Source organism: Vicia villosa, linkage group LG4 (genome assembly GCF_029867415.1).
Source record: "Vicia villosa cultivar HV-30 ecotype Madison, WI linkage group LG4, Vvil1.0, whole genome shotgun sequence".
NCBI lineage: Eukaryota > Viridiplantae > Streptophyta > Magnoliopsida > Fabales > Fabaceae > Vicia > Vicia villosa.
This window is the reverse complement of record NC_081183.1, coordinates 67,555,985-67,628,073: the sequence shown is the minus strand read 5'-3', so window position 1 is coordinate 67,628,073 and position 72,089 is coordinate 67,555,985. Positions and strand designations below refer to the sequence as shown.

The following is a 72,089-nucleotide window of genomic DNA, read 5'->3' as shown; positions in this document are numbered from 1 at the left end:
TTGACTTTGATTAATCAAGGCAAGAGCGGTGAATTCAGAATTGACGAGAATGGTATACTGAGGTTTGGTGACCGAGTTTGTATTCCTGATGTTGTTGAACTACGAAAACGTATTTTGGAAGAAGGACACCGTAGTGGGTTGAGTATTCATCCCGGTGCTACCAAGATGTATCATGATTTGAGGAAGTTGTTTTGGTGGCCTGGAATGAAGAAAGAAATTGCTGAGTTTGTGTACTCTTGTTTGACTTGCCAGAAGTCAAAGATTGAACATCAGAAACCATCTGGGTTTATGCAACCGATGTTTATTCCTGAGTGGAAGTGGGATAGCATATCGATGGATTTTGTTTCGGGTTTGCTGAGAACTGTCAGAAATTGTGAAGCTATCTGGGTCGTGGTGGACAGGTTGACGAAGTCTGCACATTTTATACCAGTGAGAATGGATTATCCAATGGAGAAGCTAGCTTAGTTGTATATTGAGAAGATAGTTAGTCTACATGGTATTCCTTCAAGTATCGTGTCAGACAGAGATCCGAGGTTTACGTCTAAGTTCTGGGAAGGTTTGCAGAAAGCTTTGGGTACTAAGCTGAGACTAAGTTCTGCTTATCATCCGCAGACTGATGGACAGACTGAGAGGATGATTCAGTCGTTAGAGGATTTGTTGCGTGCTTGTGTGTTAGAAAAAGGAGGTACTTGGGATAGTTATCTGCCTTTGATTGAGTTTACCTACAACAACAGTTATCATTCGAGTATCGGTATGGCTCCGTTTGAGGCTTTGTATGGTAGGAGGTGTAGGACGCCGTTGTGTTGGTACGAATCTGGTGAGAGTGCTGTGATTGGTCCGGAAATTGTACAAGAGACCACAGAGAAGATTAAGATGATTCAAGAGAAGATGAAAGCTTCTCAGAGTCGTCAGAAGAGTTATCATGACAAGAGGAGGAAAATACTTGAGTTTCAAGAGGGAGATCATGTGTTTATGAGAGTTACTCCTATGACGGGAATTGGTCGAGCATTGAAGTCAAAGAAGTTGACTCCGCGTTTTATTGGACCATTCCAAATTTCTGAAAGAGTGGGAGAAGTGGCATATCGTGTCGCTTTACCGCTGATGCTTGCAAACTTACATGACGTGTTTCATGTGTCTCAATTGAGGAAATACATTTCAGATCCGTCCCATGTGATCCAAGTAGATGATGTACAGGTAAAAGACAACTTAACGGTTGAGGCATTGCCTGTGAGGATTGAGGATCGAAGGCTGAAGCAATTGTGTGGTAAGGAAATAGCTTTAGTCAGAGTAGCTTGGGGAGGACCGGCTGAAGGAAATGTTACCTGGGAGCTAGAGAGCCAGATGAAGAATTCTTATCCAGAGCTCTTTACCTAAGGTATGTTTTCGAGGATGAAAACTTTTTTAGTGGGGGAGAGTTGTAACACCCGTATAATTTTAATTTTAATTTAATTTGAATATTAGATTAATAATTATTATTATTATGGATTTTATGAAAATAATGGAAAAATGATGGTTGATGGCATTTGGGCCATGTGTGAGATTAGTAAGAAGAGGGGGTGTGGTGTAGTAAAGCCCTTACTAATTTAATATTATTTTTCATAAAATAATTAGAATTGGGGAAGAAAGAACAGAACATGAAAAGAGAAAAGTTGGAACACGAAGAACGTAGAAGAGGAACAAAGAGGAAGAGACCAAAGAGAAAGAATTTGGCTAAGGTAAGGGGGGACTCTTCCAATTATCATCTCTTATTGTGATTATAGATGATTGGTGCATGATAGTTGTGTTGTTGATTCAATTTGATTTGTATGTCAGAGTTAGGTTTTTGAGTCCTAAGAATTGGTTTAGATTTTGGAGTTTTGATGTATGAATTGATGTAGGATGATAGATTAATCCGTATGAATGAATTCTATGAATCATAGAGTGAAAATTGGACTATTTTAGACTCAAAATCGTGGACTGGTATGAGTAAGAACGAGTGGGTTTTTGGACTGTTACGAAGTTGCAGGTTCTGGACATTTTTCTGGTGTTTCACGTATGAAACAGTGCCATACGCGTATGGGATGAGGTCATACGCATATGAGGGACATTCCCCAGGGGCTATACGCGTATGATACGAAACTGCCCTCTCCCAAAGTACCTTGTGCTGGTGATTTGCGTATGAGGATGCTCATACGCGTATGGAATTTTTAAAAGAGGAAAATGATTCTGGTGATACGCGTATGGAATTTTTAAAAGAGGAAAATGATTCTGGTGATACGCGTATGGTAAGGTTGATACGCGTATGAGGTTGTTTTTAGGCCATTTTTGACTCTGATGGAATGCGTATGGTACGCGTATGAGGGATGGTGATACGCGTATGGACGCGTATGGACTTGATGATACGCGTATGGCTTCTGTATGTGAAATTTCTGTTTTGTGATTTTTCTGGAAAGTCCAATGATGTGTAACTTTCGATCTGTAGGCCTGTTTTGTATGCTGTTTGAGACTGTGTAAACCTTGTGATGTGATTCTGTGGTTTACTGATGATTGATTGTATTGAATGATGTTAATGTATATATGAACATGCTTAGTAATGATGATGATGATGATGATGATGAAATGAGTATAGATGATGCTACTCATAGAGTGGAGATGATGAAAGTATGTTATACATATATGTTTGCATGCATCCATAAGCATTGAAGAGGACTGAATCCTAGATGATGAGAGGATTCAGTGAATGGCAGAATTCCCATTGTGTGGAATTTGTGCTGGCAGGGCCGTATCTGGATGATGATAGATTGGTCGGTGGGTGATTCCCATTGATGATGATTGGTACCACATGCATAGAGTCAGTTGCATTCATTTGCATGGATTTGATAACATGACTATATGTATACTCTTATATTGTTGTGATGATACGTGTATGTATGTTGATGGACGATCTGGATATAGATGAGTTGGGTGAATAATATAACTGTTAATGTACTGTTATTTATAATGCAATAATATTTGTTAATTGCGAATGAGACTCACCCTTACACTATATTTTTCAGATTGAGGATAGCGGCTCCGACTCGGTGAGGATTAGCTCATGAGTCAATGTGTCGGTTAGCGTCGGGTCATGCTCTGATGGGTGTAACACTGGGGAACGCTGTTTTTAGTTTATGACATTAACTCTATTTTATTTATCTTATTTGAGGATTAAAGCATGGATGAATGTAATGCTAGTTTGATAACATATTCCGCTGTGTAAACATGAGATAGTTGATTTATGAGTTATGTTAGTATGTTTCTTCAGTGAATGCATGACTTGTGACCGATGTGGTTTATTTTTATTTATTAATTGTGACGCCCTTGTGCATGTTACTCTGATTTAATTTGATTAATCGCCGCGGGGTTTAGAGGGGTGTTACAATAACCACTTATTTATAAGAATCACATGTCATTTTATGAAGAGTCATGTTTATTCAATTTTAGAATCTCATGCCCTTCCATGAAGGGTTGTGATTATTCAACGTTTCTTATTTCAATTTTACCCATCACAAAAATAGAAATAAGACTTTTGGTATCTACACAATATTTTTCATAACAATTATATCGTTAGTCATAAACCTTACATTAAATAGATCACTTTAATTTGGCTAATCAAATAATGGTCCTAGCATATTAATTTATTACATATATGACCCAAAAAATTCTAACAATCTCCTAATTGTCATATATGTATCCTTATAAATGTGTTAGACTTTTGAGCTCAAAAATTTCCATTATAAACTTTGAACATATCCTTATTGAAGGTGGAGAAAAACACAAGAAAGGGGGGGATTGAATTGTGTTCGTCATCAAATAAAATTCCCTTTCTTTTCTTTAATGTCTTTTTTCGTTTAATCATCTATTGGATTATACTTTTGATGTTGCGGAAGCAAGAAGATGTAGAACTACATAACCAATGAGATGTTCATTTTAAATTCTGTGTGTCATCAGAACTTCTAACTTGTTCAGTACAATTTTGAAGATTAAAGCTTGGGAGTTCTAAGTTAAAATAACATATGCAGAAAGTAAAAGACACATTTATTTTTATCCTAGTTCACCTTCTAACTAAGGCTACCTCCAGTCGACCTTCTTCAGGTGATTTGCCTTTGTCCAGAGGTCTTAATCCACTATAACCAAATCTTGATTACATCTGCACAAACCTTCGTCTTGACTAACCATCTTGATTACATCTGCATAAACCGCGAGTGACTAACCCCTAGATGACTGAACCGTTCAGTGATCCCTTCTTGATATAACATTCATCAATCTAGTAACCTGCACAATAACGCGTTGTGACTAATTCCCTGCACAGCTACCTGCTGTGACTGACTATAGATGATGAACTGTTCAGTGATCTCAGCAAGATATAACGTTCATCAATCTTCTGGAGATTACAAGAGTGCTTCTTAATCAAGCAGATTCTCTCCTATCTTAAGCTCATATGTTTACGATACTCTGACTGGAAGTCACTTCTGGTGCCTAAACAATCTATCAGAAGTTCCTAAGATGTTTACACACTAGGAGCAACAACTCTATGTGTTTTACATTATATTACAAGTTATAACAGAACTTGTAGTCTTCTTCTTTTATCTTTAAATTGAGATATTCTCCTTCTTCTCGTAATCATATTAAGAGACTTGGCTCTTATGTTGGGTGATACTTGCTTGATCTCTTTGATCTTCTGAAAATTGACTAAGGGACACAACCCTTATTGAGAATGCTTCTTTAGAATGATCATCATCTTCTTCTCCTGTAAGAAGATAAAGAGCAACAACTCTTTTTAAGTTGCTTCTTGTGCTTCTTCTTCCTTGAGCAGATTCAGAATAACAGTTCTGTTTTATGTGCTTCTTCATATTGGTCTTTTCTCATCTGAGTAAAGAGATTAGGGCTTCAGCTCTTGAAATTAATTCCTTCTTGTAAGACCATCTTCATTTCTTCTTCAAGCAGATTTAGAGCTATGGCTTTATGTTGAGTTGCTTCTTCCAGTGCCTGTCTTCTTCTTGAATACTGCTCATGAAGCTTGTTACAGCTGATAACACATTTAATGATCATAAGAAAACATGAAACATTTCTTCGTGCAACAATTCAGTGTATTCAGCTTGTCCTGTCATTTAATGTGAACAATGTATGAACTTATCCAGTATTAGTAAACTTCTAATAACTCTAGTGGAGAATATTGCTTAACAGCAGAGATTTCAATTCTTCCATGATTTCTTCACGTAGGCTTATGGTTAGTATGTGACAACACTGTGGATTGATTTATCACGTACTGAGTATGTGTTGCCTCTTGTGTAGCTTCTGATGCACCATTTCATATTTCTTTATTTATACTTTCATGCTCAGCTTTTTTCTACAAATTTTCTCTCAAGATTTCCCTTTTTCAGCACTCTATAGTTGCACCATAGATTCAAACTTTGGATGCATATTCAATGCATTTTTGGTGTTCGAATGGGCACTTCATGGCACACACCTCACACGCTCTCAAGTTTGAAGTTTGAATCTATTTATAGCCTGATGAGTGGTTACCGTTGGAATGTAGCCGTTGCAATCTGGTTGAGTATGGATTTGAACGCTTCGTGTCCATGACAGAACCTTATCCTGATGTCAGTTTGTGGCGTGCTACTCTGGTTTTTCTTTCTTCAATGTTTTGCATGTAGCTTGCTTATACTTTTAACCTTTGAAGTTGTTCCTTTTAAATGTTGTAACCGTTTTGCACGTGATGATGTTTCTAACGGCTCTCCCTTTGATTCTCAGCTCTTTGTATTTTATTCATTTTATATGTTGCGTTGTAGGTTCTTCACTGGCTTGTACGTGACTTAAGTTGATGTTTGTATCTTGCATGTCACTTCGTTGTAGCTTCAGAACTTGTAACTTCAGATCTTATGATCTTTCTGCGTGCGTGATCTTCTGATGTTGCAAAGCTTCTTGCAGCTGATCTTTCATGTTCATTTTTTTGCAACTTCTGATGTACTTTCTGATTGAGGCTTGTTGTATGTAAGCATTGATATTGCTTGTTCTTCTGAGTGGTCTTGTCCCTGATTGTTGCTTCTATTGCTTCTGATCTGCGGTCTTTGGCTTGTTTGACGTGTTCTTAATCGGAACATCTGATGAATGATGTTTAGCTTCGTCAATCTTCTGGATGTAGTTGTTGTTCTCTTTTTCTGATGAATCCTGTATAAGATTTTGCACACTAAATGAAACCATTAGTAATAAAATTGTTACTCACAAAATATATGTTTGTTATCATCAAAACTAGATTCTGAACATGGATTCTCAATCTTGTTCTAACAATCTCCCCCTTTTTAATGATGACAAAAACCATGTATTTTGATGGAACAATTTTATGAGAGGATAATAATTAAGCAAGTACACTTCATCTATTTTTCATGTTCAATCAAGTAACTGATTTATTCATCAAAATAACATCTAATCTTTTTCTTTTCCCCCCCTTTTTGTTATCATCAAAAAGCGTTTTAAGAGGATTGGATCAGACTTAGAAATAATTTCTCCCTCTGAGATATATAGTCTCCCCTGAGCTATGTAACCTTATGAATTAATTTGTCCGGTTTGTTTCTTCAGAGTATTTATATATATTTTAACTATGAATGTGAGCATCTTCTAAGAGCTTCTAATAGAGCATTCTTTAAGAACTTCTGATATACGGATTAGGAATGATTTGATTCTTTAAGACTTGTTCAGATGATTTTCGTAATAGTTGTACACAGTAAACAAAATTCAGTAAGCAGAAAAACAATTCATGCATATCAATAGATAGAAGACTTTTAGCAAGTTATGCATTTTTAACAATCAATCATTAATTTAAGTGATCAAGCAAATTCTGCAATCAGAAACTCATGACACTTATAGCTAAACATGATGCTACTCCTAGCTAGTGTTGTTTGTGCAAGGATAGAGAGGATTCCAGCTTTTTCAATTAGCTCTGAGATGACTCGCCCATAGGGAATGTAGCAACTATCCATAAAGTTTCTGGAATATTTCACAGCTTCCTTCAAATGAGTGAAGATGATGGCTGGCAGATTTAGCTTATGACCTTGACGAAAGCAGAGGGCTAGGTTTTTTTCTCGCGTGGTTAGAATATTTAGGCAGAACCTTCGAGGCATAATGTTTGACATGACAAACAGGACCCAGGCTCTGTATATGGGCTTCAGGTTTGTTGAGTTATTGTAGAATCGTCTGAAGGAGACTGGAAGCCTGGAAGTCTTAATGAATTCTTCTATAGCAAGATAATCAAAGAATTCTAAGGACATAAGATTTCAATTGGACAGACACTGAATTGCATCAGCAATAAACTCCTTTGTAATCACAACTTTGAAGTTGAATATGTGAGACACAATGCTTCGTCCATCACTGTTGACGGATGCATGTAGCCAGAAGTTCTTAACAAGGTTTGGGTAGATGGGTTTGTTAAGGATTTACTTGTATCCATTCCAACCTTGATAATCAAAGAATCTATGGAAGCCATACTCCTCACTTGAGTCATCCAGCTTAGATTCATTGATGATCACAAGCATACTTTCGTCTCCAAGAAAAGTTCTGACGGCCATGGAGTTTGAGTTTTGTTGGGTTAAGAGCAGAGATATTTAAGATGAGTAAGAGCGGTGGAGTTTTGTATTGAAGGCTGAAGGATTTTATAGAGAAGGACAGGAATTGAAATAGTTAGAGGAGTGATAGGGGAGATGAACCTAGAGGGTAGGATTAATTATTACATATTGGCGCATGGGGAGAAGTTCAAGCGATTTGGATTCTTTTAATTTCGAGATCATTGTTTTTCATTTAATCTGTATTGTTCCTAGGGGGAGTAATTAATGACCTGAGTTAGTTTAGATATCATGAATGGGTTAGGAGTTATGTTTAATCCTATTGAGAAGGTAAGATTTAATTAGTAATTATATTATATAAAGTACACTTATAGACAACAACAATTTTTAGACTCAGACATTACAGAATTAGTCAACTTTAGCGATCTTCAAAAACATTCACCGATTGTGCACACTGTGTGAGATTATCAGGACTTTTGAGTGAACTTCATAAGAGAAATTAGTGCTCAAGTTCTTCAATCTTGTTCACCTGGTCACACCTTTTGAAGTTGAGTGCCTTCTTAGGTACTTCCCGACAACGAGTCTTCAGATGACTTTATTCATGATTAGTTTAAATAGTTGCTCTTTCATATGAAATATGGAAGTGATCCTGATTTCAGAATACATTGATGGTACCCTTAAGGTGATTAAAAATGTTTTAGGCAGGTCAAACCCATGATGGTGTTTTTAGAAGAAATACTGGTACTCTGTCAACATGAGTCATAACATCTCTTACAGGCATCCTTGGACGAAGGTTTGTTAGGGAGAACTTGAACCATATTTTAGGATGGTGAAGGAGATGTTTTAGGGTTGTTTGGTTCAAACGGAATAGAATCATCAAACAGGGTTTTGAAGAATTTTACCAATCTTAAGTCAGATTGAAAAATTTTCAACAGTGGCTCCAATTGAGACACACCCTATGACTTTAACAGTAGAAATGGGGAGAGACTTTGTTTCAAACTTAACGTTAGAATATGTAGGGAAAGGTGAAGAGAAGCTCGTCATGATATGACTGGATACTGATGCATGCTTAAGAGCTTTTGTCTTTTCTTAGCAACCTGGGTAGCATGCAGGAGTAGACACGAGATACTGACACATGTTTAAGATCAGATTTTTGGATTTGGTTTTATTACGGAAACAGTTGTTTGACCAAAAATAGTAACTAAGAATTAATGCTATAATTAATGCTAATCTAAACACATGCACATTGATATTAAGGTCGGTGGCTATGAGAGACTGTTTATATGAGCATGCACATATTGACAGAAATTTAAAAGAGAGAGTTTTAGAAAGATCTGACTTTTCTTGATGATAAACCTTCCTTCTTGACTTATCTGAGCTTGAGCATCTTCTGATATAGAGGCTCTGTCTTTTTCTTCTTCTGATCTTGGTCTTGAAGTGTCTTCATTCCCTTACCAGATCTTGACTGAATGGATTATGGCTTTAAGTCAGCTTTGCTTGTTTTGTCTTCTTGATATCTTTATTTGAGCAGATGATCTTCTTTCTGATGTCTTGGGCTTCTTGTGATTTAATGATGATCCGCAAAACTCCTTATGATGAGCAGATGATGTGCACAGAGTATTGAGGTCTTTGCCTTGATTTCTCCTGATTATACTGAGTGTTGGAGTATGACGTTGATCTTCAACTCAATGTGGTCTTTTTTCCTTCTGGAACTCTCTACATGGTTAAGTGTTTGATATTGAGATCAATGCAAAGCCATGCTCTGATACCAATTGAAGGTGGAGAGAAATACAAGAAAGGGGGGATTGAATTGTGTTCTTCATCAAATAAAATTCCCTTTTTTTTCTTTAACGTCTTTCTTTCGTTTAATCATCTATTGGATTATGCTTTTGATGTTACGGAAGCAAGAAGATGTAGAACTACATAACCAATGAGATGTTCATTTTAACTTCTGTGTGTCATCAGAACTTCTGACTTGTTCAGTACAGTTCTGCAGATTAAAGCTTGGGAGTTCTGAGTTAAAATGACATGTGCAGAAAGTAAAATGAAGGTTGAGAAAACACTTATAAGGGGGGTTGAATAAGTGGAATTTAAAAAACTTTACGAAGGAAAGATAGTCAGAACACAGATATTTTTATCCTGGCTCACCTTCTCAATAAGGCTACCTCCAGTCCACCCTCAACAAGTTGATTTGTCTCTCTCAACAGAGGTCTTAATCCACTATAATCAGAACCTGATTACACGTGCACGACCAACTTTCGTGACTCACAATACAATGCACAAGCCAAACTGCTGGTGACTAACAATCCCGCACAAACCAACTATTTGTGACTAACCAACCTTCTAATACTCAACTAGTCCTAGACTTCTTGAGACTTCTGACCCAACTAGTCTCTCAAGGACTCAGTTACCACGTAACTTCTGTTGACAGTGTATTGTTTTGCTTCTAGAAAGCTGTAATCACAACTGTGGTATTTCACTAAGATTAAGTACAGAATAATGAACTCAGAATATGAATAAGAAAATTTTGCTTCTGAGTTTTTCTTCACACTTGATGATTTTTCATAGTTACAGCATTCTTGTGTGTACTTTCTTGTTTTCTTCTTTTTCACTCGTCCAAGTGTGTCTTTTCTTCAAACGATCATGAGTATATATAGCTTATGAATTTTCGACCATTATCTCTAAGGCTTGTATTCAGCATTAAATGGTTTGCGTGTAGTCTTTGCTTTTGTTGTCTCCAAGGAATTGCATGTGGATAGCTTCTTCAATCAACCTTGGGAATTACGCTTTTGGAGTGTTGCAGCCGTTTTGCTAATGATTATGTCTTCAACGGTTTAATTTGAATCAATCTGAGTAATCTTCTATTCAGCCTTTGTTCTTCAACTTCTGTTGTGGATGTGTTTACGGTGTACTATCAGAAGTTGCTTTCAGCGGTGATGATTTGAATCACTCCTTATAATCTTTTGTTCAGCTTTGTTTTTCAACTTCTGTTGTGGATGTGTTTACGATGTACTATCAGAAGTTGCTTTCAGTGGTGATGATTAGAATCAGTCCTTATAATCTTCTGTTCATCCTTGTTCTTTAACTTTTGTTGTAGATAAGTTTGCAGTGTGCAGTATCAGAAGTTGCTTCGTAACTTGCGTTATGTTTCTCTTAGCTTCTCATAAGTGCCAAGTTCTGATTGTTGGTACTGGTACATCTTCTGAAAATAAGAACCATATGATTAGAGTAACATGTTTGCTTTGTACAAAATTTGTTTGCTTGTTATCATCAAAACACTAAAACATGATTAGAACCAAAACTATGTTCTAACATAAAAAACACGTTTATTTTTATCCTGGTTCACCTTCTAACAAAGGCTACCTCAAGTCCACCTTCTTCAGGTGATTTGCCTCTGTCCAGAGGTCTTAATCCAGTATAACCAAATATTGATTACATCTGCATGAACCTTCGCCGTGACTGACCATCCTGCACAGCCAACTACTGTGACTAACCCTGCACAAGCTACCCGCGAGTGACTAACCCCTAGATGACTAAACCTGCACAACAACGCGTTGTGACTAACTCCCTGCACAGCTACCTTCTATGACTGACTACAGATGATGAACCGTTCAGTGATCTCAGCGAGATATAATGTTCATCAATCTTCTGGAGATTACAAGAGTGCTTCTTAATCAAGCAGATTCTCTCCTATCTTAAGCTCATATGTTTACAACACTCTGACTGGAAGTCACTTATGGTGCCTAAACAATCTATCAGAAGTTCCTAAGATGTTTACATATTACGAGCAACAACTCTATGTGTTTTACATTATATTACAAGTTATAACAGAACTTGTAGTCTTCTTCTTTTATCTTCTGATTGAGATCTTCTCCTTCTTCTTGTAAGCAGATTAAGAGACTTGGCTCTTATGTTGGGTGATACTTGCTTGATCTCTTTGATCTTCTGAAAGTTGATTAATGTAACACCCTTCTAAACCCCCGCGGCAATTAAAATAAAAATCATAGTAAACATAAAACAAGGGTGCCACAATTAATAAAAATAATGAAAACCATAAGTCGTTCGTCATGCTTTATTAGGAACGATTCACAAAATTATCAAAATACATCATCGACACAGCGGAATGTCATTTAACGGTATCGTAAGACATCACCAAAATATAAACCAAACGATACATAATCCAAAATAATAAAATATAGTATCATAAGTAACTCTTAAGTTTATCGTTCCCCAGTGTTACAAATCAGAGCATGACTCGACACGGACTACGGACTAGCCTATGAGCTATCCTCACCAAATCAAGATGCCGCTACTCCTTAATCTGAAAATATCAACATGTTAGGGTGAGTCTCATTTGAAATTAATAAGTATTATACAGTCATAAGTAATAAGACATCATAGAATTATCATTCACCCAATCACAACATGTATTCAGATTTTATAACAACGGATCACACACCAAAATCAAACACATCACCAAGTATAATACACAACCATTTGATCATACTATATTATCATGCACATGAACGACTGACACTATGCATGTGGTACCATACATCATGGGCTAAACCCATCCAACTGATCTTTCATCATCTAGATACAGTCCAACCGGCACAAATTCCTCACAATGGGAATTATGCCCACCATCTGATCCACAACATCACCGGGATCCATCACCAAAATGCATATGAATGAATGTACACATATGTCATACTTATAACATCACCGATCCGATGCTTCGCATCGTCTCATTACAACTCACCATTTCATCACCAATAAGCATGCACATGTATTAACAATCATTCAGTCATATCACATATAATCATGTCAAAAACAACACCCAAATCAAAATTAAATTCAAGTGGCTACACCACCACAACAATACCTTGTTACATTCACACATATATGTACACAATGATATAGTCCATTAATTAAATTAAATCACCATTTAAAATAAACTAGGGCCACTGCCCATTTCATCAATTCATCACATAAAGCTTTAAATTAGCTCTGCAACGCTCAAAACGGATGTACGGTTTGAAAGTTATGCCCCTCAGAAAATTTGTCAAAAGTTGGAAGCTATGCGTCGACGCAAACCCCCTTCAGGTCGATGCATTGAATTTTCTGTCACCCTCGGGTATGCGCACGCTGACCCTATAGGTCGACGCATGCTGTCAGACAGGTCAACGCAAACTGATACTTAGGTCGATGCATCTGACGCTTAGGTCGACGCATTCTTCGCAGCTACAGAATTTCTCTGCGATTTTAACATGTTTCTTCTCCCAATCTCATCTAAATCGCACCAAAACAGTCTCATACCAAAAACTCATCAATTAACATATTATAATACAAATATAACACGTTTTAGAAGTCATCTAACACCAAACCTTTCATCAAATTCATCAATTGCATCAAATCAACATAAACAACCCAAATTCCCCAAAACCCCAAAAACCAAAACATGCTATCGAACCAAACAACAATCCTAATCAGTTTACTACCCTGATTATATAATAATCACTAACCCGAGGAGTCCCCCCTTACCTCTTGAGTCGAAACATCGAAGGTCCTCTTCTTCCTCTTCTTCTCCTTTTTACGTATCTTCTCTGTTTCTCAGTAAGGCTTACATAGTTAACACCTCCCTTTTGCTAACCACTACACTAAGCCCAATTGTTTATTTCTACAATATTCCTCAATAATTTACCAAAAATGCCAATTATTCCAATTAAATAATTTAAAATCTAATTAAATTAAATAATGGAAAATATGGGGTGTTACAATTAAGGGACACAACCCTTATTGAGAATGCTTCTTTAGAATGATCATCATCTTCTTCTCCTGTAAGCAGATAAAGAGCAGCAGCTCTTTTTGAGTTTCTTCTTGTGCTTCTTCTTCCTTGAGCGGATTCAGAATAACAGTTATGTTTTATGTGCTTCTTCATATTGGTCTTTTCTCATCTGAGTAAGAAGATTACGGCTTCAGCTCTTGAAATTAATTCCTTCTTGTAAGGCAATCTTCATTTCTTCTTCAAGCAGATTTAGAGCTATGGCTCTATGTTGAGTTTCTTCTTCCAATGCATGTCTTCTTCTTGAATACTGATCATTAAGCTTGTTGCAGCTGATAACACAGTTAATGATCATAAGCAAACATGAAACATTTCTTCGAGCAACAACTAAGTGTATTCAGTTTGTCAAGTCATTTAATGTGAACAATGTATGAACTTATCCAGTATTAATAAACTTCTAATAACTCCAGTGGAGAATATTTCTCAACAGCAGAGAATTCAATTCTTCCATGATTTCTTCACGTAGGCTTATGGTTAGTGTATGACAACACTGTGGATTGATTTATCACGTACTGAGTATGTGTTGCCTCTTGTGTAGCTTCTGATGCACCATTTCATATTTCTTTATTTATACTTTCATGCTCAGCTTTTCTCTACAAATTTTCTCTCAAGATTTCCCTTTTTCAGCACTCTGTAGTTGCACCATGGATTCACACTTTGGATGCATATTCAATGCATTTTTGGTGTTCGAATGGGAACTTGATGGCACACACCTCACACGCTCTCAAGTTTGAATTTTGAATCTATTTATAGCCTGATGAGTGGTTACCGTTGGAATGTAGTCGTTGCAATCTGGTTGAGTATGGATTTGAACGCTTCGCATTGATTGGCTGCATGTGTCCATGACAGAACCTTATCCTGATGTCAGTTTGTGGCGTGCTACTCTGGTTTTTCTTTCTTCAATGTGTTGCATGTAGCTTGATTTTACTTTTAACCTTAGGAGTTATTCCTTTTAAATGTTGTAACCGTTTTGCACGTGATGATGTTTCTAACGGCTCTCCTTTTGATTCTCAGCTCTTTGTATTTTATTCAATTTTATATGCTGAGCTGTAGGTTCTTCACTGGCTTGTACGTGACTTAAGTTGATGTTTGTATCTTGCATGTCACTTCGTTGTAGCTTCAGAACTTGTAACTTCAGATCTTCTGATCTTTTTGCGTGTGTGATCTTCTGATGTTGCAAAGCTTCTTGTAGCTGATCTTTCTTATTCATTTTCTTACAACTTCTGATGTACTTTCTGATTGAGGCTTGTTGTATGTAAGCAATGATATTGCTTGTTTCTTCTGAGTGGTCTTGTCTCTGATTTTTGCTTCTATTGCTTCTGATCTGCGGTCTTTGGCTTGTTTGACGTGTTCTTAATCAGAACATCTGATGAATGATGTTTAGCTTCGTCAATCTTCTGGATGTAGTTGTTGTTCTCTTTTTCTGAGGAATCCTGTATAAGATTTTGTAAACTAAATGAAACCATTAGTAATAAAATTGTTACTCACAAAATATATGCTTGTTATCATCAAAACTAGATTCTAAACATAGATTCTCAATCTTGTTCTAACACTTATCTCGTCTATTAATTATATCAATATATAGGACCAAAGAGGTTTTCATTATATTAGTCAAAATTTAAAAAATTAATGATCACAAATATAAACACAACTAAATGACAGATTAATCATGAAATATGTAGCATAAAAATCACATGAAGGTGATCAATACATGTCAATTTTCAACTGGTCCTCCTTACCTTAATGAAATCAATATTACCATACAAAGTGCAATGAACTGAATAACCAAACTTTATCTCTGATCAGAACGTAATAAAATATATGAGTATGTATATATACTATCAAAACATAGAATCTTATGCCCTTCCATGAAGAGTCGTGATTATTCAAGGTTTTTTATTTCAATTTTACCCATCACAAAAATATAAATAAGACTTTTGGTATCTACACAATATTTTTCATAACAATTATATCGTTGGTCATAAACCTTACATTAAATAGATCACTTTAATTTGGCTAATTAAATAATGGTCCTAGCATATTAATTTATTACATATATGACCAAAAAAATTCTAACAATCTCCCACTGGTAATATATGTATCCTTACAAATGTGTTGAGCTCAAAAATTTCTATTATAAACTTTGAACATATCCTTATCTCGTTTATTAATTATATCAATATATAGGGTCAAAGCGGTTTTCATTATATTAGTCATAATTTAACCTATTAATGATCACAAATATAAACACAACTAAATGACAGATTAATCATGAAATATGTAGCATGAAAATCACGTGAAGGTGATCAATACATGTCAATTTTTAGTTGGTCCTCCTTACCTTAATGAAATCAATATTACCATACAAAGTGCAATAAACTGAATAACCAAACTTTATCTCTGATCAGAACGTTATAAAATATATGAGTATGTATATATACTATCAAAACATAGAACATAATTAACAACAATGGCTAACTCCTATTAAACCAAAAAAATCCTTTAATTTTATAACACCCATGTGAGAAGCGTGCTGATGAAAGGTCTTGGATGGAAGCCCTTTTGTCATAGGGCCCGATATCATGGAGTTTGTCCACTTTGTACTCTCTCCTTTTGTCAATTGTAGTTTATCTTAAATTAACCAAATTGTGCAAGAAGATATATTAACATCAAATGTACGAGTAAGTCATCTGACAACTCAAGCTTTTGTGCCTTAAGTTTGTTGGAAGCAATATTAGATATTTTCGTAATATACTTTCTTATGTTTCCTTTGCCTTTATACTTTAAAGAAATCAAGCTTTGAAGAAGTGTGCTTTTTTCCACTTTATCGCTTTCAGTAAAGCGCTTTTCAATTTCTGCAAGGAAGTCGTTGGCACTTGTTATTTCTTCACATATAGTATCCCTAAATGCCTCTGGAATGCCAGGAGTTATGATCATATGACTCGTGGAATTGGAGCGATCCCACTTCTCATAATCTTTCTTTCATTAAAGGTACTGAAGTCAATAGGAGAAGGGGTTGATTTATCATTAATGCAAGGTCAAGATCCATGCAGCCAAAAACAATTAAAATATTTTCCTTCATGTCCTTATAATTTGGCACCATTAAAAAACTAGAATTGACGATTTGAAATAAATCATAAATAAATTCATAAATAATTTAAATAATAAATGTTCAAATAAAGTCATAACCCATCTTATGATATTTAGTGCACCATCAATATCAAATCTTCAGACAATAATATTAATTGCTAGTGATACTGTTGTTATAACAATCCTACAATGATAATAAAACATGTCAAATAATAAACCCCTCTTTGGATTTGATTTATCATTCACATGTGAAGTCTTAAAATTATCACATGTTTATCATTACAAGTGTGTGTATATAATCATGTCAAATATCAATTTTCCTTTGGGCAAACTAATACTCACATAGAAACATATGCACACTAACATTCAACATTTCTCATGATCAAATCCATAAAAGAAAGGTCACTTTGGTGATTTCTATTCTCATTAGAATCATTTAAAATGTCAAATAACTATAATTTAAAATTATGACAAATTGAATTAAATTAATTTCTAAAATTGAATTACATATATACCTTATATTAATTTTCACTAATATTCTTTGGATTTAGTATAAGAAATAATAAACAATCAGATATATAAATCCTGGACAAAATTTGAACATAAAAAAATTGAAAGGACGCATGGCTTCGCAAACCAGTACAGCCAACTCGTGGGTTATCTCAGTAAACCAAATGCATAAGTGATGCTATTAGTAATGTGTATCATCCATGTTCATTTAGGAAGGAAAAAAAAATAACCGAAACACCATCCAGATTCATTCATGACTTTATATATATTATATATAACAATTTATTCAATTCAAACTCAACTTACGTAATCATTTATATTCATTATTAAATAATAATAATAATAAATCAAGAGTTTGTCATGAATTATAGTAATTCAAAATTCACACATGAATCAAGTATGGGTTGCTCTAATACCAATTGTTGGGAATTTTCTTAATTAATCAAGACTTTATGCATCCATACTCGAATTTAAGATGAAATAGAATGTGGAAGCGTACCTTTAGGATCCTAAAATATTAATGAGAAGATAATGATTTTGATAGAGTAATGACCTTCCAATTGTAGATTCCTTAATTCCTTAGTTCCTCTTTCAATGGGATAAAGAGAATAAATATTCTATGATATTTTCTTGTTGTCTAAAATTGCGGACCATAACCCCTTATTTATAAGAATCGCATGTCATTTCATGAAAAGTCATGTTTATTGAATTTTAGAATCCTATGCCCTTCCATGAAGAGTCGTGATTATTCAAGGTTTTTTATTTCAATTTTACCCATCACAAAAATATAAATAAGACTTTTGGTATCTACACAATATTTTTCATAACAATTATATCGTTGGTCATAAACCTTACATTAAATAGATCACTTTAATTTGGCTAATTAAATAATGGTCCTAGCATATTAATTTATTACATATATGACCAAAAAAATTCTAACAATCTCCCACTGGTCATATATGTATCCTTACAAATGTGTTAGACTTTTGAGCTCAAAAATTTCTATTATAAACTTTGAACATATCCTTATCTCGCTTATTAATTATATCAATATATAGGGTCAAAGCGGTTTTCATTATATTAGTCATAATTTAACCTATTAATGATCACAAATATAAACACAACTAAATGACAGGTTAATCATGAAATATGTAGCATGAAAATCACATGAAGGTGATCAATACATGTCAATTTTTAGTTGGTCCTCCTTACCTTAATGAAATCAATATTACCATACAAAGTGCAATGAACTGAATAACCAAACTTTATCTCTGATCAGAACGTTATAAAATATATGAGTATGTATTTATACTATCAAAACATAGAACATAATTAACAACAATGGATAACTCCCATTAAACCAAAAAAATCCTTTAATTTTATAACACCCATGTGAGAAGCGTGCTGATGAAAGGTCTTGGATGGAAGCCCTTTTGTCATAAGGCCCGATATCATGGAGTTTGTCCCCTTTGTACTCTCTCATTTTGTCAATTGTAGTTTATCTTAAATCAACCAAATTGTGCAAGAAGATATATTAACATCAAATGTACGAGTAAGTCATCTGACAACTCAAGCTTTTGTGCCTTAAGTTTGTTGGAAGCAATATTAGATATTTTCGTAATATACTTTCTTATGTTTCCTTTGCCTTTATACTTTATAGAAATCAAGCTTTGAAGAAGTGTGCTTGTTTCCACTTTATCGCTTTCAGTAAAGCGCTTTTCAATTTCTGCAAGGAAGTCGTTGGCACTTGTTATTTCTTCACATATAGTATCCCTAAATGCCTCTGGAGTGCCGTGATTTATGTAACACCCCAATTCTACTCCATAATTATAAGCGAAGGTCAAAGTGCATTTAAAAATATTCATCAAAAGATGGGATGTCACTTCGACTTAACCAATCAAACATACTTATATTGCATTTAACAAAAGATACATAGCATTCGGAAACAAAAATTTATCCAACAACTTCCAATTTCAACTTATAAACATCTTTCAATTCAACTTAAAACAAATGTCAACATATAGAATACAACAATTAAACAATAACGGCTAATCCCCCCGAGTGCTACGTATCAGTCATCAGAGCAATGGACACCAACTAGACTTGCCATAAAGCAACATAAGGGCTTCTCGTAAATAATCTCGAACATTCACAGCTAATCTTGAGTACCTGCCCATTTCCCATGGTAGGGAAATATCAGCAAAGGGGTGAGATATCTTACAATATTTATAACTAATATAGGAGATATTAGATCATACATAATTTCACCACTTCACATCACATAACATCTTACAACAATTTTCATTGCAAAACAACTTATCAATATAATACAACTTTTAAAACGACAACAATGTCATTAATCTATTAAGACAACATATTCATATACACAATTATAATATGATCACGTCACAACAAACATCTCATCATCACGTCACAACAAACATCTCATCCTCTCAACAATCCAAGCACAACTCAAATGCAATTCAAATGTGACTCGAATGTGACTCAAACTTATGCACATGAATGTGGTACCATTTGGTGTAAACTCCCAACTTAAACATTTTCCATTGGGTCAACTTAAACATTTGCCACTTGGGCCAACTTAAACAATTGCCATTTAGGCCAACCTAAACATTTTCCATTAAGGCCACCATCGCTTTTGCCATTAAGGCCGTCGTGTTTGCCATAAGTTCCACGCATGCATTATGCAATGGATGCGACTCAATGATGTACATCCACAAATACCACATAAACAATACGTCACAACATCGTCTAAATCACCATCGAACATTATCAATATAATGTCGAACTTCAACAACAAAATCATCATCATCATTCATAAGAATGCATCACTTCACAATCACGTCACTATGTTGCATCATCATACAACAATATATCACTTCACAACAACAATCACGATACAACTTACCAACATTGACCATAGGGTCTACGACAACAACGACAATTTCCACATACTAACAACAACGACAATAATGTTACCACAACAACAACGAATCCATCATGTTAACAACAAACATCAACAATTCATCTTATTACCAACAACATCAACACATTCATCATATTCCTTAATTCAAGTAATCATCATAACACATTATATTCAACTTCATATATATTGTTAATTAATCACATGGCAACACTATTAGCTCATACCTCTCAAGACGTACAGTTAATCACATATAGCATACAACATCATTATCAATTACGCATAAGAAAAACATTGTATCGTCATTGTAACACGGTGAACTGACTTTTTATCAATCGAAAATGTCGCGGTTAAGCAAGAGTCGCCACCGACTTTTATTTTATCCAAACAAATTCAGAAAGGCAAAAAGAAACAGAAAAAAACCTTTTAAGAAATCTGAGTTCGGGGGGTAATTTATGCAAAGGGAAGGTGTAAGGCACCCTTTGCATCCATGGTTTTCCATGGGCTCTTAATTGCTTTGCTTGCTCATTTGTTTAGAAAATGTAGATGAAAGAGATAGGGACTTTAGCTTGTGAATAAGCGTTGCCCTCTTGAAAAATTATGAGAAAGAATATAATAAAAAGGTTTGAGCATTGCAAGGCAATTAGGGGCAATTACCTTAAACTCAGATGATAGGTCTCTTTTTGCCTTTCAGAATGAAAGGGCCTATCCTTGCCATAAGAGGGCAGGAAGCCTTTCGTTTGGAGGTTGAAGGGTCATCGAAGCATCCTTTGCCATAAGACTGTCCCATGCCATAGAAGGGCAGGTAGTCTAAGGCAAGGATCAGAATAAGCCATTTCGTAGGCAGCCAGAAGATACCTCAGCCTTTTTCCGTAGGCAACTTCCGAGGGTCGAGGTCATATTGCGTATCGAAGGCAGCATCATTTAGGGTCGTATGACCTTTAGTATTCGAGGCAGCATGGCTGAGGTATCTTCGAATTCGAGGGACGTGGCTTATTCTGCAAAAACACAAAGGCAACAGGCAACAAAGGCAACAAGGCAACAAGGCAACAAGGCAACAGAGAGGTTACCCAAAAGGGTGCGTGTGTGCAACAATCATGTGATTATATTCAGATATTTATCTTTTAATTAGTTATTCTAATTCAGTTTAAGGCTTGCACTCCCTAAGATTACTAACCACGCAATATATAATAATATAAAGCAATAATGGGGGCGGGAAATTGTAACCAGTGGATCCCTTATCAGGGTTTGACACAAGTAATAATAATAAAAAGCATAAAATAAAATGAGGTTCAGGGTTACCAATGACGTAGCTTCGGCATTTGACAAACCCTGAAAGAAAGAAAAATGGCAAACCAAAAGAGGGTGAGTGCATTATCGGTTCGAAGGCAAAAGAACTAACCCTAAAATAAAAGGATAAATATTGTAAGGCTAAATAAATAAATAAAGAAAAATAGATACTTAGCTTTGCATTTGATCTGATATGATTGGCGGGAAGTCTCGGGGTTAACCCTGAAAAGGCAAAGGCAGAAGAGAATGAAGGCAAGGCAAAACCTGATTATTTAAAAGGAAACAAAATAGATTTTAAATTAAATAGGGTACTTAACTTTGAATCTTGATCGGACGCGTAGTCGGAAGAAACCTGAAAATAACCCTGAAAAAGACACACACAAAAAATGTTTTTAGTGTAGGGCAAATTCTCATGAACCCTGATTCGAGCGTAAATTGAATAAAGCAACACAACCGATTTAATTAATTATTGGTTTTGCAACCTAATTAATTAAATCGAAGGAAAGAAAATATAATCAGGAGAAAAACATTTTTTACGATTTTTTTTTGAAGGAAAATAAAATAAATATGAATTATGAAAGATATTTAAATAAATTATTTAATTAAAATAAGTAAATAATAAATATTCAAAATAATGTAAAAGAAATAAATAATAAATATTAAGAAAATAAATATTATTATACAAATATGTGAAAGAAAGTAAATAAATAAATAGGTATTTATAAATAAAAAGACATTATAAATAATATAAATAAAATAAAAGTTTTTTTTTTAGAAAATAAATAGTTTTGATGAGTAAAAAAAAAAGAAAAAAACAAATAAAAATAAATATGTATGTGTATAAATATATAAGAAAAAAAGGATTTATGTAATTAGATATAAAAAAAAAATAAAACACTTAGCTAGTGATCTGGTGCGGCTCGCGCTGAGGGTGTATGATGCTCCTTCATATCTTGGCGCGTTGGATCTGGGTTGAGATAGTTCTGATGGCTGGATATCTGCCAGCGTACCGTGTGCATACAGGAGAGGAAGAATGCTGGATCTGAAAGAGGAGATAAACACAAAAACACGCAAAAATACATGGCCCCTACAAGGTTCGAACCGACACCCTTTCATGCTAAGACTTTGGGCCATGCTTGCTACCGCTACACCATTTTGTTTTTGCTGTTTACAACACCACTTAATAACAATATATGAAAAATCAAAATGTTAAAACAAACTCACAGAAAACGCGCCATAACTTCATCTTCTTCATTTTGAAATTGTACCCTTTTTAGCTACGAAATAGCCATGGATCTGCTACGATTTTCAGTAGTAGCAATACCTGCATATATTAAAACTCCACCAATACGCGTAGTAAACACAAACAATGACCATGGTTCGTCTTAAAATCGAATCCTGAGTACGATGGGATCGTTCATTCAGCCTAATTTTTCCTATTACGAAAGCCCCTAAATCTTAGGTCACGAACCCTAACTATGGCAGGTTCTTGGTTTCGTCAGAAAAACCTAATTAAAGCGCCCAGATTGCATGAACATATGCTAATAATCACGAATATACATTCGAAACTCATTAAACAGACACGCATATATGAATTCGACGCAAAGAGAATTTAAGACAAACCGAGGGTATGGGAGAGTGATTCCTGACGCTGCAGCCTTGGAGAACGATTTAGAAACCTTCAAGGATATCCCAGGGATGTGTTTGAATTCTCAGGATGCCTTGAATCGAGCCCTCTCCTTGAAAACGATTTTGACTTTGCTTTGAGTTTTTAAGAGTTGGTTAGGATTCCTCTGGTTGCAGAATTCGTCCAAAAAATCTCCCCTAATGCCTTGGCCAAGTTGCATACTTATAGATGAATGAATTAGGGTTGTAAAACTTGATTAAATCTTCACCAAATCAAATATTGATTTTTTGATTGAAATTGTTTTATAAATCTTTCTAAATTGGACAAATTTCAATCTTTCTCCTTCAATCCATATGAGCACGAATTTGTTATGAAATAATGCATATTTTGGTGATTGGATTTGATTGATGCAAGACTTCTAATTGAATATTTGATTTTTATTTAATTTCCCTGAATTAAAATCACTTTTAAATGATTAAAAATTCATATAAAATCAAATAAATATTTCAAAATTAGTGACATTCAGATTTGAGGCCTTGGATATCTTGGAGATCAATTTTGGGCCATAAAAAGTCGGGCTCCTTTGCAAAAAATTTCAATTTGAACCCTTTTTCTTTACATTTTTCTTCTCAAAATTGTCCAACTTTGACAAAGCATATCTCCCTTAATTTTTAAGATATGGAAGAGTTCTAGAACTTTTTAGAAACCTTAGAGAGTCCTCTAACCAGTGTCTTTGGTCTCATATCAAAATTATTTTCCATGCTCCTTATATATCCTTTTGAACAAAGTGTCTTTTTGTTGGCTTTTGAAAAGGACCTATAATGTATGAAGCCATATCTCTTAAACCATTGACCTATGAGCTTCGATTCTTGGACCATTGGATAGAGGAATGAATTCCATTTAAAATGAGCTTTGGTGGGAATTTTTCTGATGAAGTATGAATATTTGGTGAATTTTCAAAGTTTGGTTGACTTTTTCAGTTCATGCCCAAAATAGTAACTTTTGACTTTTGACTTTTCGGATCTTTCCTTGCATCATCATGATCAACCCTTGATCAAATGATGATTTTAGGGTTATGAGGAGGTTGTTGACCAAATACCTTGAACTTTGACTGTATTTGGCTTGAAATGACTGTTTTGCCCTTGAGAGTCGACTGTTGACCTAATCATGATTTGAGGGACTAAGTTTGCTCTGTTTGCCTTGAAACTTTATATGGAGATGCTTTGGGATGTTAGTGACCTTATGGAACCACCTTGAGCCATTGATTCGATGATTTTCCTCTGAATTATTCAAACCCTAGTTTAGAACTTCTGTGTGGGAGACTGTGTTTTGGAGCTTTGTCTTTTGATTTGGTTTTGTGTATGAAAAATAGCATGGGCAAATTTTGGGGTATGACAGCTGCCCCTGTTCAATTATCTTAAACCTGAAGATGTAGAGTGGTTTGCGCGCCAGTCGGTATCTGAAGGTGGAAGATGATTGAACATAAGAATACCAAGAAATTTGCCCTATTTGAAGTAGGGACTTTTGTCGGAGATGGGCTTGTGGATGCCATCTTGGTAGTTGAATTTTGCGCGTTGATCGTGTCATTACCGTTCGTAGTAAATGAATTAGATCCTTGGGAATTGATCGTGTCAGTATCGTTCGTGATACTTGAATTAGATCTTGGAAAGATGATCGTGTCTACATCGTTTGTGATGATAGAATTAGATCTGAGGAGATAATCGTGTCTTCATCGTTCGTGATGATAGAATTAGATTCTCTTGTCGTGTCAGCACCGTTCGTAGTGACTGAATTAGACTGGGAAGGCCAGTGATCGTGTCCACACCGTTCGTGATGATAGAATTAGACCTCTGATATTTGATCGTGTCAGTACCGTTCGTAGTATCTGAATTAGATCTTCTGTCGTGTCAGTACCGTTCGTAGTAGCTGAATTAGACTGAGAAGGTCAGTGACCGTGTCTACACCGTTCGTGATGATAGAATTAGATCTCTGAGAGTTGACCGTGTCAGTACCGTTCGTAGTATCTGAATTAGATCTTCTGTCGTGTCAGTACCGTTCGTAGTATCTGAATTAGACTTTGAAGGTCAGTGACCGTGTCTACACCGTTCGTGATGATAGAATTAGATCTCTGAGAGTTGACCGTGTCAGTACCGTTCGTAGTATCTGAATTAGATCTTCTGTCGTGTCAGTACTGTTCGTAGTATCTGAATTAGACTTTGAAAGTGATCGTGTCATTACCGTTCGTGGTAAATGAATTAGATCTTCGAGCGTTGATCGTGTCAGTACCATTCGTAGTAGCTGAATTAGATCTTGGAAAGTTGGAGATTTCGTTCATTTGTCGGTACCTGTATTCTGAAAAAGGTAAGATTAAATTTATGCAATGTCATGATGCATGGATTACATAATGAGTCTCTCAAAATAAATGAGAAGCTTCGTATGTTATGTATGGATTTTTATGAGGTAATGTATGCAAGGTATGAATGTGAATATGATTTATGAACTATGCTTTATGATGTAGTCTTGACTGGGAAAGTAAGTCTCTGTTTCGTTGTAGTTTTGATATCTGGTTTCGTCTTGAAGATGCTCAACTGGGGATTTATGATTTCTGCTTGGGGATGATCAGAATCTTGATGCACCCTGACTGAGGATGAGAGATATTAGTAAACCATGTTTGGAGAAGAGCAAAGTGTTGGAGAGATGATAGTATTGAAGATGTAATCTCTGTTGGGGATCTATATCTCTTGTTGGACTAGAGTATTTGAAGATGTTTTCTTATTGATTACTCTGCGGGGATGTGGTTTTGTGAACCTGGCTCTGTGGGGAGACATGGGCGTCTTGAAAGTTGCCCCCAGTATCATAGTAACTTACTACTTGATTCAGGACACGCCACTGAGTATTGATCCAGATGTTGGACTGGACTTGCATAGATTTGCCCCAGCTAGTAGGAACTTTGGAAAGATTCGCCTCGCGAGGACTTCATGAGATGTACACTATGGGCGACATGCCCCTAGTAATCATAGGCTCAAGATAATGTCCCCACGTTGATTGGGGAGTAGCTTTAGATATTCTTGGATGCATGCCCCTGATTGTTCGAGCATCTCGGAATCTTGACTTGATTGCCCCAGATTGATTGGGAAATAGTTTGAAACCCACTTGAGGTGTATGCCTTTGATTGTTTGGCTTTTGAGAGATTCTTATAATCTTGACTGGATTGCCCCAGATTGGTTGAGCAAAGCATGCCATGCCCCTTGTATACGTAGGATACATTGCTTCTCGGCGTAATCTCGTCTGTCGGGATAACTTTCAGTCATTAGTTGTACCCTGTGCAAGTTCTTTCTGATGCTAACATTTGGAATTATGTAGCAGAATATGTTTAATAATGAATTCATGAGATGCAATGCATACGTTTGTCTTGAGTTTTTGAAAAACGTTAAAACAGGAGATGTAAAGGCGTGATATTTGTAAAAACATGATATTTGTAACGATGTGATGTTTGTAAAAACGTGATATCAACTCGGCATTTGTGGTAAACCTTAAGGAGTCAGGATACCTTTGTCGTGACAGTATGCTTTCGAACTAACCATGCTTCAATTAGGACTTTCAAGGGTTGTAACGTGGCTTGGTTCACGGTTTAAGAAACAAAGGATAAAGGCTCAAGATTTGATTGTACCCACCCCTCTTCGTGATGATCTTCAGTCCTAAACTCAGTTAATTCAACTTACGCATTCAGGTTCCAAGAGACTTTTGGATTTGCACCTTCGATAATGATGATGGTTCACAAGCAGAGAGAACTTTTGAGATGGCAGTCACTTCTTCCTTTTGGTAGTCATAACATTGTGTCGTTCAGGAATTTATTGACTTCTCTTTTTTCATTTTTTGATATCCCTAACTTTTGCCTGAACTGTCTATTTTGAGCCTACAGTCAGCGGGATGCCTTGATTTTTCCCTAAGTCATTTTTTGATTTTTGACTTAGCAGGCTTTTCTTTGTGCATATATATATATTTTTTTTTTTTTTGAAAGATATTGACTGCCTTGTTTGATTGATGAACCGTCATTGTCTTTTGATTGCTTCTTCGATGCGTGCGGTTGAACGTTTGTGATTGAAACCTTTGTTGAAAGGTGTACTGAATGGTTCTCTTAAAATAGAATGCACAGCCAAATTAACGGAGAACTACCCTGCCCCAGGTTATGATCAAGGTTTTGAAATTTCAAGAAATAAAACTCCTACGCCTTAGGCTCAAAGGGGTTGACGAGGGATTAGCATCCTTATATCTCCACTGTTTAGGAATTGAACAAATGCCTGTACATCGTCAGCATAGTCCACTCGAAAGCATACTGTATGAGGTTGCGGTATTGTTTTCGTCATCCTCCCTTAAAAGGCTTACAACTTAGCAGGAGTTGAATATCACAAAACACATGCAGAGTAAAGACATAATTTAAAATGAGTGATAACGAAATAATTTATTCAAGACAAACATATGCAATGCACTGACGATGACTATTAAAACAGATAATGTCTATCATAATTCGAATGAAAAGAAATTGCAAATTAAAGTAAATCTAATGATCTAAAAAGCGCATCCTTCTAAACATTAATCAATCTTATCGTGACTAGGAATGGGAGTGGTGATCACCACATGAGTCTTGGGATGAGGGAACTCAATTTCACCAGCATCGATCATATCTTGAATCTTGTTCCTCAATGTCCAGCAATTGTCGGTGTCATGTCCAGGACTATTAGAGTGATATGCACACCTCGTATTAGGATTATAACGAGAAGAAGAAGTACTAGGGTTCCTCGGAGGGTCCTTCAAAGTAATCAACTTTGACTTCAACAAGTGTCGTAATGCTTGAGCCAACGTCATATTGATCTTTGTGAACTGACGCCTAGGTGCATTTGACTTGCGTCTTTGTTGTGGAACTGGTGTAGAGATCAGAGTTGTCCCCACAGATTGGTTGGGTTCATTGTGACCTTTCCGATTGTTCCCAGCATTAGCCATATGAGGTTCCTCAGGTGAGCTGAAATCAATGATCTTATCATCAATGAGGTCTTGGATCTTATTCTTCAATAGCCAGCAATCGTTAGTGTCATGTCCGATGCTGTCGGAGTGGTAAGCACATCTTGCATTAGGATTATACTGATGAGACGAAATGTTAGGATTCCGAGGAGGATCCCTCAAAGTCATTAGCCCTTTCCTCAGCATCTGTTGCAACGCTTCAGCCAAAGTCATGTTGATCTTTGTGAATTGTCTTTTAGGCGCGTTATGCTTATGTTGTGGTTGTGATGCTGATGTGGAGATCAGAGCTTCCCCAACTTGTTGTTTACACATGGTATTAGCCATGTAAGGCCCCCCAGTTGAATTGAAGTCAATGATCTTGTTGTCAATTAAGTCTTGGATCTTATGCTTCAATGGTCCACAATCCTCTGTGTCATGGCCAGGGCTATTCGAATGATAAGCACATCTCGCATGGTACTTATACCCAGGAGCAGGATTTGTAGGGGTTGAATATGAAGGTAATAAGGTTATCAAATTCTGGTTGAGCAGTTGTTGCAGAACTTGAGACATCGGCATGTGCAACGGAGTGAATGATCGCTTAGGTTTGGATTTCCATTTATCTTGCACACCTTGCTCCCTTTGTTGGTCCTTCTCCTTCTCGGACAGAAGTGCCTTTAATTCTTCTTGCCCCTTGGCTAAGTGAAAGATTATTTTCTGGAACTGGTTATTCTGAGCCTGAAGATTTTTGACAGATTGTTCGAGATCCATCTTTCTTACTGAAATAAACAGCGGAAAGATGAGGTATTGGCTTTTATGAAACCTGTGATGTAATGTTTATGAATGATATGATTATGCATATGCAATGTTTTCAAGGAATTGAAAGAATTTTAACTCGTGTTGAAACAAAGAAAAAACATTATTTATTAATTAAATTGTAAGGTCATAACCCCAAAAGTTACATTAAAATAAAAGAAATTAATAATAAATAAAAACACTAAATTCCAGGATTTTTGTCTTCCTGACGACGCTTCCTCTTTAGGACCCGGACTTCTTCCTTGTGTGCCTTGATCATTTCCTCTCTTTCTTGAACAAGCCTAGAAATTTCGTTTTCCCATGAATTAATCTGATCTGGAGAAACAAAATCTTCAATCTTCCATTTGCGGGAAAAGTAATCAAGTAAAGTCTCTCGCTTTTTGGCATCTTGTACTAACACCTCTTTTTCAGCTTCCACTTTTAGTAAGCGTCTCTCAAAGTCTTCCCTTTCCCTTTTCAGTCGGTTAACAGTTGCAACCAGGTCTTCATTTGGAGCAGGAATATATGGCTCAAATGCAATTGGGGCAGCAGGAGGAGCTACCCTTGGAACTATGGGCGTATCAGATGGATAAGGCATCCCAAATTCCATAACTCGATCATAAACCCATTGGAAATATGGATCCCATGGCATATAATTTCTCCTTCCTATATCCTTTGCGCCAACTTTCTTTACTTTCATCCAAGCTTTGATGAAAAGGTCTCTCTTCTTCTCTTTGTCGGAATCATAATGGAAATATTCTGCACTAAGATACAAAGAACGCGGTTTGTCCTTCAAGGCAAAGCCAAACTGATGTCGAGCTAGAATGGGATTATAAGATATTCCTCCACGAACACCAAGAAGAGGTATATTAGGGAAATCTCCACAACTATCAAATAGCAAGGTTCCCTCGAACTTCTTTTGGTACCATAGGATGTCGTCGAAAGAAAGCTTCATAATTCTCTGAGCCCAAGTTAATCCTTCTTCATTCTTTCTTACGGAGAGAGGTAAGTGCGAAATAAACCACTTATGCAATAGAGAAGCACATCCTAGGACACAACCTTTCCTTTTTGATACTCGGAAATGAATAGAATGTAGTAAGTCACCAAGTAAAGTAGGAACCGGATTCTTGCTAAGGAATATATTGATAGCAGCCACATCAACAATTTTGTCATAATGGAAAAACAAAACTTGTCCATAAATTAAGAGAGACAACACAGCTTCCAAGGCATCCATACTTGAAGCTTTAGCAAGAATCTCCGCTTTTTCGTAGAGGAAATCAAGGGGTAATCCAGAATACTCTTTCTTACTAATCCAAACCTTCTCAATTTCTGATCTTGGCAAGTGCAGGGCAGCAGCAATGACTTCCAACTTAGGCTCTTCTTCTTTACCAGTATAAGGAATTTTATTAAGCACAGGAAGTCCAAGCAAGTAGGAGAATTCTTCCAAGGATGGTACTAACTGAAAATCTCTATAAGTGAAGCAATGTAGTAACGGATCATAGAATTGAACCACGGTGTTGAGGAGAACTTCATCCACATTAGTTCGTACCAAACTTATGAGTGTATTGAGAGAATCACTGAATTTGAGAGAACCATAGATGTTGTCGCAGAAAATCTTCAATTGCGTTGGCACTTTCTTGAAATTGAGGAAGAATGGTTTACGGTCTTTTGTTTCCATATTCAAACAACCTACAAAACAACATACGGTTAAGAAACCTCCAATTCCTTGAAATGGGTTAGTTATGCCATGTATGAATGATGCATGTATGCATGATGCACATACACAAGTAAATCCACACAAATCACACAATTTTTGGATTAAGGCTTGCGTGGAGTTTGATCAAGTGTCCTTCCCAAGGGTATTTCTACGGATAAGGAAATTTCAGCAACGGGTTCTACCAAGTGACTCAGAATTGTCGACCCTCCTAAAGCACCCTCGAACATGATACATACATACCATGCAATGATACTTTGAGAAAGAGCCTATCTGAGCTGTAGTATCGGGTAGCGACTATGCTCTCAACATACATCAAGAGTAGTCCCCCCACTACGTTCCTAAAAGTCAGGATGGGTTAAAGGTAACTAAAGGTCCTTGAGCTCCGACTCACCCACAGGTATCCACACGAACCTCCCTCATACAAGAGAAGCATGTAAACACCTATAGAGGCCTAACTCAAGCGTGAACTCTCATATTGACCAATCCTCCACATACATGAAGGAGGTCGCCATGACTATGCCACTTCCTATCTTAGATGTACTTGAATCCGGGAATAGGATTCGTCCTTCAGTTAATTCCCAAAATGCCCCTGAAAAATAAAACAAACAAAGCAAACAATAGAAAACATTTAAAATGAATCCTAAACTTTTAAGGTAACCCCTCTTAATCAAAATCACATCCCCAGCAGAGTCGCCAGTTCTGTAACACGGTGAACTGACTTTTTATCAATCGAAAATGTCGCGGTTAAGCAAGAGTCGCCACCGACTTTTATTTTATCCAAACAAATTCAGAAAGGCAAAAAGAAACAGAAAAAAACCTTTTAAGAAATCTGAGTTCGGGGGGTAATTTATGCAAAGGGAAGGTGTAAGGCACCCTTTGCATCCATGGTTTTCCATGGGCTCTTAATTGCTTTGCTTGCTCATTTGTTTAGAAAATGTAGATGAAAGAGATAGGGACTTTAGCTTGTGAATAAGCGTTGCCCTCTTGAAAAATTATGAGAAAGAATATAATAAAAAGGTTTGAGCATTGCAAGGCAATTAGGGGCAATTACCTTAAACTCAGATGATAGGTCTCTTTTTGCCTTTCAGAATGAAAGGGCCTATCCTTGCCATAAGAGGGCAGGAAGCCTTTCGTTTGGAGGTTGAAGGGTCATCGAAGCATCCTTTGCCATAAGACTGTCCCATGCCATAGAAGGGCAGGTAGTCTAAGGCAAGGATCAGAATAAGCCATTTCGTAGGCAGCCAGAAGATACCTCAGCCTTTTTCCGTAGGCAACTTCCGAGGGTCGAGGTCATATTGCGTATCGAAGGCAGCATCATTTAGGGTCGTATGACCTTTAGTATTCGAGGCAGCATGGCTGAGGTATCTTCGAATTCGAGGGACGTGGCTTATTCTGCAAAAACACAAAGGCAACAGGCAACAAAGGCAACAAGGCAACAAGGCAACAAGGCAACAGAGAGGTTACCCAAAAGGGTGCGTGTGTGCAACAATCATGTGATTATATTCAGATATTATCTTTTAATTAGTTATTCTAATTCAGTTTAAGGCTTGCACTCCCTAAGATTACTAACCACGCAATATATAATAATATAAAGCAATAATGGGGGCGGGAAATTGTAACCAGTGGATCCCTTATCAGGGTTTGACACAAGTAATAATAATAAAAAGCATAAAATAAAATGAGGTTCAGGGTTACCAATGACGTAGCTTCGGCATTTGACAAACCCTGAAAGAAAGAAAAATGGCAAACCAAAAGAGGGTGAGTGCATTATCGGTTCGAAGGCAAAAGAACTAACCCTAAAATAAAAGGATAAATATTGTAAGGCTAAATAAATAAATAAAGAAAAATAGATACTTAGCTTTGCATTTGATCTGATATGATTGGCGGGAAGTCTCGGGGTTAACCCTGAAAAGGCAAAGGCAGAAGAGAATGAAGGCAAGGCAAAACCTGATTATTTAAAAGGAAACAAAATAGATTTTAAATTAAATAGGGTACTTAACTTTGAATCTTGATCGGACGCGTAGTCGGAAGAAACCTGAAAATAACCCTGAAAAAGACACACACAAAAAATGTTTTTAGTGTAGGGCAAATTCTCATGAACCCTGATTCGAGCGTAAATTGAATAAAGCAACACAACCGATTTAATTAATTATTGGTTTTGCAACCTAATTAATTAAATCGAAGGAAAGAAAATATAATCAGGAGAAAAACATTTTTTACGATTTTTTTTTGAAGGAAAATAAAATAAATATGAATTATGAAAGATATTTAAATAAATTATTTAATTAAAATAAGTAAATAATAAATATTCAAAATAATGTAAAAGAAATAAATAATAAATATTAAGAAAATAAATATTATTATACAAATATGTGAAAGAAAGTAAATAAATAAATAGGTATTTATAAATAAAAAGACATTATAAATAATATAAATAAAATAAAAGTTTTTTTTTTAGAAAATAAATAGTTTTGATGAGTAAAAAAAAAAGAAAAAAACAAATAAAAATAAATATGTGTATAAATATATAAGAAAAAAAGGATTTATGTAATTAGATATAAAAAAAAATTAAAACACTTAGCTAGTGATCTGGTGCGGCTCGCGCTGAGGGTGTATGATGCTCCTTCATATCTTGGCGCGTTGGATCTGGGTTGAGATAGTTCTGATGGCTGGATATCTGCCAGCGTACCGTGTGCATACAGGAGAGGAAGAATGCTGGATCTGAAAGAGGAGATAAACACAAAAACACGCAAAAATACATGGCCCCTACAAGGTTCGAACCGACACCCTTTCATGCTAAGACTTTGGGCCATGCTTGCTACCGCTACACCATTTTGTTTTTGCTGTTTACAACACCACTTAATAACAATATATGAAAAATCAAACTGTTAAAACAAACTCACAGAAAACGCGCCATAACTTCATCTTCTTCATTTTGAAATTGTACCCTTTTTAGCTACGAAATAGCCATGGATCTGCTACGATTTTCAGTAGTAGCAATACCTGCATATATTAAAACTCCACCAATACGCGTAGTAAACACAAACAATGACCATGGTTCGTCTTAAAATCGAATCCTGAGTACGATGGGATCGTTCATTCAGCCTAATTTTTCCTATTACGAAAGCCCCTAAATCTTAGGTCACGAACCCTAACTATGGCAGGTTCTTGGTTTCGTCAGAAAAACCTAATTAAAGCGCCCAGATTGCATGAACATATGCTAATAATCACGAATATACATTCGAAACTCATTAAACAGACACGCATATATGAATTCGACGCAAAGAGAATTTAAGACAAACCGAGGGTATGGGAGAGTGATTCCTGACGCTGCAGCCTTGGAGAACGATTTAGAAACCTTCAAGGATATCCCAGGGATGTGTTTGAATTCTCAGGATGCCTTGAATCGAGCCCTCTCCTTGAAAACGATTTTGACTTTGCTTTGAGTTTTTAAGAGTTGGTTAGGATTCCTCTGGTTGCAGAATTCGTCCAAAAAATCTCCCCTAATGCCTTGGCCAAGTTGCATACTTATAGATGAATGAATTAGGGTTGTAAAACTTGATTAAATCTTCACCAAATCAAATATTGATTTTTTGATTGAAATTGTTTTATAAATCTTTCTAAATTGGACAAATTTCAATCTTTCTCCTTCAATCCATATGAGCACGAATTTGTTATGAAATAATGCATATTTTGGTGATTGGATTTGATTGATGCAAGACTTCTAATTGAATATTTGATTTTTATTTAATTTCCCTGAATTAAAATCACTTTTAAATGATTAAAAATTCATATAAAATCAAATAAATATTTCAAAATTAGTGACATTCAGATTTGAGGCCTTGGATATCTTGGAGATCAATTTTGGGCCATAAAAAGTCGGGCTCCTTTGCAAAAAATTTCAATTTGAACCCTTTTTCTTTACATTTTTCTTCTCAAAATTGTCCAACTTTGACAAAGCATATCTCCCTTAATTTTTAAGATATGGAAGAGTTCTAGAACTTTTTAGAAACCTTAGAGAGTCCTCTAACCAGTGTCTTTGGTCTCATATCAAAATTATTTTCCATGCTCCTTATATATCCTTTTGAACAAAGTGTCTTTTTGTTGGCTTTTGAAAAGGACCTATAATGTATGAAGCCATATCTCTTAAACCATTGACCTATGAGCTTCGATTCTTGGACCATTGGATAGAGGAATGAATTCCCTTTAAAATGAGCTTTGGTGGGAATTTTTCTGATGAAGTATGAATATTTGGTGAATTTTCAAAGTTTGGTTGACTTTTTCAGTTCATGCCCAAAATAGTAACTTTTGACTTTTGACTTTTCGGATCTTTCCTTGCATCATCATGATCAACCCTTGATCAAATGATGATTTTAGGGTTATGAGGAGGTTGTTGACCAAATATCTTGAACTTTGACTGTATTTGGCTTGAAATGACTGTTTTGCCCTTGAGAGTCGACTATTGACCTAATCATGATTTGAGGGACTAAGTTTGCTCTGTTTGCCTTGAAACTTTATATGGAGATGCTTTGGGATGTTAGTGACCTTATGGAACCACCTTGAGCCATTGATTCGATGATTTTCCTCTGAATTATTCAAACCCTAGTTTAGAACTTCTGTGTGGGAGACTGTGTTTTGGAGCTTTGTCTTTTGATTTGGTTTTGTGTATGAAAAATAGCATGGGCAAATTTTGGGGTATGACAGTCATAAGAAAAACATACATCAAGTTATACCACAACATAGTTATGTCAAATCATCGCAAAAAGCATACTTCATATGTTAACACAACATAGTTCATCACTTAACTCTAATAAACATAATAGGAGACTATATCCTATGAATAATTTTATTGCATCATGGTATAGTTCATTGCGTTAGCTTTCTAACGCTTCGAGCGGCGCATAAAACAGAGTTACGGATCAAAAGTTATGGCCTTTACAAAAATCTGCCAAAAATGGAAATCTGTGGGTCGATGCAAAGGATTCAACGCATGGATGCTTTCTACCCCCTCAGGTTATCTCAGGTCGACTCACAGAATTCATGGGTCGACGCATGGATGCTTTCTACCCCCCTCGGGTTAGCTCAGGTCGACTCATGAGTCGACGCAAAGGATTCTAGGTCGACTCACATAATTCATGGGTCGACGCATGCTGAAGGAAAGTGGATTTTCTACCTTTTGTGTTGCTCAGGTCGACCTATGCTTCTGTATAGGTCGACTCATGATGCGTGAAAACTCATAAATCGCCATTTTTCTTCCATAATCCCCCTCATACAACACCCATTAACCCATACACCATTTATGCATAAATTAAAAGCAAATTACCACACATGTAAGGTTACTAAACATATTTCTAATCATGGGTTTATACACAAACATCAACAACATGATTCATTGCACAATTTCATGGATTTTATCATAAACCCTAACAATTTCAAACTCACACATCCACAGAGAATAACATACAATTTTTAACCCGCCATAAACATCATCATGTCAACCCTTAGAGAGTAAGAACCCCATCCTTACCTTAGCAAAAGCTTCACCTTCTTCAATGGAGTCTTTCATCTTCATGCCATAGCTTTCCTCTTTCTTCCCTTCTTTCTCTTCTTTCTCTTCTTTCTCCAAATGAGAGTTATGTCTCTAAAACCCTAACTCTCTTACTATCTCTCTTTTCTTAATTGGGCTTAACCCACAATCCAATCTCATTGTTTTATATTTCTTCCACTTAAGCCCAATGCATAACATTCCTCTAATTACTCAATTAAGCCAAATAACACATAAATAAATAATCACATAATATAACGAATATTATTCTCAATAATATTCCACAACTACAATTGCTTCACTTAATTAATATCAACTCACAATTGGATTTCTCCGACTAATCCGACCACAACTTAACTACTCGAATCAACACATTAATTCAATTACGCCTTTAAAATAATATCGATAAATTCCGACTTCGACTAATTCCAACGAATAAATCTTTAATTAATTTAATTAAATAATTAATTAAAATCGGGGCGTTACAACTCTCTCCCACTTAGAATATTTACGTCCTCGAAAATCTATGCGACCTAACCATCCTTAACTTCGCTTCCAACTCTCCGATTCTCAGTTGCGATTGACAACACATCGACTATCAAAACAACTCAATCTGACTTAAATCCAACGTCAATTATTCGACATCTCTACGACATACTAGTAAACAACTTACCAACAACTTCACAAACCTCCTAACTTACCAACACTCAAAGCAACAACAATAACACGCCTAAATGTGGAGATACAATTTTACTTCATTAACTTAGCAACCAAATCATCATTGCTCAAAAACACCTTGACATATCAATTATTAAGATAGTATCTATCACACCCTTCTACTTGGATATACAACATCACATTATTCTCTTAACAATACTTGCACCATCAGAACACATTCGCAACTTTATTCTCATAATTATGCATGCCAATCTTCAACAAGTTTATTAGTTAGTCGCAACTTTATTCTCATAATTATGACCACATTATATAATTTGCAAAATTTTATTGGTTGTTTTTATTATTTAGATTTTTATTTTTATTTTAATTTTTTTTGTCTATAAACAAAGATTTAATTCATTGGATATGGACACAAAAAAATTCGACATTTTTCTCCCTACTTAAATTCAACAATTTTAGTTTCCAATAAATTCTTGTTTGTAGTACTAAACATCTTTTTAGTGAAATGATCCCAACAATATCCCTTTTAACATTTAAAATTCTATTTTACTGCGTTTCATTTTAAATTTTGTAACTTTATTTGTTTTAATAATACACAATTAAAAAAATAAAATTCAAATAAATTGTTAAAATAGAAAAAAAATTAAAATAAATTTAAATCACTTTTAATTATTTTAAAATAATTTCATTCAATAATTATTAATACTAGTAGATATACCCGTGCGAGGCACGGATTAAAATTTATTTAAGCAAAAAAAATATTTTAGAAATAATTATAAAATATTAAAATTTATTTAAGTAAAAAAATATTTTATAAATTTTTTGGCAGTATTTATAAAATGTTAAAAAATTATAAATATGTCATCGTTATTAAAATAATGTTTTGTTCTCATTTTAAACTTTTTATTTTGCTAGGATATAGAGTCTGTTTGGTAAAAATAGCAATTGAGTGATAAGCTAGCTGATAGCTTATAGCTTATAACTGATGGCTGATGAATGATGACTTATAGCTTATAGCAGATGGTTGAGACTGATAGCTTATAAACTCATTAAAGTGTTTGATAAAATTAGCGGTTCAATTAACTTATAAATGTAAAATGACATTAAAGATATTTAATATATAATTATTTTATTTTAAATTAAAATAAATTATAAGGGTTAACAATGGATTTTAATAGAAATAATAAGGATAAAAAAGGAAGAAAAAGTAATAAGCTAAAAGACATAAGCTAAAACGCTATTTGAAATAGCGTCTGAAAAATAAGCTATAAGCTCGTGATGAAAAGATCGTTATCAAACGGGTCTAAATTATCATATGAGCTTATAAGACATAAGCTATAAGCTTGAATATATGTCTTATCAAACAGAGCCATAATGTATACAATGAACAACTTGTTCTTTTGTTATATGTTTGTAAATCTTTTTTAATATGAGGAAAAGAGTATTTTATTTTCATTAATAATTTTTAGGTCCATTTAATTAAATGAAATATTCTAAAAGAAAAAATAAGAATCATGAAAAATATGCAATATTTCAAACACATTGAATACATTTCTACTAATAAAAGATTGAAGTGCATTTCAATTCATTATATTCAAAAGAATACTTACAAACTTGATGTTGATTAAGTTTTATTAATAGTCAATTATCATTATTATTATTATTGGTTTGTTATTTTATTGGTAGTCAATTATCATTATTAATTTGTTATTTTATTAGTAGTCAAATATCATGATCAAATTTTATTATAGGCAGGCCATTAAGTTATTGTTCCATTCCTTAGTATTTATTTTCTTTTTATTGTTATAATTTAATAAAAATTTATTATAAATCTGGCACAATCAATTGTTATTACCGCATTAAATACTTTCTGTGTCTTACCAAACTTCCAATTTTTTTTTCAATCCATCATATCATTATTTTTCTTAAGTACACTTAAAAATAAAATTAACTAATTTAATGTTTCAAAGCACTATGAATATTGATTTCAAATATGAATATTAACTTTACAAAGCAATTATGCGCAAAATATTTAAATCATTTATAAAAGTATTTAAATCATTATTCCATTTTTTTTCTGTATATAAAAATAATACTATTTATAAAAATATTTAGGTTAATTATAGCTTGTTTTCTTTTATTTTAATTTCTCCATATTACATGTATGATTATTTGCATGATATTTGTTATATTTAGTAGATTAAACATATATTTTAACTATCTTATAATATTATTAAATAAAAATTTTAAAATTAAATTAACTATTTAGTATAGAAAATAAATTCTATAAAATAATATCAAAATAGTATTTAATTACACCATGACCTTTTAATTACATTTATACCGAAAATATGACATAATTTATTAATATTTTAAATTTTGTATGCATGTATAAACAACACATATGTAAAAATATTTTTTATTGAATACTAAAAGTAAGTCAGGTAATGATAAATTATATTATAAACTATAATTATTAAATATCTATTCAAATAAAAGGTTCGAAAAACATAAATATGATTTTGCATGACTCTTTTTATTCAATGATTATTATTTATTTCTCTTTTAAAATATTTTGTGCCTATTAAAATATGCATAGATGTTTATTAATGAAATGAATGTCTGGTTACACAATATTCCCACAACTGTGTAATCGATAGTTTGAGATTTATTAATTTTTAACTTTATTATCTCAAACTTTTCTAACTTTCCTAGAGGTTACCTTTTAATAAAAATAGTTTATTTTGCATAGATCATGTATTGTTTTTTACAAATTTTTTAATTAATTATTTTATAATATTATCATACTAAAAATTATAAAAAAAATGTTATAATGTTAAAAAAAATTAGTGTGATATCAATAAATTAATATTTCATATTAATTCTTTTAAAAGTAGTTATATAAATCAATTTTGTTAAATACACCTTTCTTAATTATTAATTATAATTTAAAGTTCATGAATGTTTAGTCCGATTGTTTTTCTTTTTTAAATTGTTATGATATTATTACACTATAGTATAATATTTATAACAGTCTTTATTAATAAAATTTATCCGTTCCTAATTAATACACTTAAAATCACAATACTTACACTATATAACTCATAATTAGTACATTTGAAAGTGTATCTATGTGACTTATTATCATACTTGTTTTTTTTTTTTTTGACGAAATCATGGTTGAGATATCCTAACAATTAGAAATTTTAGAGAAATAAGAATACTTGTATCAGTGTGGTAATAAAATAAACATTTTTATCTTTCTGTGAGTGATATGCTTCTCATGGACCATCCATTACATAATCATGTGCATCCCCTTGCTCTAGTTATCTTAGTTTCTCTCTGCAAGAATTAAGTTGACATGTTAATCTACCAAGCTATCAACAACAAAAGTTTAAAACATCCTAACATGAACAACACTAATTCTATCAAATTGATCCTTATAAATACACAAGGAAAATATGTTTTGTACTATAAATCTAGAACTTGGACTCTACAATATTTTAAGACTCTAAAAAACAATCAGGATCAACACAAGCTTTGTTGCCATCCATTTGGTTTTGTAGAGGCTAATGAGTTTCCATTTTGTGTTGGCTCTGTGTAGCTCCATTAAGTTCCTACGTAAAAAAAAATTATATAGGCTTTATAGGTGTAAAGGCTCAAGCACAAACTACTAAGCCAACTTGAATAACTAATTGATTACCAAACTCTTACCAGAATATAGAATCATCTACAGAAAACTAAGGGTTAATTTATATTCCTTCAACTACTTCTAAGTTAGTGTGATGATAACATGAAAGCCAAGCTGAGAGGTAAACCAGGTGAATAAGGCTTTTGCTAATTGACATTTGCAAGAACAGATTGTCAATTATTTCAACTTCAAGATGAAACCACCATTTGCTTGAAATATTATATGATCCAATTTTTTAAACAAAGTAAAGTTATATTGTATCATATTTCAATCAGCATAAGATATGTTTTTCATACTCAAATAATTGCTCCCCATTTTCAAAAAAATTGGTTTGGAATCCTGCATAAGAAATCAAACTCATTAACCATTTATAGATTAACTCCCATATATTTATTGAGGAATCATGAGCATAAACGAACTTGCCTGCCAAATTCCATTGTAGAAATAGTTCAAGTATTAAATCAAACACATCGAAAAACAAAATATGCAAAATGCTTACGAATTTTATGATTAGAACAAAAAAATCATATCATGATAGCTAGAACCAAAGCAGTAGCAAAAAGCAGTCCAACAAATCCTTCATAAAATCCAACCGTCGTAGCAAGAACATATAGCTGAATGTGAAGACAACATTCCATCAGATCCAATCAATTGTTTTTGATCATATTTCCTTTCCTTATACCTACAAAAAAAATTAATCAATATGCAATTGTTTCGGATTATTGAATTAGGAACAATCAGAATGAAGAATCACCAAAAACTATTTTTGTTAACAGAGAAAGCAAAACCCATTCAAATTAAACCCTAAAGATGATATTTTTCACAACAAAACAATAGAAAAACAAATATAACAACACAAATTAAGCAAAACTCATTTCAAACTAAATAGAAAAAGGCAATATTTTTCAACACAAAAACGATCAAAAAGTTACCTTTTGGAAGAATCGAAAAAGCAATCCCTCCTTATCAGAAGGAGTGTGATTGAAAATCGATGAAATTGTTCCTATTTATATATGTTAAAGCAATATAATTTGATATAGAATACCTAGAAAATTGGAGTCAAGATTCCATTGTAAAATATGAATTGGGAGAAGAAATTAATGATGAGATGAATAGGAACGGGAAAAGAGAAAATAGATTGGGAAAAGAGAAGAGATTTGCAACACAATATGGATTGGAAGAAGAGAGAATTGAATTCAAAGGGTAGATTTCCAGACATTATAGTTGAAGCGGCGCCGAATTGGTTTATTGGAACGCGATGCGTTTGGAATCTTATATGAAGGGTTTTCAGTCATTATTTGTTGGGTTATTTATTTATGAGAAAAAAATATTGAATATTAAATACAGATATTGGAAAGCGTAGAATTGTATCAAAAATATTGAATATTGAATACAAATATTTGAAAGTATAAAAGTGTATCAAAAATCATTAATTGCTAAGGAATTATTAATTATTGAGTTGTTAAGAATTAATAAATTAAAATATTTAAAAATAATTACAGACAAATATAGTTTACTATTAATAGGATATTTTAAAATAGCAAGGCATTTAAAAATTGGACACTTGGCAAACTTGCCAAAATACTCATCTTACTTTATTATATTTTATTATTTTATTATATAATCACAAAAAACAAAATATAAAAGTAAAAATATAAAATAAAAGTGATAAAGTAGGGTAATGAGTTAAATAAGTGTTGAATTATTAAATAAAAGAGAGAAGATGATGTGGAGTATAAAAAGTGAAAAAGAAAATGCTGCAGCTTTAGAGGGAGTGTAAAAAATGAAAAACAAAGTGTAAAAAATGAAAAACAAAGTGCTGCAGATGATCTGGTTAGTGCGAGTCGGCTTCTGGTTAGTGCGAGTCGGCTTTGAAATTTAGAGTTTCATTTCAATTCTAGTTTGGAATCACCATGGTGAAGATGATTGGAGAGTGTAGCCAGGTTAATAATCAAGCAAAAATGCAGGCGGACAGCTCTAGCATCTGTATTTTATGATGTCATGTCGTGTTCAAGTGCTGGAGCTTTGATATACATTTAAATATAGGATATAAACACACAGAACAAATTTGAAGGTGTGCGTAACCCCAATTCAATTAATTTTGGAAAGGGGCTTTAAACACCACGCAATCAATATAAGGAGTTAGCTTAGCAAAAGCAATCATGATATAAATTATGCTCTGCAAAGTACTCCCTCCGTCTCATAATAAATGTCCTATTTGAGCAATGCGCGGTTTTTAAGAAAATGATTGGATGTGTTGGTTTTAGTAAAAAGGTTAATATCATTTACTAGAATACCCCTATTAATAGTAGTTGAATAACGTGAAAGTTAATAAATAGGGGTATAATAGTGGAAAAATAATAATGATTGATGCATTGAAATTGTAAATGGACAATTAATTTGAGACAAGGAAAAAATGCAAATGGGACACTTATTATGAGACGGAGGGAGTATGCTTATTACTCCATTATACTCAAATTACCCATTTTAAGGAACATTTGTAAACGCAATGACACTAACATAACACAATGATTAAAATGAAATAACAAAATGCAATATATGAAAATTTTAATAGTTAAATAAAATTGATAGCAGAACGAAGTGGTTGCTCATATTCTATGGGTGTAAAGTGTCTGTCATGCCAATAGACATTCAGTACGAGGAATTTTTATAATCATCACAACCACCACTCTCACTCTTATTCTTACGTTACTCTAAACGTTCATTAACATATAAAAGTAATTCACTATTAAACATAATACATAGTAATTGATTACAAGTAATTTGCAAAACAATTAAAACTTAGAAAGTTTGAATACATATTCAAAACAAATGTGGTGCTGATATTTAACTCCAAACTCGTGGGATACAAAAGATGAAGCTGATAGACAACAAAAAATATTTGAGTTTATTCAGACTCTTGATCCAATTCACAGAAGAAAAAAAGAGTACAGTTCTTGAAAAACTCAATACTAAATCACAATAACAGTTGATGCAAACACAATAAAAGAACAAATTGAAAAGGCTCAGAATATATATTACAGCTCTATCAATCACGATTTTTCAGAAGCAGAACTGGCTTAAAGCTGAATAAATTATCATCACAGCCAAATATCACTAAAAGAATAACAAAAAATAAACGGGAATACAAATTATAAGATGGCTCATATCAAGAAATTCAACCAATTATTCCGATATACTTCATACAGAAAACTCAGAAGCGCGGATAATATGTAATCATAGCCATATTTGTATAATACATAAGAGATGTGGCGAATTATTTTAGAGGCATGAACATTGAGAGGTTAAAGCACCACGTGAAAACCGCCGGAAATTCAATTTACGCCTCTATGACTAGCTTTGATTTTCATGGAATATATACAAAAACAAGCTAAAGGTGTAGTAAGGCAAGATCAAATAAAGATAAACAACAACTACATCTAAACTGAAATTTTCTAGATCTATAAATGCCAGTAAAGAATGATAAATGTATGATGAAATGCAGAGGTTGAATGTGAGAGTAAGGACGATGCCTATTCATTTATATAGCCGCGTCAAACCCTACAAACCCGAGGTTCAAGGGCCAACATAGAATGGGTCTAGCAGAATTGGTCAAAAGCCCATTTGGAGGAACAACTACTTCCTGCTATTCCTATTTTGCTTAATTTTCGAAGAAAATTATTTTAATACAAGAAAAAAATCTACTAAATCTCTTTAAAATTTTATATAAACACAAAATTGTTTATATTTTTCATAATCCCTAAATTATAAGAGTAGTATTCAGCATTTTGGGCTCCAGTAGTAAAGGAGCTCTTGCTAAGGACGTAATCCAGAGAATATCAGGTTCGATTCCTAGGTAGGAACAATGCTTGGCCATGACACATACCTCTCGGCACAAACTCTAGATTACTAGGGCTCCTTTTTCCAGGGAATCAGAGTGCAAAAAGCCAACAAAAAAACTCATATTAGTCATTAATTTGATTAGAGTATTATTACTGGATGTCTGGATCACTAAACTAACACGATTTATATAAATTAAAAATTAAAAATATTTGTGAAATAATATTTTTGATAAATTTTATCGATAAAAAAATCATGCAAATAAATTATATAACATTTTTACATAAAGTTTTAACTTCTAAATATAACAAGTTTCAAATATTATTAAGAGCACTATTTGAGTCAGTGCCAAACTGCAAGATGTATTCACTAATTATTTGTTTTGATACCTTTCAAAGTTTTCTACTGATTAATTTATATACAAAGTATGAAATTGAATTTTCTATTATTACTCTAGAATTACAAACTAATATAAAACTGCATTCCTATTTTAAAGGATGATAACAACCTTGCTACTAGATACTAGCAGAGCTCCTTTATTTTAGTGTTGCCATAATAAAATCGTGGATCCATGCTGGTTTGTTACGACGTCGCGATTCAAGATTTTCCACTGTTGAGATTTGTTGTTCTTTAATAGCCCAATCTTTCACCAATTCTTGAATGCGTCTGGTATCTAACGACACCTCATTTTGACCAATGTTATCATTACTTCCCTCCTCGAAATTGACCTTGTCCTTAAGGTCAGGGATTCCATAAAGATCGACGAATGACAATAAATCCTCCAAGGTAGCATCTTATGGCTGGCTGTGGGACCATTGCACCAAGACTTGTTTGTGAGGACGACCTTGTTTACTGCAAATGCGACCGTCCAGAATGGCTATGGGGTGCAATATGTTAGAACAAGATTGAGAATCTGTGTTCAGAATCTAGTTTTGATGATAACAAGCATATATTTTGTGAGAAACAATTTTATTACTAATGGTTTCATTTAGTGTGCAGATATTATGCTTATACAGGATTCACTATAAAAAGAGCACAATGAATACATCAGAAACTACCTCAGATATGAAAGAATACATGAAGAATCAAACATTCAGAAGATTAACGAAGCCGAGACATCAGTCATCAGATGTTCTGATCCATAACACATCAAGCTGTCAAAATCAGCAGATCAAGAAGCAAACAAGCAAAGATGGAAAACAAGCTTATTCAGAAAGAGCACGCAACATCAATGATCACATACATCAAGCTTAGAAATTTCAGAAAGAGTGTCAGACAAGCTTCAAAGAATCAAACAGAAGATCAATATACATGAAGATTCGTTACTACAAAAAAATCACATATTGAAGAGATCAGAAGTTCTGATAGAATAACGCAGTGACATACTAAATACAAACTCAACAGAGTCACTTGTGAACCAATGAAGAATCTACAGCTCAACATACAAATTAAATAAAATACAAAAGCGTAGAATCAAATGAAGTCATTAAAGACATCATCATAAGCAAAACGGTTGCAACATTAAATATAACAACTCCCAAGGTTAATATGAAGAAGCGAGCCACATGCAGCGCATTGGAAAGACAAGCTTAACCAAAAGAAACACGCCATCCACTAAAATCATCATGTTGAAGATAAGGTTCTGCCAAGAGCAACACTTTTCATTCATGAGCAAATTGAGACGAAGGCACTCAAAGCAGTATTCAAACAACTGCAACGGCTAGATTCCAACGGTAACATACCAAGCTCTATAAATATATCAAACTTCAGACTTGAAGGTATGCGTTCATGTATGCATCTGAGTATGCATCCAAAGTGAGCATCAGAGTATGTATTTATGATACATCTACAGAGAGCAGAAAATGAGAGATCCTGAGAGAAAACCTGTAGAGAGAAGCTGAGCATGAAAGTATAAATGTAGAAATATGAAGACATGCTTCATAAGTTCCACAAGAGGTAACTTACACGAAGTGTATGATGAATCAAATGTCGAAATACACATCACATGCCTACAAGAAGAATCTTAGAAGATGAAGAAGAAGAAAACCTGATGTTAAGCAGTATCCTCCAATGGAGTTAGAAGACATTCAAGAATACTTGATCAAGCATTAATTGATCATGTTGAAAAGCAGAGGAAACTGAATACACTAAGTTGTTACTCGTAGAGTGTTTCATGTTTACTAATGTTAATCAATATGTTGTCAGCTGTGTCATACCCAAAATTTTCCCACCATATTTCAAGATATTATGATCTCCTTATATCCTAGGGTTCTCAAACTGCTCAAGAACACTTAAGTTTTATCAGGCTAAGCTTCTCCTAAGTGGTAGGTCTCCTACTAGGGTTTTGATGTTCATCAAAGAATATGGAACTTCCAATGTCTCAAGTGGATTCATGGTTTCCTATACGCTTCAAAAAATATCCATAAAGTTTTCAAGCCTTGATTCACAAGATTACTCAGTCAATGGCTCAAATGATCAACAATCGACTGATTTGACCTAAAAGTCAACTATGGTCAAATCACAGTCAAAACTCCTGATTTTTTGTCAACTTCCACATTTTGAGATGATATTCATCATTTGATCAAGGTTTGATCATGATTCATCAAGGAAAGTTCAGAAATTAACAAAACTCAAAGTTTCTAATTTAGGATTTTTGAACTAAAAGTCAACTAAACTTTGACCAGCCATAACTTTCACATAACTCATCAGAAATTTCCCAATCAAAGCTCATTTTTAAGGAAATTCAATTATCTACAAATTTGTCTCTCTAAAGCCAAATTCAGAAGATGGTCCTGCAGAATTCAAACATGATCTAGAAAGCATCAGAAGATGGCAGTCAGAAGCAAAGCTCTGAAGATCTGATGGTATCACGCTCAAAGCACTTCCAAGTCTGAAGACAGAAGTGGCATCTGCACCAAAGTTGAAGACTCTGATATTCAAACGTTTACTCTACATAATCTGAGTCCAAAATCAAGTACAAGATGAAAAATCTATAACGTCAAATCTCTTACTGACAAAAAGAACGTTAGAAGCTACAAAAGGCAAAGTCAGTAAAAGCAGCTGAAGCATGGCTCGAGGTAGTTGACAAAAGAGTGAAACATTAAATGCAGCAGTGTACTATTCACGCAAAGCATTAAATGCTCCCAATGGTCACATTTCCTCAACGCCTATATATAGAAGTTCTGATTCAGAAGCAGCAAGAACTCTTGAACGAAAAAGAACCAAAACACTGTCAAACTGAAATCACACAAAAGCTTAGAAGACTTCATCTTCAACCTCACAACATTGTAATATTTTAGTGAGTATTAGAATTTAAACTTAAGAGAAAAATCACTTTGTGATTATAGCTTTTTAAGAAGCATTTGAATCTCTTGTAATATTTATTTTACATTGATTGTAAAAGGAATTCCTAGAGTGATCAAGTTGTGATCAGAATAATCTAGAAGACTTAGAGGGTATCTAAGTGGAGAACCATTGTAATCAGTTTGATTAGTTGATTAAATCCTCAGTTGAGGTAAATTACCTTGTCAGGGGTGGACTGGAGTAGTTTAGTTAACAACGAACCAGGATAAAAATAATTGTGTGATTTATTTTTGTCTACCATTTTTAGAAGAAACCCTTATTCAATCCCCCCCTTTCTAAGTGTTTTTCACTCCTTCAAAAAGATGCCATGGAATATTCTCACTCATTTAATCAAATAAAATCATCATCTAAGGGCCAAGAACTCGGGAGAAATAGCATGAAAATAGAGTGGAGCTTAAAAAAGGAAAGTTTTGGTGCAAGAGAAAAATCAAATTTTCATCAATAAAAAGATTTGATCTCCTTCCATTCTTATTACCCTAATGCACCTAAATATATACCTAACACTCTAAGGCAAAAGGGGGACAAAAATTAGAGAAAAAGACTTGGCAAAGAATAGGGTTTCAAGGCACAAAGTATCAAAGAAAACTAGGGCACGCAAGAGAATTATTTTCAGTAGGATTCAAAGCCGTCCACTTGTTCCATTCAACTCCTGAAGGATTGTATAGTAAGTAGAAGTACCTTACAACACGTGATTGCACCTGGAATCCGTGTTTCATAATCATCAAACTTTTTCCATATTTCTGGTTTGCATATTTCGTATGTTCTTGTGTTTTAATATGACTGGATGATACTAACGTGTTCCTAAGGCCATTTAGATCAGGACTGAACGTTCATACAAGAATGTAGGAGCAACGTTTCATAAAGGCCATGGTTAGGGCATGAGAGCTATTTACAATCGGTTCCGTTGTTGTAAGCATTTTTAGGCCAAACTAACATCATATTCAGGATCAGGGAGTGATTTTAAATCAACCTGGGCCTTTATTATTATTTGTATCGATCGTTTTCACGAGTTCCATGTGTGCAGATTTTTTCTTACGAAAACGTAGCTTTTTCGCATGTAAAACCACAACTATTTTGGAAGCTAAATCTGCAGGAAATTTGAGGAAGATGATGAACAGTGTGTGAGACTAGTTGACCACGCGTGGAATCGTTCATTGGCTGGGCAGAAAATTCGTTACCTCTCTCCCGTCCCAATTGGCTGGTCAACAAGTCATGCTTCTCTGCCATTCCATGATTGGTTCATCCAAACGCAGTGGGGCCTGTTCTGACTTTGCCCTCGATTTCTTCACTAACTATGTTGTTATATATTTATTTTGTTTGGTTGGATGTTTTAACAACTATGTGTTGCAGCACGGATGGCAAGCAAAGGAGACTAGAAGCCAAGAGGCCTGGGTTCAACACTCAGCTCTCACATATATTTTTGCCCTTAATTCTTTCTTCTCTTTCTCTCTAATTTTTTTTAATTACTCTTTTTTTAATTAATTTCCAATTAACTTCTAAACTATCTTTCTAATTAACCATTAATCAAATAACCAACCATTTAGAATTAAGTTGTGACTAATTATTTGTTTTTATCAACTAAATTTATTTAGGACAATTAGGTTTTTTTTAATTAGTATAATTATATTTAATCATTCAACCAAAATAGGATTAGCTCATTAATTTTAGACATTAGATAACTTGTACATAATAATTAATTATTTAATCAGGTTATTAGAATTAGTTTAACTTAATAATTAACTTAATCATTTAATTAATTCTAACCTTCACCTAAAAAAACTCAAACCTATTTTTTTTCCAATTCAAACTACTCTCGATTCTTCTTCTCCCTTTCTAAGCCTCTGTGATTGTCGCATGTATGCTTATCGACTGCTTACCTTTAAAATTCTAGAAATCGTTGTATAGGTCGCAAAGGTTTTTTTGTAATAACGTAGATTTATTTTCTCGCACTTTAATTTCCGCACTTTAATTTTTTTTGTATATATTTAGCTGTTAGTAATTAGGGTGTGTATGGTAAGTGTAATACGGTGAACTAACTTTTTTGAAATGTCGCGGTAAGCAAGAGTCGCCACCGACTTTTATTTTATCCAAATTAATGAAAGGCTAAAAGAACAGAAAAAAACCTTTTAAAAGAAAACTGAGTTAGGGGGTAATTTATACAAAGGGAAGGTGTAAGGCACCCTTTGCATCCATGGTTTTCCATGGGCTCTTAATTGCTTTGCTCTTTTGAAACCAAAAGTTTAGAAATGTAGAAGAAGAGATAAGGACTTTAGCTCGTAAATGAGCGTAGCCTTCTTGAAGTTTTTAAGAAAAGGGTAAAAAAAGAATTTAAACCAGAGCAAGCAATTAAGGGCAAATTACCTTGACATTGTAAAAAGGTTCTTTTAGCCTTTCAGGGCTATCCATACCATAAGAGGGTAGGAATTCCTTTTATTTGGAGGTTGAAGGGCTGTCGCAACCATCGTTCGCCATAAGACTGTCCCTGCCATGAAGAGGACGGGTAGTCTAAGGGAAGGATCAGAATAGTCATCATTATTAGGCAACCAAAGGACACCTCAGCATTTCGTAGGCAACTTCGAGGGGCGAGATCATATAAGCGAATCGAAGGCAGCATCATTGGGGACTTATGATCTTTTGTAGTGAGAATGAACTGAGGGCAACATTGCTGAGGTGTCCTCGTATTCGAGGGACTTGACTATTCTGCACTGAAAAAAAAGGCAACAAGGCAACAGGCAACAGGCAACAGAAGAGGTTATCATAAAAGGTGTGTGGGTGCACAATCACGTGATTAATTCAAATAATTATCTTGTAATTAGTTATTCTAGGTTCAGTTCGAGTTTTCACGCCCTAAATTACTAACCACGCAATAATAATATATATGACAGTGTTAAGTGCCTTCAAGGCCACACAATACACCCAGGAGCAGTTACATAATAAACCATGGGGAAGGGGAGAAAAAGCAATAAACAAATCCCAATAGAGCAATAAGTTTGACATAAGTAATAATTAAAAGAAGCAATTAAAAACAGAATGAGTTTTAGGGTTACCGAAGGTTCGAGCTTTGACCGGTTGGTTAACCCTGAAAATTGGCAAAGGAAGAATAAACAAAGGGTGAGTTCATTACCAATTCATTGGCGATTGAAGCTAACCCTATTTTAATCAAAAGAGGCAAAATAAAATGATATTTAAATAATAAAATCAGAGACTTAGCTTTTTTGATCTGATATGGCGCGTAGTCGGGAGAGCCCTGATGGTAATCCTGTAAAAATTGCACAAAGAAAAAAAAGAAAGATTTTTAGTGTATGACTGATCAGGCGACAAACCTTGTAAACCCTGATTAGGGCACAAGTTAACTATGATTAATAGAATAAATAAATAAAAAAACAAATTAATTAATTATTGGCAAAAATAAAATTTCAATCAAAATGTCTAACCCTAATGAGTATTTTAATAACAATATTCTTAAATAGAATGATAAAAATCGAATCTCGATAAAATATAAACAACTATGAAATTATCTATATAAAAAATAAATTATAAAATATAAGTAAATAAATAACTAAAATAATAAAAAGGGTAAAAAGAAATAGAAAAAAACATTTATATAATTAAATAAATAAATAAAATATAAAAATTTAGAAAAAAGGACTTAGCTGATCCTGTATGGTAGTCCATTGAGATCCCATGGTAGATCTGCAAGCCTGTGGGCGTTGGATCCAACTCTGGTGTGATCCTAAGGCCTTGATATGAGGGTGTACCGTAGTCTTCTTTAGCTAGTGCGCGTGGGATCTGGAAACATGTTAATTCAATAAAAAAATATATGGGAAGCCATGTATCGAACCGGCGCCCCTTGGGTGAATAGGATCCTTGAGTTACCAACTGTGCTAATTACGCTGCCTGTTTATATGACGCATCCAACTAATAATATAACAAGAATTATTTAATGCTTCAAAAACAAGCACGCAATTCAAATAACCCAATAACGACCAGCCACGTCTTTGTCTTCCTTACGAAGCCTGCAAATCAACCTACGATTTTGCTACGACTTAACTATGGTGGCGTTCATAGCTAATCCACCTGCAACAACAAAAATCTCATACAAGCATAATAAATTCATCACGAATACGCCAACATGTTCGTCCAACCTTCACAGATGCAATAGGCCTCATAATTTTACCTGATTTTACTCAGAATAGAAAACCCTAAAATGAGAGCTCTAACCCTAACAATGGTATCCTCCCCATACCGGTACGAAAACAAAATTACGCTTCCAGATTCATTCAATACATCAATACAAACAGATATATGCAATCAAAACATGTGAATGATGCATTAATTGTTGAAATCGAAGAGAGAAAAAAATGCAAACCGTAGGGGTCTGTGAGCGTGTTTCTTGAGGCTTCGAGGCTTGGTAAGGATTGATACACGTTCAGTGATGCTCTAGGAATGTATTTGGACCTTTGAAACTCTTTGAATCAATCTCGATTGCCAAGAACGAATTTCAATTTTTCCTTGAATTTTTGTACTCAGGCTAGGGTTCTTAGATACTCCAAAAACTCCCCTAAGGGTTTGGTTGTGTCATATATTTATAGGAGATGAATTTAGGTCAACCAATTTGTGAAGAATCTTGATGAATCCTTTATTTGCATTTTGGCCAAAATATGATTGAAATATGTTTCTAATTTAAGCCAATATTTGATTTAATCAATCCAAGTTAAATGTGCACGAAATTTGATTGGCAATATGAGTTAAATGATGATTGATTATGATTTAAGTTAAGAAAAAATCAAATCTTTTCAATTTTTCTTCCAAATATTGATTAAATCCATGATTTTAATGAAATAAAATTCAAATAAAATCAAATATCCATCATATTTTCGTGGCTTTGAGATTGAGTATCTTTGATGACTTGGGGAACAAGATTGAATCAAAAAAGATTGGGCCTGTTTGCAAAGAAATCCATTTTGGGGCCCTTTCTTTCACATTTTTCCCTTTAAAATTGTCCAACTTTGACAAGGCATATCTCCCCCAATTTTTAAGATATGGAGGAGTTCTAGGACTTTTTGGAAACCTCAAGATGTCCTCTACAAGCCACTTTGGGAGCTTTTTTCCATTTGAATAATTTATCTTGATGATATTGGCTTTGACAAAAAACTACTTTTGGTTGACTTTCAAAAAGGACCTATAATCTTTTGATCCCAATCTCTCAAATGAAGCATTTTTAGACTTGGCTTGTGAGAGACAAAATTGTAGGGAATTAAATTTCCTTCAAATTGAGCTTTGTATGGGAAATTTATGATGTTCCATGTAGGAGTTATGGCTGGTCAAAGTTCATTTGACTTTCTTCTATGAAACCCTAATTTAGAAACTCTTGAATTTGTTGATTTTTGATCTTTTGTTGATGAACCATGATCAATCCTTGATCAAATGGTGAATGATGCTTCAAAATAAGGTTGTTGACAAAACAATCAGGAGTTTTGACTGTATTTTGACCACAGTTGACTTTTAGGTCAAACTAGTCGACTGTTGACTTTTTGAGCAATTGAGTGGTCAATCCTTTGAATTAGAACCTGAATTTTGTCATGGAGATAGTTTGAAACATCATAAGCCATATGAAATGCATTGGAGCCTTTGATCCATTGATTTTCTTCAGAAAAACAAAAACCTAATTCTTTGAACCATTGTTTAGGAGGGTATGTCTTTGAGCCTTGAACCTTAATATGAGTTTGAATTAAGAGAAATATGATGGGCAGGTTTTGGGGTATGACAGCTGCCCATGTTCAATTTTCTTAAACCTGAAGATGTAGAGTGGTTTGTATGCCAATCGGTATCTGAAGGTGGAAGAGGATTGAACACTAGAGTACCCAAAAATTTGTACCATCGGGAGATGGGCTTAGAGATGCCATCCTGATGAGTATTAGTACAAATCATACCTTAGACTATGTCTGAAGTGTTTGGGAAGTAGTTGTTAAATGTTGATCGTGTCATTACTATTCGTAATAAATGGATTAGATCCTTGAGACTTGGTCGTGTCAGCACCGTTCGTAGTAACTGAATTAGACTTTGACAGTTGATTGTGTCTACATCGTTCGTGATGATAGAGCTATATCTTTAAAGGTTGATCGTGTCAGTTGTCATACCCTAATTTTGACCCCCCCCCCCCCTGAGATGTCACACCTCCAAACTTTTCATCAAGTTAAAACAAATGCTCAGAGCAGTCATTTATTACCCTGATACTTAGTCGAGGGTGCTCAGGAACAAAAGAGCTCAGGCAAAGGATCAATCAATAGAAGGATTAGTCTCCAATACAATCATAGGACTCAAGAACTTCATTTTTATTCACCAATGATTGATTAGACACCCATCACCTGGACTCAGGTTTGCTTACTTCACCAGTCTAGGGTTTTGAGCCCATCAAGGACTAAAATCAGGTATCACATTTGGGAAACCCTAGAAAGCCCCAAGGCATCACTCAAAGGCTTCAATCATCTTCAATTAGTTCATATGACAATATCCATTAGGCATTACACATCAATTCAAGGTCTACAGTCATCAATTTCATCTGGTCGACAATTAAGGTTTTTAACCTAATTCACCAAGATAGTTGACTTTTAATCAAGACATGAATCCAAAACTCAAAGCATGACTCAAGAGCTTCTATTACCTCAATATAATCCATTCACATCATTCATTTGAGGAGGAGAGTTTGATTCATCACAAAAGTCCAAGATTTCACTTCATCTAGAAAAAGTCAACTATACAAGATCACCTTTGACTTTTAGGATTTTTGGCCAAAACATGACTTTTTAAGATCAATATCATCAATATATGATTATTAAAGTCATTTGGCAAAAGAAATTCAAGAAAATTCACCATGGAGCAAAAAGTCAGGAATTAGGGTTTTTGAGGGTATTTTGGGAACTCAAAATTTTGCTTACACACTCAAAAATCTCCCAAAATGAAAGTTGTAGATCTTGAAAAATAAAACAACATCTTACAAGACAACTTTTTTCAAGGAATCAATCATTTAAGAGATTTGTGAATTTTGAAGTTTTAGGTCATAAAAACAGAAAAATTCTAAGTGTTTTTAACCTAGTTTTCTTCCAACTTTAGGCCCATTTTTCACAAATTTCCCAAATGATTCTGAAGAAACCCCAAACTAATGAATTGAAGTAGATGTTTAGGGCTTTCCAAATTGTGCTCAACCTTCTCCAAATTCATTTTGAGCTAGGAGTTATGCTTGTTCAAAGTTTGCCTCATGAAGTGAAATTATAGGTCATGTACAATTTGGAACTTTGCAATTTTGTGCATATGGCTTCACTAATGGATGCTACACGGCCCATAACACATCTGCAAGCATACCATGCATTCGTTTTCACCATGGCATAAGAATTGAAGAAGATTCCCAAAAGCAAGAACATGTGATTATGTAATCATTACTTTTGAGAATTTATGGTAAGTAATGATTCATCAATTGGAATCTTCTCCTAAGCCAATAGAAAGCCTCTACATATCAGAAATGTTCCCCAAGATCAGATAGAATCAATGGATAGGGAGCTAGCTCGGTTTGGTCATCATTGCATTTTGGAGATTCTTTGAATTTCTTCATGGCCAAGAAACCAAAACTCTCTCATTAAGCAAGCTCACTCCCTCAATTTGTACAGAACTCTTTGCCTATAAATATAAGTGCTATCCTCCATACAATTCACACCAAAGCAACTCCAATTCTTGCTATCTCTTTCTCTCCCTCATGCTTATGGTTTTTTAAAGTTCTTTGGCAAGAAGAATCGATTTCTTCAAACCAGAGCTCTTCTTTGAGAAGTAAGCATTCTAACATCTCAAAGGGGTTCATTAGAGGTGATCCAAGCACCTGGATCACTTCTGTAAGTGGAGTAACACCATAGTCACTCTCACTTTAGAGCTTAAGCAATTGGAGGTCTGTAGAAGAATTCAGAAGGTGTCAAACCAATTCAAGCACATCAACATGTTCCTAGAGGTGTAGTGAAGCTATTCAGATGCCTGCAGCACATTTGTAACTACAAATTCACCAACCTCCATGTTCACTTGAAGCTCAATTTGAAGGAGTCGGGTTGGACGATTCTGAGGGGTTCAAGTCTTAATAAGTATTAAGTTAGCATCACTGAGTCCCCAGGAAGCTTTTAGGATCACTCACACAAGCCCAGGTGTTCCTCATCATCCTCACGACCTCCATTTTCAGAGGTATTTTTTCAAACTCTAACCTACTTATTCAAGTACTCTTTCTCATATATCTCGATACCAGTTTGTTTAGCATAATCAGAGAATTAAAAACCCTCTATCATCATTCATTTACTCATCGTATCCATCATTTAATTTTAAAATTAGATTTTATGTGTTCTTCGCGTTTTCTGGAAAATTAGATAGTTATAGTTAATATAAATAAATTTTAGTTGCATATCTGAATTCGTGAGGAAATTTAGAGCAAAATTCATGTTTATATCATCTAATTTGGTTGAGAAACGAGAGAGTTAGAATTTCAAAAATCATGGAAGCTTGAGGTTGAAGATGACAATGGTGGTGGCGCGCAAAAATTCAAATCCAGGGTCTGAGTTTATTTTATTTTGAGTGAAAGTTGTTTTATAAATGACTACATCGTTATAGCCCAGTGGTAAAGAGAGTTTGTGTGTTGCGCGTGCCCAAGGTCTGGGGTTCGAATCCCCCTCGCCCCAGACCTTTTGATTTTATTTCTTCTTTTGTTCTATGCATTTGAATAACACATGTATTGCAATGGAGTCACTCCTTTGACACCAAGCGCGCGTTGGCCCAGTGGTGTTGTTTTGAGTAATTGATTACAAGGGCGTGGGTTCAAACCATGGTGAGGCCAAAACCAATTTTTTACTACTTTTCTTCTTCATTTTCTTTACAACTTCACACAACAAATTAACCAATCAAATTAAATCATTTCTTTTTGATTTTTCACACACTTATCATTTAACATATCTATTTTATGAATAACCCAAAAAATCACAAAAATATTATTTATTTTATATATATTTTTTAGGTTTAAAATAACATATTTTTTTAAGTATTTTAAAATACTTTAAATATAGTTTTCTATTGATTTTCAAAACCTAATCTCTTGTAAATATTTTTGTGATAAAACCCTAATCATGTAGGTCTTAATTAGGTATAGACTTTGTCTAAACCCTAATTAAGTTGACTTTTGTCAATTTTCAAAACTGTTTTCAAACCTAAATTAAACAGACGATCCAGGTTTTCAGACAACAAAACCTTGTATCATTTCTAATCTTTTTCAACTGTTTTCATAACAGTCAACCAGTACTATAAAGTACTGGGCCTCTATTAGAGTGTAAGACCCAACACCTTCTTTCTTTTCATAGTTTGTTTTCAAAAACTGTATTTACAAAATCTCCTTCCTGTTTTCAAAACATTCTTCTGGTATTTGAAGGGCATTATTCCCGGTGAAACTCTTTAGATACCTATGTGACCTTTTTCCATCTTCACTTCTTCTGTTTTCAAAAACCTTTTAACTGTTTATTATAAATATTCAACTGTTATCAATAAAACAACAAAAAATTGCTGGTAAGGCTTTGTACATACATCTTCAAAGGCCTCCACTCCATCTAGGTTAGGCTTTATAGCTTTCAAATTTACAGTCTTTATTTAAATTACTGTCAAATATAGAACTGTTTATATATTAGAACTACGTCTGAGTGTAAACCTTAGGACAGTTAAACTATATATATATATATATATATATATATATATATATATATATATATATATATATATATATATATATATATATATATATATATATATATATTATAGGACTATGGCCTAGGATTGAGAATGTCTTCCCGGTGAAGGCTCTTTCCTAATTAGAGATCTTTAGTTCAAACCCTCAAGATGAATTATTCCCGGTGAAACATCTTGAAAAAGCCTTAGAACCCATAAATAGGATACATCCACCCAAGAGGAATTATTCCCGGTGAAACCTCTTACCCATTTGCTTAAAGCCAAAATAAGTTCAAAAACCACATAGCTTTCTCTTGTGCTATAACAAGGACCCTCGATGACCCTCGATTAGCCTCCTCTTGGGCTTTATACAAGGACCCACAGGCTTCTTAAAAGCATTTCGAGCTTCCTCTTGAGCTTGTATACAAGGACCCATCAGGTTTCTTATAAACATAGGAACAGGTCTTTAGTCACCTTTTAGCCTATCCTGGTGAGTTTCTTCCTCTCTCTAAACCAGACTTTAAATAAGCTAAGATTGTCTCAATTTCACATTGAGTACGCCTTTTGGAATGAGAGACATGGACAGTCTCTGTCACCCTTATCTTCATCAATTTTCCTTAGCAGAGTTTAGGATCTATATTTGCCTATCCTTGGTCAGTGTCAGCCTTAATCTTGGGCTTTAAACAAGAAGTATCAATTAGATAATATTTCTGCTATCATTCAAAATCCTTGGAAAGGGTTAGCCTCCAAAAAATCAGTCTTTTAATAGATAAATCCTCCAGCAGAGTAAAACTCCCCAAAGAGTCAGCCTCAACCTTGAACCTCATACAAGGCATGAAATAATGACTTCCCCAGTTAAGAGTCAACCACAACCTTGGGCTTCATACAAGGCACAAAATAGAGTCTCCCTAAGTAGAGTCAGCCACAATTCTGGGCTTTGTACAGAACACCAAATAAAATCCATTAAATAAATACTCTCTAGCTAGAGTCAGCCTCAATTCTGGGCTTTGTACAGAACACAAAAACTCTTTAGTTTAAATCCATCCCCAGTGGAGTTATCTCCCAGAGTCAATAAATCAATCAAAAGCCTCAATCTTGGGCCTCATACAAGCCAGCTAAAAATCAAATCTTTCAAACAATAGATAGACATAGCTCATCTTCATAGGTAGGTATTTCTCCTATCTCACCATAAACAAACAATCATTTCAAACAATCATTTCAAACAAACAATCATTTCAAACATTCTCCCATTTAGGACTCGTGAAAGGCATTGCTCTGGCACACAACCCAGACTTGTACAACTTTCCCTAATTTGGTTGAGAATCTTTCATTCAAGAGGCATGTTGGCTGTCATACTTGATCAACCAAGTAGGCTCCCCCTCATAATGAAACATTTTTTTAGCTTTTCTGTCACTTTAAAAATGTTTGTGGTGGAATAGTAGAAATACCTCTCTGTAAAGATGATTTCATGTCTCTTTATTGTAAACAGAGATTTAATTTAAAGCTTCAACCTTGAGCTTCAAGCAATGCCTAATTAGTTCCCCGAACTACATTAAGCTCTGACTTCCATTAGGGATATGTAGGCATGAGGTTCACAAGGAATCTCAACGAGCTAACAAAATACCAAAAACAGTTTGGCTGTCTGTCTTTTCAAAATCAAATTCAAAATTCCTTCTCTTAACACGAAGGAGAAACTTTCCCAATCATCAGCAACAAACACAAACACATAGACACAGAGAAGGTTCCCGTAGAGTACTACGAATATGTAGGATGCTTAAACTCTTCCCTATGTATAACCGACCTCCCGGACTCCATAATTTCTAGTCTAGGTGAATCCCCACACTTAGCAAACTCCTAGGGTTTATTTGAGATCTTTTTCCCCTTTCCTACTCGTTAGGATAATTAAAAAGTTCGTGTGATATCGTAGGAAGAACTGAAACAAAATTCATCCCGCCCCAGGCGCATTCTCCTTCCAAATTTAGCGTGAAGGGTCTAGCGTGCCGTCCTCCCAAGTGAAACGGGGAGGTAAAGAAAACGACCACCACAGAAAAATGGTGACTCTGCTGGGGATATAAGTGTTAAAAACCTTGGTTTTTCATCCAAACCAATGGTTGACCTGTGCTGGTCCAGCCCCAATGAGGAATTAGGGATGCCAAATTCCCCCTCAAACAAGAGAGGTCCTGCCTAACCTCTGTGTCATTTCATGTGTTTGCTGCATATATACTTGTTTATATTTATATGTTCTGTATCGGGAAAGGGCTTGATTCCCCCTTGTGGTGAGAAATCCTATACCTGGATTTGAGTGCAACATAAGATAGGATGGAGGATGTCTTCTCGGTGAAGGCCCTCTAATCTTGGTTCCCAAATCTACTCTTGGGATTTGCCTAGCTGGTTGTGATTAACTGCGCCAATGCATTCCGGGACTGATTTGTACCAGGAGGACCTAGAAACACATTAACCCCACTTAAAGCCTTTTTAGGACGTAGAGCGGTGATTACGAAAGTAATTGTCACGCAGATAATACACTCAGAGAAAACTCTCTTATAAATACCAGTCAACGTATCTTTAAGGTTGAGCAAAAACTCTGAGATCCCTAGAACCCGTTCTACAGGTACAAAAATCCTTATCCATAGTTTACCCTGGGGCGAGGTTTGCGTTGTGACTCCATGACCACTATACCCTTCTACGCCATGTTTGTTTAAAAACTCTTGTGTGTGCATTCATACATTCATGCATTCATCATAATAACTAAAAACAAAAGAGTCTTTTTCGAGTCGTTTTTCAAGGAAACTAAATAACGAACGTTTTGAACTTCATAGAAAGAGAGAAATGGAGAAAGGACTTAAGGATCTATACCATGGATTACGGAAGAAAGAGAGCTAGGAAATACACCTTCAAGATTCCTAAGATAGAGGAATTGGAAAAGCTCGGAAAACTGGTGGTCAACCCCCAGGCTTTCAAGGAGAAGTATGGAAAACTTCTGCCTCTTCTCAGCACTAACATTGTGGATGGGATCCTTCCCACTTTGGTACAGTTTTACGATCCAACGTATCACTGCTTCACCTTTCCAGATTATCAACTCATGCCTACGTTAGAGGAGTACTCTCGTCTGATTGGAATACCCGTGTACGCGCAAGATCCGTACTCCAGTTTGGAAAAGAATCCTGACGACATTATCATTGCAGCAACTACTCCTTTGAACGTAGTCGACATCAGAACTCATATGGTGAGTAAAGGAGGAATTCAAGGATTACCCTCCAAGCTCCTGTTTGATCAAGCTCGGTACTTCATCAGCATCTAAGATATGAGTGCTTTTGAGGAAGTCTTGGCTTTGCTTATCTACGGATTGTTCTTGTTCCCTAACCTTAACGATTTCGTCGACATCAACGCAATTAAGATCTTCCTGATTGGAAATCTAGTTCCTACCTTGCTTGCGGATGCTTATCACTCTGTGCATTCAAGAAACCTGCAGCGAGGAGGATTAATCACATATTGCGTACTGTTGTTATACGAATGGTTCGTCTCGCACCTACCAAAGTCTAGCACTTTCTGGAATATGAGGGATTGCCTTTACTGGTCACAGAAAATCATGTCCCTCACTCACTCGGACATTGATTGGTGTAGTCCTGACAACGACGAAACCAAGATCATCTTCAGTTGTGGAAGTTATCCCAACGTACCCCTTATAGGAACTAAGGGAGGAATCAGTTATAATCCAGCTTTAGCCCGTCATCAATACGGCTATCCCATGAAAAACATACCAAGTAGTATTCAATTCGAGGGTCTGTTCTTCAAGAATATCGACGATCATGGTAACATGTTGAAGAAGGAAATTATCCAAGTCTGGCATCTTGTTCACACAAAAGGGAGAAGGTTGTTAGGAAAACATCTTTGCATCTCCCTGGATCCCTACCTTCAATGAGTACGCGTCAGAGCATTCAAGCTCAAGATGCCATATCAACATCAAGAACTTATTCCCCTAAGGGAACCAATATTCCTTTTCTCCACCGATGTTGAAAAACCGCAAGAAGCATTAAACAAGGTATGCCAAGAAAGGAATGCTTGGAGAAACAAGTATCAAATCGTCAACACGGAAAGTGTTGAGATTCAGAACATCCTAAGAAGGAAGGATGAGTTACTTGAAGTACTCAATCGACAAGTGACACAATCGTCACTTTCTCATCATATCCCTCCTGCTTCCTGGATCATCGATCAGCTCACGTCAGAGAACGCTCAGCTCAAGAAACAGAAGAAGATGTTAGAACGTGAAGTCGGCTCTTTGTCAAAGTCTTAGAGTTCTTTCTCTCTGTTTCTCTGTATTTCCCTTTTTCAAAATGTGTAAAAAACGGCGTTTTTGCTTAATTAATAAAAGTTTGATGTTTCATAAACGTAATTATGGTGTTTCCTTGAAAAATATTAACTTAATTGCACATCATGCATCGCTTTAGTCGTACGTACTGACACGAGAATTGCCGCGGATCTAATCGTCACTTTCCTTTCTCCAGAAAGAGAGGAGGAGAAGGAGGTGAACAAAGGCATTCAAGCTGTCTCATTCATACAACGCTCGTTCAAGTCGCAAGAAAAGAATGGAATACTTTGAACAAGAGAATGGAGAACTTAGAGAAGAGGTTACTACTCTCAAGGATGTTGTTGAAAGGCTCAATAGTATGGTAGAAGCCCTGGTGGTTGCGCAGAATCAACCAACGCCAGAAGAACCACAAAGGACTGTGGTTTTCGAGATTGTTTCTACTCCTATTCCTCAGTATACCATGCCGCCCAACCGACCTTGGGGCATGCCGTATAACTTTATTCCAGACGGGTACATACCCCCAGTTTCTGAAGTTCCAAGAGCTACAATGGATATGCATCCACCAGAGGGTTACAGACCTCTGGAAATTGAAGTTCCAAGAGCAACGGCAATGGGTTTCACACAACAGAACGCTGAGATCCCAAGATCTGCTGTCATGGCTTCTCCACGACCATTTGTGCATACTTTTCCTCCACCAGGTGGACAAGTATATCATCACGCTCCAAGTGGGGACGCTGGCGTGTATGAAAGATTGGACGAGTTCCAGGAACAGTTTCTGCGAATGCAGAAGGAACTCAAGACTCTCCGAGGACAAGATATATTTGGAAAGAATGCTGTAGACCTCTGTCTGGTTCCAAATGTTAAGATTCCTCACAAATTCAAAGTACCAGAGTTCGAGAAGTACAAAGGGAATTCATGCCCACAAAGTCACCTCGTGATGTACGCTCGAAGGATGTCAACTCAGACTGATAGTCAACAATTGCTCATTCATTATTTTCAAGACAGCCTGACTGGTGCTGCACTCAAATGGTACATGAACTTGGACAGTTCAGAGATTCGTACTTTTTGAGACCTCGGAGAGGCCTTCGTCAAACAGTATAAGTACAATCTGGATATGGCTCCCGACAGAGATCAACTTCGGGCCATGACTCAAAAGGATAGAGAAAGCTTCAAAGAATACGCTCAGAGATGGCATGAAGTTGCTGCTCAAATTTGTCCACCACTTGAAGAGAAAGAAATGACAAAAATCTATCTCAAGACTTTGAGTCCATTTTACTATGGACGAATGGTTGCAAGTGCACCAAGTGATTTTACAGAGATGGTAAACATGGGTGTGCGTTTAGAAGAAGCGGTTCGAGAAGGACGCTTGAACAAAGAACCAGAATCTTCTATTGGTCCTAGAAAGTATGGAAGTTCTTTCCAGAAGAAAAAGGATCAAGATGTCAGCAATGTCTTGCACAAAACCAGAAAGAGGTTTCAACCTCAGGTTGCAACAATAACTCCGGTTGTTAACTCAGTGCCAGCTTATCAACCTCAGGTTTCTCAACAACCGTTTCAACAAGGGTCGCAGCAACCTCAGCAGCAGGTTCGACCTCCAAATTTCAACAACAATCGGGCACAAAGGTATCCTCCCTTTGACCCCGTTCCAATGCCTTATGCGGAATTATTTCCAACACTACTGGCAAAAGGACTCATTCAGACAAAGAGCCCTCCAAATCCTGCGAATGAATCATCACACTGGTTCAAGGCTGACCAATCTTGTCCCTACCATCAGGGGCACCAGGTCACAACATTGAGAGAAGTCTCAATTTCAAGATCGACGTTCAAAGATTAGTGAAGAGCGGAATGCTATCCTTCAAAGATACTAATCTTAATGTCCAGGCAAATCCTTTGCCACAGCACAAAGAAGCTTCAGTGAATCTGATAGATCAGCTCCCCAATGTTATTCAAATCTACGACATTCGTCAGATAGGGGAAAATCTCGACAAGATGCACGCTAGACAAGATGGGTATGGTCATGTACCACCTCACAACTACTTCACATGTGAAATTTGTCCAAAGAATAATCAAGGATGTGTTGTAGTTCAAGCTGCATTACAAGAACAAATGGACTTAGGACGGATTCAACACATTCGAGTCAAAACTGAATGCGACATCAACATGGTTCAAGGATGTCCAGGAGAATACAAAATCTACAAAGTTGAAGATCTAAAAGCATCGGTAGTCAGGTTCCATAAGACTTTAAATGGACTTGCCTACTTTGGAACGGATTTCCATCCTTACAGTAGATGCAGAATTTGTCGAAGAAATTCACGAGGATGTTTGCGCGTTCGCAACGACATTCAGAAATTGATGGATGATAATACCATTACAGTTCTTGCCAACAGAGAAGATGACGAAGTCTTTACTGTATCTCCTCAAATTAATCAAGTTGAACCAACGCAAGTCAAGTATGACAGCAGGAAGACAACAATTTCTCCATTAGTCATCTACTTACCAGGTCCTGTACCGTATGAGTCCGGAAAGGCTATACCATACAAGTACAACGCTACATTCATTGAAAATGGTAAGGAAATACCATTATCGTCTGTTGTCAACATTGCTGATGTTAGTGGAGTCACCAGAAGTGGACGAGTCTTCAACAGAACAACAGAAAATGTGGAAAAGCCTTCTGAAGAAGCACCACATAGGCAAGACAATCATCCGACCAATGCTGTTCAAGCGAAAGAAAATGATGAGATCTTGAAATTAATCCAGAGGAGTGAATACAACATTGTAGACCAGCTGCTACATACTCCGTCTAGGATATCTGTTCTTTCCATGCTATTGAGTTCTGAAGCTCATAGGGAAGCTCTACAGAAAGTTTTGGAACAAGCTTTTGTAGAACCAAGTGTTACTGTAGGACAATTCAACAGTATCATTGCCAATATCTCCGCAGGAACTAACCTGAGTTTCTGTGACGAAGATCTTCCTGAAGAAGGAGTGGACCATAACCTTCCACTTCATATCTCAGTTAGCTGCATGGGTGATGTCCTCACAAGAGTCCTAATAGACAATGGATCCTCTCTCAACGTCATGTCCAAATCAACATTGTTAAGATTATCCTTCAAAGATTACCCGCTAAGGGACAGTCACGCCATCGTCAAAGCATTTGATGGATCAAGGAAGTCAGTTTTTGGAGAAGTAGATCTTCCTATAACTATTGGACCTCAAACGTTCAAAATCACTTTCCAAGTTATGGATATCCCGGCACAATACAATTGTTTGTTAGGTCGCCCATGGATTCATGAGGCTGGGGCAATTACTTCAACACTTCATCAAAAACTGAAGTTCATAAGCAATGACAAATTGGTAACCGTGTGTGGAGAACGAGCTTTGATCGTCAGCAACCTGTCATCATTCTCCGACATAGAACCAAAAGAAGTCGCTGGAACTACATTTCAAGCACTTTCCTTGGATAAGGAAAAAGGAAAGGAGAAAGCAGCGTCTATTTCTTCCTACAAAGATGCAATCCAAGTTGTGAAGGATGGCACTACCAATGGTTGGGGGCACATTTATATTCCTACCAACAACAAGAACAGAACAGGAGTTGGTTTCTTTCCAACATCATCAAAAGCTATTCCAGGGATTGAGGTAGTTCTCCCAATTCAAGAAACTTTCCGCAGTGGAGGTTTTCTTTAACCTGTTCAACAAACAGTCAATACCATCGGTACGGAAAACACCGATGAGAATTTTGAAGTGGAATGTATGTCCTACCTTCTCGAGGTAGGATACATCTCCCTATCAGAGTCTGATTCACCTTGCTGTTATCCAGCTAAAGGATCTGAAAGTAAGACTCAGCCAAGCAGTGATGAAGTTACTAACAGCTTCACCACCAGAAGTCATGGTTCATCAGAAGAAGTTCCTCCTATCCCCGAAGAAACTTGGGATACATTAAGAGAACCAAGCGGAAAATTTGACTACATGGTGAAATACTCCGCTCCTGAAAGTTCAAAAATCTCTCTTGAAGACATTGTTCCGACTGGATGGAACATTGATTACGAGTACCTCACTCAACCAAAAGAGATATATAACCCTTGCTATTCATCATCATTGACTGGTGAAGTCATCATTGAGGATTATATCCCCAAGTCACCTTCCGAGGCTACGGATCTAGAGTTTACATACCTAGTCAATGCTATTTTGGGAGAAGAGCAAGACCAAAATACAAAATAGGATGATCTCGAAAGTGTCTCCGACAACGAGTCTCTCCATTCAGAAGATTGGAAGTTTCCTCAAAAGAAAGTTCGACATACTCCACTTGGAAATGGGTATGCTCACACTGCTCAGTCCGCTGAAGTAGAAGAAGATCGTATGAGTGTTGCAAAGACAGTGGTTGGTAAATCAAGACCTACCATAAGCCAACTTAAGCCTAAGGTGCCAGATTACCTAGTGCACAATGGGGTTCGCCATTATTGGACAACTGTTGAAGTTTCGACTATTGTTCGCACTCCTAAGTAGGAACTTTCACCGTTATTTTATCCTCTCACCATAGCCCAGGGTGAAGAGATGTTTCATAGGGCTTTGCATTTTACTATTTCTTAGGAAAATGTCCCTCTTTGCTTCGCCCGAAGCAATAAAGTTTTGTTTTATAGGGTATTTGTTTCAAGAAGTGACTGTTAATAAATAAAAATGTCATTTTGTTCCTTCGTTAGTTTTTCTCTTTTCTTTTTTCGGAAATTGGTAATCCTAAAAAACACCCTTAAAAAATATCAAAATATTCCATTAACTGCATACACCGAGTCTTCCCTCGTTGTCTAAATAAAATTCATCACACATATGCAGATTAATCATAAAACACCCCGTTGAAACGTGCGACCGTATGACTTCTCCAAGCTTTGGATTTCCTGTATTCGAGGCAAAGGAAGAAGAGGACGAAGAAATATCAAAGGAAATTTCACGGTTACTTCAACAAAGGGAAGAGGCCATTCGGCCATACAATGAGCCTCTAGAGATCATTAACCTTGGTTCCGATGGAAACAGAAAAGAGGTTAAGATTGGAGCTTCGCTCAATTCAGAGATCAGAGAGAGTTTGGTACGGCTACTCAAAGAATTCTCGGATGTCTTCGCTTGGTCCTATCAGGATATGCCAGGGTTGGATACCAGTATAGTGGAGCATCATTTGCCATTGAAACCAGAATTCCCTCCGGTCAAGCAAAAATTAAGAAGAACTCATCCGAAAATGGCTATGAAAATCAAAGAGGAAGTTCAAAAGCAAATCAACGCTGGTTTCCTCGTCACTTCAGAATACCCTCAGTGGTTAGCTAACATTGTTCCCGTTCCTAAGAAAGACGAAAAAGTCCGCATGTGCGTTGACTACAGAGATTTGAACAAAGCTAGCCCTAAGGATGACTTTCCGTTACCACATATTGACATGTTGGTTGACGGTACAGCAAAATCCAAAGTTTTCTCATTCATGGACGGATTTTCAGGATACAACCAAATCAAGATGGCGCCTGAAGACATGGAGAAAACAACTTTCATCACCCCCTGGGGAACGTTCTGCTACCGGGTTATGCCTTTTGGACTAAAGAACACAGGGGCAACATATCAAAGAGCCATGACTATACTTTTCCATGCTATGATGCATAAGGAAGTGGAAGTCTATGTGGATGACATGATTTCCAAATCAGAAAATGAGGAAGATCACATACAGAATCTGACAAAGTTATTTCAACGCTTACGGAAGTTTCAGCTTCGCCTGAATCCCAACAAGTGTACCTTTGGTGTCTACTAAGGAAAACTCCTTGGTTTTATCGTCAGCAAACGAGGAATTGAAGTGGATCTAGACAAAGTCAAGGCAATTCAAGAAATGCCTTCACCCATAACCGAGAAACAAGTTAGAGGATTTCTTGGATGTTTGAATTACATCTCGAGATTCATATATCTCATGACAGCAACTTGTGCTCCAATTTTCAAACTTCTACGGAAAAGAGCATTAAGGAATATTTGCTCGAACCACCCATCTTGTCTCCTCCAGTGGAAGGAAGACCTTTGATAATGTACCTGACCGTCTTAGAAGATTCCATGGGATGTGTCCTTGGACAGCAAAACGAGACAAAGAGAAAAGAGCATGCCATCTACTACCTGAGCAAGAAACTCACTGACTGTGAATCACGTTACTCCATGCTCGAGAAGACCTGTTGTGCTTTGGCTTGGGCTGCCAAGCTTCTCCGCTAGTACATGATTCGACATACTACTTGTTTGATCTCCGACATGGATCCAATCAAGTACATCTTTGAGAAGCTTGCCTTAACTGGGAGAATTTCCCGTTGGCAGATGTTGTTATCAGAATATGACATTGAGTATCACGCTCAGAAAGCCGTGAAAGGAGGCATTCTAGCTGAGCACCTGGCTCACCACCCACTCAATGGTCATGAATCAACCAATTTTGACTTTCCGGACGAGGACGTCATGTACCTCAAGATGAAAGATTACGACGAGCCACTACCAGACGAAGGACCTGAGATAGGATCCCAATGGGGCTTAACCTTTGACGGAGCTGTCAATGCTTATGGACGAGGAATTCGGGCAATCATTGTTACCCCTCGAGGTACCCATATTCCACTTACCGCCAGATTAACTTTCAAATGCACAAACAATGAGGCCGAATATGAAGCTTGCATCATGGGTCTCGAAGAAGCCGTGGATCTAAGAATCAAACACTTGGATGTACACGGAGATTCTGCTTTGGTCATCAATCAAATCAAAGGAGAATGGGAAACACGCCAACCAGGGCTAATCCCTTACAAAGACTACGCGAGAAGATTGTTACCATTCTTCGACAGGGTAGATTATCATCACATTCCTCGTGAAGAAAATAACTTGGCTGATGCATTAGCCACACTCTCTTCCATGATTAGGATAAATCATTGGAATGACATTCCTCGAATCGATGTTATGCGCCTGGATAGGCCCGCTCATGTTTTCACAGTAGAAGCAATCATTGACGACAAACCGTGGTATCACGACATCAAGAACTTTCTTCAAAGGCAAGAGTACCCTCTTGGGGCATCAAAGAAAGATAGAAAGACTTTGAGAAAGTTAGCTGGCAGATTCTTCCTGAATGAAGATGTTCTGTACAAGAGAAATTTCGACATGGTTCTTCTCAGGTGCATTGACAGAAAAGAAGCAGAAATACTCATGAGAGAAATACATGAAGGTTCCTTTGGTACTCACACCAATGGACACACCATGACAAGGAAAATACTGAGAGCAGGATATTATTGGCTGACGATGGAGTCAGATTGCTACCAGTATGCAAAAAGGTGTCACAAATGTCAGATCTACGTCGATAGAATTCATGTGCCACCATCTCTTCTCAACATACTCTCTTCCCCTTAGCCTTTCTCCATGTGGGGAATCGACATGATTGGAATGATCGAGCCAAAAGCGTCCAACGAACATCGCTTCATCTTGGTAGACATAGACTATTTTACCAAGTGGGTCGAAGCAGCTTCGTATGCAAACGTCACAAGACAAGTTGTCGTCAGGTTTATCAAGAATCACATCATCTGTCGCTACGAAATTCCTAGCAGGATAATCACTAACAATGGGTCAAATTTGAATAACAAAATGATGAAGGAGCTTTGTGAAGAATTCAAGATTGAACATCACAACTCATCTCCTTACAGGCCAAAGATGAATGGAGCTGTAGAAGCAGCTAACAAAAATATCAAGAAAATCATTCAGAAAATGGTCATCACTTACAAAGATTGGCATGAAATGCTCCCGTTTGCTCTTCATGGTTACCGTACATCTGTACGTACTTTGACTGGAGAAACTCCTTTCTCCCTTGTATATGGCATGGAGGCAGTCCTACCCATAGAGGTTGAGATCCCATCAATGAGAGTCTTGATGGAGGCAAAACTAACAGAAGCCGAGTGGTGTCAAAACAGATTCGATGAGTTGAACTTAATCGAAGAAAAGCGCATGACAGCTTTATGCCATGGACAGCTATATCAACAAAGAATGAAGAAAGCTTTCGACAAAAAGGTTAGACCTCGCACAATCAAAGAAGGCGACCTAGTACTCAAAAAGATTCAATCTTTTCTCATAGATTCGAGAGGAAAATGGACTCCCAATTATGACGGCCCATACGTGGTCAAGAGAGCTTTCTCAGGAGGAGCCTTAATACTCACGACTATGGATGGAGAAGAATTCACCCGTCCTGTGAACGTCGACGCAGTCAAGAAATACTTCGCCTAAATAAACAAAAGAACAGCTCGCTAAGTTGAAAACTCGCAAAGAGCGACTTAGGCAAAAAAGAGCGTCTCGGTGAATCGAAAACCCGAAAGGGCAATTCAGGAAAAAGTTAGATACAAAATATATATATATATATATATATAATAATCAATCCCGATAGACTTAAAACCCAAAAGAGGCAGTCTACGCAAAAGTTAGGGATATATGGCAAGTAACTGTGTTCAGGACACACTTGATCATTCGAAAATCCATAGCGGAGTATTCATCATCAGTAGGTCATCTTCTACAAAGCACGAATACAACGCAACTCAGAGTGGAAGGGAAAGATAATGGTCGTCGCATTTCATCGTAGCCCTTTTCCCGAAAATTACCAATTTCCAACTTTGTAAATACTCCATGGGATCAAGCATTTGGTTGATTACCATTCCATAAATAATAATTCGAGCCTTGTGCCTTTTCTTTGCAATCAAGTCTTATTCAGTTTCTTAAAATGCGTTTTAAGTTTAAACAGTCATTTTCTTGAAACAAAACGTTTTCATAAAATAAAATGAATTTACTTGCAAGATAAAGGTGAAATTTCTTTCTAAGGTTTACCATACAATACGAAGAATGCAAACAGTTGCTCCGAGAACGGTTGAGACTCCGGGAACCAAAATTTCCCCATGAGATCGCTTTGCGAACATCTCCCGATAATGGATCTTCACTTCAATTCATATCACTCAAAACAGCGGGCAACTGGTAGCTAGTTATCCCCAACGGAGTGCAGACTGCAAGAAGAAGACATCTTCTGATCAACAAAGATTCAAGTCGTATCTCAGGATTTCACATCCGCGACAATTCTATTCACATTTACTTTACATTTCATAATCATCATATTCATGCATACTTTTCACATCATAATTGCATAGTTAGCATAGTCTAGTTAGGCTTTGATCATGTTAGTGCCCGAGTCACTGAGGCATATACTCGAGTTTCCCCTGCAAGTCGTGAAAGAACTTTCTTCTTCATGATGACGGTTCGTACGCAAGGATCTCCCCAAGCAGGTTAACAAATGGTGGTCTTCCAAAGGAAAATAGTTTGTTCACTTTGAGAAATCCCTAGCGAGTCAACAGATGGTAAACTCCCTCAAAGAGATAGTTTGTTCACTCTCAAGCAAAGTCGACAATAGATATCTTCTTCAAATAAAATAGTTTGTTCACTTTTGGAAATTCCCCAACCGAGATTCTCTTGCAGAGCGATACTCAACAATCTTCTTCAAATAAGAAAGTTTGTTCTACATTGGAATTCCTCACGGAAACAGCGAGCGGAGTTTTTCTCCAAATAATTCTGATTCCCCGGCAGAGTTGACGAATGACAAGTTCTCTTCCTGGAAGATGTTTTAACAAATCCCCAGCGGATCAACCAAAGATGGTCCTCCTTCGAAAAACAAATCATCCACTTTCAAGAAAAGTCATTAGCCCCTCAAAAGGACGAAAGATCATATGGTATTCCTTCGAAGATGCCGAGTTGAAAGAAAGCATGATAAACTTTCTTAGTTACCATCAAAAGATAATCTCTCCGACAAAGCACTAATGAGAGATTTGATGAGGGAACGGACCTTTGGAAATTTTCTCTTTATCTGAGATATTGTCCAAATTATAACTGAGACCAGTTCCGCGATACAGACATCCGGATCGAGGGGAGGTTATCACAACTGAGACCAGTTTCGAGATACAGACATCCGAAACGAGGGGAGGTTGTTTACATCATTATAACTGAGACTAGTTCCGCGATACAGACATCCGGATCGAGGGGAGGTTATCACAACTGAGGCCAGTTTCGAGATACAGACATTCGAAACGAGGGGAGGTTGTTTACATCATTATAACTGAGACCAGTTCCGCGATACAGACATCCGGATCGAGGGGAGGTTATCACAACTGAGACCAGTTTCGAGATACAGACATCCGAAATGAGGGGAGGTTGTTTACATCATTATAACTGAGACCAGTTTCGCGATACAGACATCCGGATCGAGGGGAGGTTATCACAACTGAGACCAGTTCCGCGATACAGACATCCGAAATGAGGGGAGGTTGTTTACATCATTATAACTGAGACCAGTTCCGCGATACAGACATCCGGATCGAGGGGAGGTTATCACAACTAAGACCAGTTCCGCGATACAGACATCCGAAACGAGGGGAGGTTGCTTACCTTTTTCTAAGTATCGACACTTAGTTAAAGAAGATGGATTGCGCATGTTACATTGCCATCCATGCACCAGAATCCGCATAACATATTTTCTACAGGAG

The 72,089-nt window shown here is 35.8% G+C and overlaps 1 protein-coding gene, 1 long non-coding RNA gene and 4 other non-coding genes across 7 annotated transcripts; all 6 read right to left on the bottom strand.

The window, feature by feature from the left end:
* Positions 1 to 28,872: 28,872 nt before the first annotated feature.
* On the bottom strand, positions 28,873 to 30,348 carry LOC131597325 (uncharacterized). The gene is made up of 3 exons (XM_058870029.1): positions 30,220 to 30,348; positions 29,791 to 30,129; positions 28,873 to 29,658 (listed from the first exon to the last, which is right to left on the bottom strand). The coding sequence occupies exons 1-3, from the start codon at positions 30,346 to 30,348 to the stop codon at positions 28,873 to 28,875; spliced, it is 1,254 nt and encodes a 417-aa protein (XP_058726012.1).
* A 9,466-nt stretch (positions 30,349 to 39,814) lies between these two features.
* LOC131594877 (uncharacterized) lies at positions 39,815 to 43,796 on the bottom strand. Of its 2 annotated transcripts, none has more exons than XR_009281583.1 (2): positions 41,234 to 43,796; positions 39,815 to 40,983 (listed from the first exon to the last, which is right to left on the bottom strand). It is a non-coding gene; the product is annotated as an uncharacterized LOC131594877 (long non-coding RNA). The 2 variants fall into 2 exon arrangements; XR_009281584.1 differs by having other exon boundaries at positions 41,347 to 43,796.
* LOC131600931 (small nucleolar RNA snoR8a) lies at positions 42,905 to 42,988 on the bottom strand. The gene has a single exon (XR_009283533.1). It is a non-coding gene; the product is annotated as a small nucleolar RNA snoR8a (small nucleolar RNA).
* LOC131600922 (small nucleolar RNA snoR97) lies at positions 43,132 to 43,240 on the bottom strand. The gene has a single exon (XR_009283524.1). It is a non-coding gene; the product is annotated as a small nucleolar RNA snoR97 (small nucleolar RNA).
* LOC131600889 (small nucleolar RNA Z223) lies at positions 43,321 to 43,414 on the bottom strand. The gene has a single exon (XR_009283491.1). It is a non-coding gene; the product is annotated as a small nucleolar RNA Z223 (small nucleolar RNA).
* Positions 43,462 to 43,547, bottom strand: LOC131600938 (small nucleolar RNA U36a). Its single transcript, XR_009283540.1, has one exon. It is a non-coding gene; the product is annotated as a small nucleolar RNA U36a (small nucleolar RNA).
* Positions 43,797 to 72,089: the final 28,293 nt, after the last annotated feature.

What these genes read in the sequence shown, in the direction of transcription:
- LOC131597325 (XM_058870029.1), bottom strand. Translation starts at nt 30,348, where the DNA reads ATGGAAACAAAAGACCGTAAACCATTCTTCCTCAATTTCAAGAAAGTG. An exon ending in TCAATACACTCATAAGTTTG is followed by an intron (nt 30,130 to 30,219) that starts GTACGAACTAAT and finishes AGAGATTTTCAG; the next exon opens with TTAGTACCATCCTTGGAAGA. An exon ending in TATTCCTTAGCAAGAATCCG is followed by an intron (nt 29,659 to 29,790) that starts GTTCCTACTTTA and finishes TCCGTAAGAAAG; the next exon opens with AATGAAGAAGGATTAACTTG.